Genomic DNA, 71011 nt, shown 5'->3' with positions numbered 1-71011 from the left:
ATTTTAGTGTCATTTGCCTTGATATTTCTAAATTAACGTCATCTGCTCCTATGTCTAAAGTCAGCTTCTTCCACTTCAATGTCAGGTTGACAAGTTACCTTTCAATATTAACCCTAACCACACAGAACTGAACACCAGTAAAGTGTGTGAATTTGAGGCACTGGGTACTGCACCCCTAAACTGCTTGTGCTTTAACATGGGTTCAGGCATACCCAAAATAAACAGAGTCCAACAGTTTTTGTGCACAGTTTACCATATGGTGTTGGAATTTGTGTGAATGGGTATGGTTCCCAATAAATCACTTTGGGGAGTTAGGGTTAAAATTAAAAATCAACAGTGTTTTCCCCCATGAAATTTAATTCTTGTTTTTGAAAGCATACAGGCCAATGGAAAAGAGAGAAGTCTAGATTCCTGCAGAATCTGTGCGTGAAATCACAGCTGATGAAGTGAAATGTTATTTACCCAGAATAAAAATCATCCAATGTGAACAATACTTACATGACACAAAAAAAATTGAAGGGGGCCAGTCACTTCAACAGTGTTTCCCCAGAGTTATAAATGTCCATGAGTGCTTGAACACCCAACAACATTTTGCATTTTGTGAATAGGAAATGAAGCTGTAGTTTGGATGAAACAGAAGAGTGCTTTATATTCTTGCAAAGCTGTTATTCCGTTTTGCAGTCAAACATGGACAGAAGAAAATTGCATGTCAGATTCGACGAAAAAATGGATTTTAATTTTCTTTTTCAAAACAGAAATCACCCTCTGGTCTCAATCCAGATATTGCCTTCATACTAATACACATAAATAACAGGTTGTGGAGCACTCAAGGCATGGTAATAATGTAAGAACCACCAGGGAAGCATGCTGATGTGAGGGTAACTTACTGGCCCCATTCTACCGTATTTTGTGCCACGTGTACTGTTTCTGCTTACCTGCAGCTCATTCCATTCGTTTGCAACAAAATAGGTCCTCCAGATGCTGACGGGAGCCACGCTCCCCTTGTTGTTGCCAGGGTCACTGGACTGGACAACACGACCCCTTGACCGCTCCCAGTCAATCAGAAAGATGTCGCCCAGGCACTGGTAGACGATCAGATGCAGGACGTCCAGGGACTGCAGATGAGAGAATTTGACGAATTTGACGAGATTCTTTGTCAATTAGTTTCTTGACGGATTGGGCTGTTGAACAGCTTGCCCTTGCATCAAGCTTGGTGTGATCATTTGTAATGAAATCTTGATGGTTATTTTACTTGGAAGCGACCGAGCCATTCCAGTTTGAACGGGGGGCAATTTGGTGGACAGAACCAGGAACTTTCTGGATCGATGGCCGCTGGTTAGTTCAGTGTTTTGGCAGTTCCTTGTTTTCATGAGCAGCCTTTGGCTCTGTCTGTGGTTACTTCAGAGGAAAGTTTTATGACCATCAAAGCACAGTCCTGAGTTCCATCTTGATGCCACTAAAGGATACCACCATTCTCACCAAAGGGGACGAAATGCCTCTTTCATTCACTGTTTCTATTCGCATCAATTTTGGAAAGTCTATTAGCATTTATTGAATCCAACACTAGCCTTAACCTTTGATCTGACATAGCAATCAAAAATATGTTAGCATTTGCACTTTATGAAGTCAATGACTTGTTTGAGACTAGAGACTATGGGCTGCACTATATTAATTTCTCTTTGCAATGCAGCACAAATTTTGTAGGCAATAACGTTCATCCTTTGGTACATGTACAATGTAGACGACCGGAGCAACCGAGGCCAGATATGGGAGTCCAAATGGGGCTCACCAATTTTGCCCAGAATTGGCTCTACTAAACTATTGAAAAAGTGCCTACGGATCTGCATATACAAGAAAGTGCACACCTTGATAGAGAGAGGTCATACCTTGCAGAAAAAGGCAAAGGACAAATACCAAATAAAGGAAACCTCTTGAGCCTTGTGGGGAAGGACCAGGTACACAAGATCTTGACGCTGTTAGGAGGGAACAAAACATGTTTTCAGTAAAATATGCCCGGTAGCATTTTTGGTGGGAGTCACATAACAGAAGAAGAAAACTCTAGCTATTATACGCAGTTTTGCTAAGAACCTCTCAAAATCCTCTTAAGAATCTCCACTTAGTAGGAAACCAAAGATACACTCTTCATAAGTACAGGTATTAAACTCCTAGGAGCATAAGGTCCTGTGCAAAATAATGATGGCTACGCTGTGGTTCCATAAAGCCTAAGCCGTCCCTCCAACGCATCCTGGTGGATTTCAGACATGAGGAACGCTTCAGGGAAAAAAGGTTCATTGAAATGCAGGAAGGTAGAGGTTTGCAGAGGGCAACAAAATTGAAAGTTGGGGCTTTGCAGGAAGAGAAAAGCTTCCATTGCCTGAAACAAGTACACGTTGCCACCACCTTTGGTTCAGAGCCGCTCTACCTGGGCTAAAAAGCATGGTCATGTGGTCATAAAAGATACCAGCTGCAAGTGTCTGGACTTTAGCACACGTTTGCAAAATGGCCCAATGGTGTGACAGGGACAATAAAAAATTTATGAAGAACTGGCATGCCGAGTCCCCCGTGCCAAACGGGATCAAAATTCTTTCCAGGTGGGTTCAGAACTGAAATTGTACATTGCTTATGAGTGAAAGAAAGATTTAGTTATGTGAAGTCAAAAAATGCTCTTTTTTTTTAGAACCAACTTGAAAATTTGAAAATGTAACAAATGTGGATCTTAAAGCAATTATAATGAAGATGTGAAGGGGTTTGAGCCTCATTTTTATTGAAATTTTTTCTCCTGTTTCAACATTTGCAACCAAAGGTAACTCTCCTCTCCCATGAGAATATTCACATAGACTTTTTGCCATTTCAAAACCAAGCTGCAAAGACACACCTTGAAGAAGAACAACCAATATAATGTCGTTCCAAACAGGCAGACGAAGAAGACGTCACCCAACATGCCAAAGCTGAAGAACAGGAATTTAAACATCGTCTGGAACGTTGGGAAAAAAAAAATTACTGGTCACAGCTACCTTTGGTTATTTGAGTTCAAAGAAATGCTATATGGTCCAACCAAGCTCAACTAAATAGAAACTAACCCATACTGTGAAACTACAAGTGAGCAAGACATCCAGCACTATATATCATATTATTGCTACGTTTTGCAATGATTTCTCAATGATGAAACATAGAAACCACTTGAATTGTAGAATAAATAAAAGTCGATTACGTTATTGGTGAATTACGTCATTTATTACAGAACTCAACAGGTTGTCGAATTACTTAGATGTGTTTCTTGTTCTATGCGATACATGTACACATCTTGGTTTCCTGGATGAATGTCCATGGAGACCAGAAAATGAAAGAGTTCATTCCAATCAGGAACTGAACCTGAAAGCAACAGCACGGTAGTCACGAGGTCCTACCTTGATGTCGATGTAGATTAGGCCTGCTCTACGCCTCCAAGCGTTAGACCTGACGAGTGCCCACACCACCCCGATGCCACTCAAGATCCCCAGGGCAGTGGAGAGAGCATTCTCTCCGTAGTCGCGGCTCATTTCATACGTCACTCGGAATGACACCTGCAAGGAACAGGACAAAAGTATCACAAAAAAGAGGTTAAATTTGGCTTCAGAATCCATGAAAGTTTGAAGAATTTTTGAAGCTTAAAAAGGCAGGCCCCACTCACCATTCCTTCAAAAGGGGCTTGATGCATCTCAGTAATACGGATATATGTAACTGTCTAATAAACAAAAAATCCTGTAGAATTCGAAGAATAAATTAATAAAATATCAACAACCGCAACAAACTGCTTGATGTATTCTTGATTTACATCAGAAATGCCACTTCCACTTTAGATTCAGTCCTCCTCCGACCCAGTGCCAAGCTACATGCACAAAGTGCCACACTACTTAGGCTGAGATGTTGCTCGGCAACTTACCGTCACCTCTGTGTTGGCATCGTAATCATCCTCATAGACTAGCTCACTGTACTGGATCTTGAGGAGTGGTGGATAGATTTTACCCTCTCTTGTTTGCCCTGCTTCGTTCTGCAATGTGATCCTGAGGGGAAGAGGCAATTTAACACCACCGACAGAATTGAGTTTCTTGGCAGCGCAAGTCGCATCATGAATTTAAAGCTTACCGTATGTGCTGTACATGTACATATATATGTACATGTATGTACCATATTGTATATGTACATGTGTTGAGATCAGGCGCACGTGTTGGTTGGTTTCCGATCTAAACATACGTTGTTGATGCACTTTATATGGACACTAGGGCTGTTTTATAAATAAAGGCTAGGGCAAAATTTTTTGCTGGTTTTTTTGGCTGCTACGTAAATGAAGCCTGAAAGAAACCTCATTCCAGAATTAAAGGGTATCGCTGTGATTTAGAGTGTCGGAAATAGCACGATTCATGCAGCAGGGTGCCCCCCAACATGCAGAAACTACGGATGTTATGACGTCCGTGGCTGAGCCCCTTAGCAACCGCGAGAACCCGGATTTCGTGGATTGACCTCATCGGCGCAGCGCTCGTGAACATCCATGCATATGCACGTTGTGTGGTGCACGTGTGCTGGGCTGGGTCATGATTCTACGGCATGGATGATGTTGTTTTGTTTTAATGGCGCTTTCAGTAACTCAGGCTATTTCAGCGAACAGACTACGTAAACATGTACAGGGTATTATTCAGTGCATGTGATTACTAAACTTTCATTAATCCCTTCATGGCAGGATTATTTTGACCGCGACTGCTGGGCTGTGGTATGCTCTGAATGGAGAGCTCTGTCCAGCAGCAGGCCCACATTGAACCAGCAGCTGCATGGTGAATAGACTGTATGTGTGGTATGCACTAACCCTCACACAACGGTGCGGTGGTAGCAGTCCTCTGTAGCGAAGGGGTTGAAGTGCTGGTGCCTAGATTTTTCCCCATTAGGAGCCAACGGCTATCAAACAATTTTTTTTCTGTTTAAAGGGTTGGTAAAATCAAGCAAACTTTCACAGAGCTTTCATACTAGAGTTACGTTTACTCAGAGAAGGTTCTCTAGATATTTCTGCATGCAGTTGATCTTCATTTTCAAGGCTTTATATCACAGTAACTTTTTACATTTCATAAATATGCAGTATTAAGGATGTTAATTCTAAGAGGGCTGAGTTTTGGGTACTTTTTAAAGTCAGGGAGTGAAAGATGAGGCTGCTGCTTTGCTTCTCTACAGATGTTGACAATCCCATTACAAACTTTTTGAAACTTAGTATGTGTACAAATATGCATTATGAGCATATCTGTGAAATTCCAATTCAGTCAATTATGGTCATTTGTAGTTCACACTCTTAGATATGTATCGGCGAACACATTAATCCATTACAAAAATTACAATTTTTGTCCACAGGTATTTCAAAAATTGGCATTTCGCAACAGTGACGGGTCTGATTTCATGAAATGGTACCAAAATGATTGTAATAAATTCAACACCAATATATCACAGAAAAGGCACATGAATCAGATTTTGGTCTCTCTGCGCCCCTTTAAGGGTTAACCCTAACAGTCCCACTCCTCCAATTTCAATATGATTTTACATACACCCTAGGGGGTTAGGGTTAAAGCTCTTTCCATCAAGTTGGCAAGGACTTGCCAGGTACTTACAAGAGTTCCATGCTGCTGGCATAGCGAATGACTGTAGCCGCTATTTCTGATGCCGTCTTGCCACTTACATTGTCAACGAGGAAGAAGCGACGTGTCAACTGCCATGCACTTCTACTTTCCTCTGTGAAAATCAACAATGAAAATCCCCATTGCCGTTATTCTCTCTGATTGGAGAACGTAACCCTTTGTTCTTTTTGCTCTGTGGAGCTCATATTATAGACTTGAAATCAAGTCGTTAGTCGGTCATGTTTGTTGTCCACAGCAATATCAGCCAGCATGCTGTGTGGTTTTACAATTAGTGTTGAGCCTGTTCACTGTTGCCGTAATACAGGGTACTGCACTGATTTGGCCCGGAAACGACAACTGGTCATGGGCTGTTCAGTACCGGGTTTCGGTGCCCCCTAACGATTTGATCAACCTGACTTTGGATGGATATTCATGCATGCAACAACTGCACTGCATATTCATACATTTCCACGGAGAGCACCAATTGTAGCTGACGGTACATAACAGAATCATCCATTTAATATATATGGACGTGTAGATTTGACTAGTGCCAGTTTCTTTCATATCTTGCATCCTTTTCACATGATGCTTAAAGACCAAGTACACATAACTATTCAAGAACAAATCTATTAGCTATTTTTCTGGGTAAAAAGAAAACAATGCTTTTATGGTAAATCGTCGTTTTAAAATGTAAATGCCCTCCTCAATGAACAAGACTATGGTTGTTGTTACTAAAGTTCAACTTACCAATCAAACTGCCCCTAAAATAAATATTCATATAATCAGGATTCTTAGCAAATCAGAGCGCTCTGTCCAATTTTGGTAGCCCCATAAGTTGTGCACAAAAGGCTTGCAGATTGTTCAAGTCGGTAACTGGGCACCGCCAAACACGCATATTGGGGAACGAGGTTGCAATGACTGTCCCCGCGTTATTACACTGCACACCGAACCGCACCGCGTACGCATCACAAGGAAGGTGGACCACATCTGGTCAATCACCGACTTGATTTCAAGTCTACTCATATCAGAGCCACACATCAGTAGCTATGACTTGGGCAATGTACTACCAACTCAAGATAAATAACAGCTGTTTTTAGATCATTATTTTTTGTCATTCTTAGACAAAAGAGGGAAAAATGCAAACTCCCAAACTTTAAATCTCCTGCAGAAACTGTGCACAGAATTTATCAAAATCTGAGGAAAAATACCCTGTTTCACATAAAAGACCATGCAAACGTGTATACATGTACCTTGTGCACCACCATAGATCTAACTCCATGTTATTGGAGTAATTAAAGTTACACGCACAATAGGTACTTTATAAGTGAAAGTGTCTTTTTTTCAATTACGAAGTTGGGTAGTGAAATTTGTTTTCCTGTTTTTGCAACTTCGTGACAGTTACAATGATCAGTATTGTACTCACGCCGATTTTCAAATGTGCCATCATTCTGGTAGTTATCTAACAAGACAGGGACGGCGTAAAGTCTGGTGTTAGTGCCCTCTGTGTACTGAAGATCTGAGCCGGTTCAGGAGAAATTCCAGGTAATGTGGACTGCACATGAAGAAAGCCAACTTGGCAAGATCTTTAGACGCATAAAGTGTTTTTTTCTTATTATTTTAATTTCCTGGAGCTCATATCAAGCAAAAACCCACTGACTTTGATTACAATTGGGAATGGAAACGTACCACGCTTGGCTGATGTGTTGAATTTCCAAGCCTACTTACATCAAGTATCTTTCAACTTGCTGTTACTTCTGTAGGATTTTTTTGAAGGAGGAGTCACGAGAATTCTAGGGCCATTTAATGCAACAAAGGAAGACATGTTACTTAAGGAAATGTTGGTGTTTACTTAGCTGGGTCTAACCCTTAATTTTCTAATCTGACTATTCCGAATACCAAAAAGTTGCATTTGTTGGAACAACAGGAAAAGTGAAAAAAAAATCAGTTTGCGTCTCCTTGCACTGGGCAAAGTCCCCGTTGGATATTTTTCTATAAAAATTATTGAAGGATTCCTCTTTGGGTTCTATGTAATAATGGTTTTGACTCGCAGGCCTTTCAAACATTCATTTCACAAGATTTCCGCCAAAGTAGGAATATATAGTGGAGTGAAAAATATCTTGTTTCTTTCAGCTGCTTGGTTCAGCAATGAATCCACAGCCACTCACATGAGGCCAAAGAGCTCTAGGTCTACGGCAACAAAACATAGTGTATGCCTGTTATAATCAGTAGTTCTTAACCAAAGGATACACATATCAAAGAAGGTGGTTTCATAGTTGTTCCATAAATCCTGGGCTGTGAGCTGACACTGTAGAACAACGGAAACATAAGGACTTCTAAATTTATGAAATGCTGCGATTCACAGACCAAATGCACAATGCAAGTTTCAACCTAAAAGCATAAAAAATATCTGCCGGCTCATTCCAAATGTAAAAACTTTTCTCAAACATGCAATACACTAATAGATGAAATAATAATAATATATAACGATGTGAAAAAAATACAAATCCTTCAAAAACCTGTCATTGAAAACTCCCCCGAAACCAATACCTACACTGCTCGAGTATGAAGTGGCAAAGGTGTAGGCTGCATTCATTTTCTTTTCGGTGTCGTTACAAAGCTGAAAAGGAGTAAATAAGTTATCAGGAAGAAGATTTTAGTAACTCCATCAACATCTCTCATCAACCCACTTCAGACCCGGGGAGGGGGGGAGGGGTTGAGTGGTTTACACGTCTGCTTCAGTAGGCAGCGAGTACTGAAACTCAACCAAACCCAGAGCACCTTCTCACATTTAACAGGACTCACATACGCGTACTCAGTCCACAGTTGTGAGGTGACACGTGCAATGAAATACAGGTGTTGTGGGGGCCAAAACCATCAGGAGGACAACACTTATGTTCCAACAACTTGGTTTTGGCTTTAACAGGAAATAAAACTTCCTCTCAATGCAGAAAAAGCATCAGATCAGTAACCAGTCTGACGCAAACTCAGGAAAATGAACAACTAAAATACATCACAACCAACCACTTTAATGTCCATAAAATCTTTTTGAAAATTGCCCAAATCCTATATAACTGATAGGAAGTTGATGGTCTTGGACCTTAAGATTTGCCAATCTAAGGTGTAGATGTAGAGCATGTGCGACAAAAAACATGCAAGTATCCGTCGGTAAAGTATACTTTTAACTCACTTTCTACATCAAACAACTGCATCAAACTATCTCACTGGTTGGATATTCACTCAATAAAAAGCTTTTTAACAAATGTTATAAAAAAAACAGTTTCACCTGTATAACACCACCACGGACTGATCGCAGGTCTTGGTAATGGCCTGTGGCTGCGTACTGGGCCACAAATAACTTCAGCGTGCTGTCCTGAAACCAAAAAAGAGAACAGACCCTACAAAAAATCAACGAAGCATGGAGTAATTCTGACAACAACCATACAGCACTTTGTATAAGTCTGGAGATCTTTATTTATTTCAAGCGTCTGCAAATGGTATCAGATTGCTTTGATTTATGGGTAAAACAATACTGTCAAATGATGGAAGGCCGCTCCTTCGGGTGCAAACACGATAATTTATGGCAACATCACAAAGATTTCAAAAATGATCTGTTGTTCTCACTAATTAGTGCTTAGACATATTTTGCTCAAAGTCCCAGTCTTTGTGGTTTGAAATGACTTATCGGCAGGGCTTTTTGTTGAACACAGTCCCCATGTCAGGGCATGCGCCTTTACCTGTTACATGCAAAAATACTCTGGGATCCTGTTACTGTAAGCCAACACAAAGGAAAAGGGGTTTTTCCTTAACACAGCGGAGGTCCAATGCCTCCATTGTTCTGTGTTTTGTTTTTTCGTTGCTCATTCTGTTCTTTCCATCTTGGCTTCTTTTGTTTAGATGTACATAAGAGCAGAAAACACTTCACTGTCTCATCACAGCATACCCAAATCCACAGAAGTAGGTTTGTTTTTGTTCTTAAGCAGCATCTTCAGAGATTCATTGTAAACCATAAATGTACATGTAAGCTCCTCTCTGTCTTCTGGTCAATCTTTTGAAAAAAAAATTGCCGTTGATTTTTACTCCCTATTGTCTGTACCGTCCAATTCCTACTCAATGACTCTATCCGCCCTTAGCTGAAGAGCACCCCAATCGGCGAAAGAAAGACAGGTGGTTACAAGCAGGTTCTTGCATGTGTTCTGTGTGTACGCAAAGACCATACATGCTGGAATAAATTAGTTACGCATACTCACCGTGCTCTGCATCAAACGCGCATTATACTTGCGCGCTTATGAGGTGAGTACTAAAAAAAAAGCAAGCCCTCTTTTGTTCCGCTCCGAGTGGACAAGCCTCGAGCTGGATCAAGAGGGGTACAATTTTTCTAGCAACAGACGCTCCTTTGGTGGGAGCTGCTCTTCGCTTGGTCACGGACAATGAAATGCTAGCATTACGGTCGCATTGCTACCGACAAAATGACTATTCCCCACCAAGTGGCTCTTTTCATCCGATGAAGGGGTGCTTCGGCTCAAGGTGGATAGCTGGAGAAGGTTTAGGGATATTATCTGAAGCTTCCATAAAAGCGAATGTGCTTTGAGAAAAGCAGGTGAAGATTAACGGGATCTGTCACATTACCTCGGACGTGGGCTCGGCAGAAAACTTGGTGGGAATGTTGATTTCAGTCAGGATTTCATCGGCTGGGTCAATGCCGTACCTCAACCATGGCATATAGATAGCCCTAAATAAAAAAGATGTATAGTAATTTTGGGAGTTTGTGCATAGCGTGGCAAAAATGAGACCACATATAGAAAGGGGAATTTTTTCAATGGTGGTGTCAAATATCTTGTATTTTGGGGGGTAGCACGGGTGGCTATCGCGTGCAAAGCGTTCATGTTGTCATCTTGCTTTTGTTTTTTTTTTCCATAATTTTTGATTGAAAAAAGGGACTTCGTAGAAGAAATCTTTACAAATTGAATTTTCATCAGGAAAATTTAAAAATTGTATTATTGATGAAGTTCTACAAGTTTCATTTCTAGTACACAAACACTGTATGTTTGTAGCCGAGTCCTTTCTACATGTACTTCAGCCTTGTGGTTAAAAGTAAAGAACAACCAGTCCCGGGCTGAATGTAAGAAAAAATTATAGTATCTACCTGTATGTAAGTACAATTTCTTACCAGTCCAGGTTGTCTCCAATCAGTGGGATAGATGACCTCCTTATGTCGTCAAAGTAACCACAGGCATCATTCTGGCTGTTCGGGTTGTAATACAACAGCACGCACAGGTTGCCCAACATCTGACAGGCCGTTAGATTCTGGTAAAGCTGTGGAGCAAATAGATTGGACTCAACCACTGAGACCTCCTTGTGACATGACCATCTTGCACATGGTGGTATGGTCCAGCGGGTACACTCTAGTCCGTGGACCAGGGAGGGAGGGGTTTTGGTGATGATTGCTATGGGGGAAGTGGGTGTAATGAAACCCTTCCTAAACTATGGGCCACTCATAAAACTTTGAAATTACAGATTCATGACTGTGTCCATAAGCAAGACACATTACTGCAAGGAAATGGACTTAACACTTTGACTGCTGCACATAATTTCAATGGGGCATTCCCAGTTGCAAAGCGTTGTATGTATGCGCGCATATTTAATAGGTACCTTTCACGTGTCTATCTGATTATGAGCGTTTTACAAATGTACATGTATGTTCTCCACACTACCAGCAGACTATTTTTTGTGCTCTTCAGTGATGCCAGTGTATTCAATTTACATTACAAGAGCCGTTCATTTCCTGAGAGTATACTCGTAGTGGAAGAATCTGTTACACCTGTGACTACAACTGTACTCATAGTCGGCAGTCAACACGTTAAAAGACACGTACCTAGTCCAACTAGAGCCTCAATGTTTCAATCAGATACACGGTCAAGAAAAACCCAGTGTGCATACTGTTATTCTTGTTACCTCTCACGAGGGATCAGATAATTTGCATGATACACAAAATAAAAAGACCCACTTGAATACTAGGCCAGTTAGACAACAATCAACACTAACTCTTAAAGTTGACAGCAACCACACCAGCTTCAGGAGCTTGGTGTATTGCCTGTCCTCAGGCTCAGATATACTTGTCTTGGCAGCAGAGAAGACCTACCCTGCACATGGCCTCAGCAGCCTGGAGATACTCCTGGAAGTACCAGGACACCACTGGACTATCTGTGGACTGTCACAAGACGATATCCTTCATTCATTACAACAGAATATCAGATGAATATCACACCTTGGTGGCTTGGATAATAGTAAGTATACTGGTAATTATTTATGGCATCATGCTGAATTACAACATCCTTTGATGGATGTCAAAAGGGTATTACGGGCATACATGTACTTGAATCACCATCGAAGGAGAGATGAAGCATTTTATGGCATTTCTGTTTTTGTCATATATCTTGTTTTGACGACTTGTGCAGCCAACAGGTTTGAGCAAATAAGTAAATCTGACTGAAGGCTAACATAAAGGGTCTATGTGTACGTGTAGTGTTGCCACTTTTGCAACACTCAACACAATAACAGCATTGACGTCATAATACGACATCGCATGTGGGTGATTATATTAATTAGAAGTCCAACTTGGGGACATTTTGGTGTTCAGTTACGGGTGAAATCATTCAGTTTTTTTGGATGGAACTAATATTAGTACTGTTCACATTCTGTAAATAAACAGGATTACATTGTATATGACCTGTACAATATACAGTTCAATCTGCAAAATGTTTGATAATCTTGTGACAATTTTACATGAAGAAAATTTGAATGGTTTCACGTGTAACAGGACACCAAAATGTCCTCAAGTTGGACCCCTAATTTATAGAATCACCCATATGCATCACAATATGTATCCTGAACTAACACTGTGGCATAAATGGTAGCTCTTACATGCAACTCTTTGAGCTCTTTACGTGCTGGCTACATGTTCGTGGTTGGATTTTATTTTTCAAAATGTTTCCAAGTGCTAAACTGCTGCAGCTGCCGTCATTCTTGGATCTTTGTTTTTTTGAAAGTACATTTCTGACTGATGAAGGTTAAAATTTGGAAAGAGGCTCTGCTGCCGAGTCATCTTCTTGCAAATGAAATTATCTTTCATCTGAGTTTACTCATAAGGGCCGTCCATAAAGTACATACTCACGAAAGGGAAAGGGGAGGTTGGTGCCACTGCGTACACCATGCGTGCAGAGGGGAGGGAGGTTGGTGCCACTGCGTACACCATGCGTACAGAGGGGAGGGAGGTTGGTGCCACTGCATACACCATGCGAACAGAGGGGGAGGGAGGTTGGTGCCGCTGCATACACCATGCGTGCAGAGGGGGAGGGAGGTTGGTGCCACTGCGTACACCATGCGTGCAGAGGGGAGGGAGGTTGGTGCCGCTGCGTACACCATGCGTGCAGAGGGGAGGGAGGTTGGTGCCGCTGCGTACACCATGCGTGCAGAGGGGAGGGAGGTTGGTGCCGCTGCGTACACCATGCGAACAGAGGGGGAGGGAGGTTGGTGCCGCTGCGTACACCATGCGAACAGAGGGGGAGGGAGGTTGGTGCCGCTGCATACACCATGCGTGCAGAGGGGGAGGGAGGTTGGTGCCGCTGCATACACCATGCGTACAGAGGGGAGGGGGGTTCAAGCCAGTGCGCACCGTGCGCAAACTGAAAGTTTGCCCTTAATGAATCATCATCGTATCACTACACTTTCTCATACAAATAACTACCAGAATCAGCTTTTGTGAGTCAAAATTCAAACACGGTATTCTCCAGCGTCCACCCCACCTTTTATCCTCCCATGCCAACGTCCATTATTAGTAAACTGCAACATTACTGATGACAGAAAGACCGGCAGCATCTTTCGGAATTGTGGAATGAGTATGCGTACAGGGGGAGGGGGGTCTGAAAAGTCGGCATTTCGTGCATATGTACTTTATGGACAACCCCTAATCAAATTTATGATGCAGATTTTAATAGTCAAAAATCCTCTTAAATTCATGAGACCAAAGCTGTGAACCACATTTATGAGAGATCAAATATGTCCAGCACACTGACTGCGAACTTAAAAACAAAATTACATTATTTGTCAACTTTCAAACAGAACTATCTTGCTGAATAATTCTTGTGATACTCATATAATTCATTATTAAGAGGCTTTCCATGCTACCAATCTGATTTTGCTTAACTGGCATATTGTGTATTGTCGTCTATTGTCCGTTTTGTGTTTGGTGTACTGCAAGGAATTTTAAATCTGTATAAACAGCCCAGGATTACAAGTGTCTGCTTCCAAGTAATCACTTTCTTTTACTTGTACAAATTCAAATCTATGGGTGCTTGGAGGCAGTGTAAAAATTCCAGTGACTTTGTGACAGTCGGCATTTGAAAACCTCGTTACCGCAATGACAGCCGAGCACAGAACCCCAACTCACTTCATAGGAGACTTGGAACGTGTCTTGAGCTGGTGACTTGATCTCTCCATCTCGAAAGCACATCCTACCCCTCTACAGAAGGTTTAGAAGAGAAGACAGACGTTATACTATCAATTCAATACACCGGTCTATTGCGCCATGCCTAAATGTGCCCACAACAGTAAAACTGTTGAACAAAGTACATGTACAAATAGTGAAAGATTGTATAAGGTGACTGTGCACACCAGGCATAGGCCTTAGCACTTGACTGGTGTACAACTTCTTGTACAAACTGCTGAAGGCTAGTGAAATGCATTCTATAACTTGCAAAGCGGGCTGGTAAAGAAATAACCACCTGTATCAAACTGCCCTTGTCTGATTTGCAAAGAGGAATAAAACAAACGTTACAAAAGTTGTGAATTTGGATTGGACCTGTTGTTTATCTGTATCAATAACTGTACGGTACTGAATCCTCCACACCAAGGCCAAAGTTAATTTTCAAACAATGTCCAGTTGGCTGTCGAAAATTCCTATGGGCTTGTGAGGAGATAAGTTTAAAAAAAAAAGGTCGGCACCTCGCACATGCACTTACATGTAATTAGCTAATTTAGTATTTCAAAAAAGCATGGTCATTCGGGAACAAGGCACGTGCGTGAGTCAGTGAAGGGGCAAGCTGATTGGACAGACCTCAGACGCACGGCCGAATGACCTCGGACGCGCTTCATTTTGGGCATGGGCGTTTGTCATACTGAACTGGCTCTCTGAGAACTAATGCACACAATGTAGCACTCATGAGGTCACCGTGTCATTTTGTATAATGTCCCTTCACAGAATCTTTACCTTAGAACAACCTGTACCAATGTTATGCCTGTATGTGGCACCTTAAATCCTTCCCTCCCCCAAAGAAAGGGCTCATCCAGTGCGCATTCATTTTCACCATGAGTGGGCAACAATCGATTCTCATAACCTTTGTCTACAAACTGGTACGTGTGATCCTGCTGGGAAACATGAAGCACACTGATTTTTTTTAGACTCGGAATATCACAAACAGATCATTTTGTGCATGCATTTATTCTAACGAATGAGTTACTAATTTATCTCCCGGATAACTTGCAGTGCTGCGTACTAATTGAATTGAATGGCAGTGCTGGTACTAAGCAGGAGAATGTAAGCAGGAGAATGTCAGGTAATAAGCAATATTTAGCACCTGGATATTAAACTAAATTTCCTTAAGTGATTTGCGTATAAACATAAAAAGAATCAAGTTTCCACGAAGACAAATGATTATGTCATGTACGCGCACAAACCTACTCGACAGCATAGAGCATTCTTCTCACAGCATCAATAAACCAAAATGGTAAAGGGAATGCTTTCTGAAACGTATAATCAGTGTGAAAATCCATACCAAGGGAGTGTTGCATGTACACTCATTGTTGACTGCAAGGAAACTCTCGTGACATCTTTCGCACCTGTCAAAATAGAATGAACTCAAAATTTGACAAGCTAGCATTGTCTAATAACAGACTTGAGAACAAAATGGACACAACTGTACATCAAAAACATCTGAATTTGAAAATTAAATATAAACTGTACTTGTCTTAAAACTACTTTTTCCAGGTTAATTCAACAATCTCTGCACATGTATTTGCCTCAGGTGCCGTATTTCAACTCAATGCACACATCTGAACAAATCTGAATCAAACACTGTGTTATGTATGAATTCATGAATATGTATGCATGTGTAAACAGGCCAATTTACTGATGATGGTGCACTTTGTTTGCATGGGTTTGCATCTCATATGGAACCATTCATTGGGGGGCCCACGCTCCAACGAGCATCATAAAAAAGCATATGTAAAATGTGGCGTCACCAGTCCAGAGGTCTACTACAATTCTTGAGAGATACTCTTGGGCAGATGCGGTAGACAAGTTGTGGAGCAAAGTTACATGTACATTGGGGAACAGGAAGACGGAAAAACTGGGTTGGGAGAAGCATGAGGACCATACATACTGAATTCCTTCGCTGTTTGGCGTGGTGGATGCATCACAGGTCTGGCAAGTTTTGGTTGGTTGTAAAACACCTGTTATTGAGTACTCCTCTATGACAGCAAAAAAAGAAAATTTTACACACTTCAGTGTCGCTGTGTGTCAAAAACTTATGCATGTTACTGCATGTGCATGTACGATCTTGGCAGATTAAAAAGAATGTGTTGTCGTGATAAGAGGATGAATGGCATACTTTGAGATGCTTGGTGGCAGCAGACAAACTAGTCCTTTCCCACAAATGTACACGTGCTCAGAACTACCGCACACACCCAGAACTGCACACACATGCCAAGAACTGTCAAAGAGGTCCGGTTTGTCTGTGGCCACCAAGTGTCTCAGAGTCTCCCGCTGCGAAGAGTGACTAAGACTTGGGGTTAACTACATGTAATAGTCAAGTTCTGTATCCAACCAGTGCGGCCTATCTTACCTGTGTTTACACGTCCAATATCTAGCTTTCTAAGCAGTTAATGGAGGTGCCTATTGAAATATTATACATAGGTGGAGCCAGGAAAGCAGAGGTGAAATGTCTAGTTTGTCCAGCAGCTGGATTTAAACCCCCCAGCCCCCTGTGGTAAGCCACGAGCCCTACTCACTAGGTGAAGATTTGCCAAGGATTCAAAAGTGCACAAATAGGCACCACCTGTTCAGGAGGGGAACCTACCACCGATGTCGCCAGTGCTGCAACTGGAGCAGTCGGCTGTCTCGCAGGCAATGCAATCCCAACCATTCACAGTGCTTACCTGCACAACCAAAAATATCAATTATGTCGTAAGTGATGAAAACAGACTACTTTTATATATGTATATACATGTATATATCTGATCAAGTTGCACTCTATGTTAACATGCATGCATAAAGATTTGAATGGTATTTCATACATTTTAAATACTTTGTGTGGTGGTTCAAAAGTGCATCCCGGTTTACATCCGACTACATGTAGCCTAGGAAACCCAACAGGTATTCGCTCTTTGCACATTGCCACCATAGGCATGCAGAGCCTACATCTGACAGCTTGCAGAATCGCATCAACACACCTTTTCAAGTACTGTCCAATCGCATTGTATAAGAGCTATGCGGCATGCGCAGAATTACTTAACAACATATACGCGGTTTGTGTAAAGATCGAGGCTCTGCATGCTTATGGCGGCAGCGTGCAAAGAGCGAATAACCAAGAAACAACCATTCAGAGTTCAAAAATAAAATTTGCAATCAGTCATCATCTTTGTGTAGCCAAGAAACAACCATTCAGAGTTCAAAAATATACTTTGTAATCAGTCATCATCTTTGTGTAGCCAAGAAAAAACCATTCAGAGTTCAAAAAGAAAGTTTGTAATCAGTCGTCATTTTTTGTACGGTGTTTTACAACTTTTCTCCTACCTCTTTTTTCTTTCATATTCGTCAATTCTTTTCTTGTTACAACTTGTTTTCGATACACATTCACAAGCATTGTGAAACAACCGTCTCCATTTTTGGCGGTTATCTACATGTACAGTGTTCCTACACTTACAATGTATCAGCAACACCATCACATTTGAGAGTGTTCTTGTAGGTGTCTTAATATCTCCGCTTGGGACAGCCAACAGGTTGAGGCCCATTTGCAAATTCACTGTATTGGAGTGCCTTCACTGGTCTGTGATCACCCATTCTTGTGCCATGGCTGAAACCAGCATTGACAACTTACACCTAGGCTCTAACGTGATGTCTTAGACACCTGCTCTTTTGAGGAATTCCTCATTACTGGCACATTAAATGGTCTCATTCTCATTATAATAGTTTTTATTCACATTTATTTCTTTTTAAGATCTTTATCTCAATGAATTACGGTACCTGTCTATCTGTATGTGGGGACAGTTTTTATGTTGTGTGTTTGTATTGTCTGGTTTTATGATTGTTTTTTTTTAATATGTAAAAGTGGCAAGTCCCTGCTGCTGCTGGTTGTCAAAGAAATAATAAATACAAATTCAGACTGGTGTAATAGTTCTTCCTTACTACTTGATTACTGGCCTGGTCCACATATTATGGATGGGGTTTTCAGTCCCTACTTGATTCCATGATTTCTACCAAAAATATTCCTCTGGGCTTTCCTCCCACCTCTAAAACTGTCACTTCCTCTCACTGTTTCCTCTCTACAGGTTTCTTCAGGACTGCAAAGCTATGGTGCCTTGGGCACCTTTGAGAAATCTTTGGTGTCATTACCAGAAATAATTAACAATCAAGTTGATATTCACAAGTGCTGGGATGTGGCAATGTTGAATGAAGTGAAATTGTCTGACTTGGTGATGACACAAATTTCAAGTTTAGAAATCAAGTTTCAAAGCGTACCCGCTACAAGGCAGACACACACATATTGCGCATACCAGACTATCCATCTGCCAATGATCCACTTTATTTGAAAGAATCTGGGATTCCAGACCCCTACAAGTTCAGAATAACTTTTGTCTCCTGAAGAGTTGCAGCTAATACTGTTCCACACAATAGATTCTAAGCAAATGTACCTAGAACATTTGTTACCACTGACAAATCTGACATCAAATCCCTTTTTCTTTTCCAATAAATGAAATAACATACTTTTCCTGCACCGCATGCTTCACACTCAACAGAGGTTGCAGGTCCTCCAAAATTCTTGGTTGTCTTGTATGCAGGTCCTCTGCACTGGCAGGCCAATCCTGGGGATGTTCAAAGCAAACAGTTGGCTCTAATTGTGTCAGGGTGTTTTATTGAGGGAACAAATGCGAAAACAGCATTTTTTCTTGCCCCACTGTTTTTGGCCATTACGGGTTGTAATGCTACCAAGAGGGGGGCCCTCTGTCTAGATTCCAGCCTCTGAGGTAAAGTATTATTTCTAATACGGCTTCATTCAGCCAGTCTGGTCATTAATTCATCATTTCGGGCAATTTTCAGATTTGTTTACTCTAATGTTTCATTCATTAGAGTAAACAGGTGTCAAACACAGTTTGGATCTGTTTGGTCTGGAAACCAATCAGCGATAAGGCTAATGAAATTAGATTTCTTCTTTCTCGTCAGTGCCTGCATGTGTTCATTATTTTAACGCAAATGTAACGCAAAATCCAACTCCCGACAATAAAAGTTACATTCCGGCAATTCAAGTCATCGGAATACCAAAAATCTGGAGCCTGAATCCCTGTGGGCACCTTGTCAGCTTAGCAGGGTACCTGATACTCAATATAAGTCAAAACATACCCAAAAGGGCAAACAAAAAAACAAAAAAAACCAGGCCATGTCTGAACCGTGCGTGTACGTCTGGCAGCAATCACTGGTCTTGCACCAAGACTTTACCCTAGCAGACTCAACAACCACACGGGCTGCAATCCAACAGTCAAACAGCATCAGACTAGTACACAATCCCGAGTTACAGAGCCACATACATGTAGTCTCATTCTAAATCTTTTCTCTGTCTCTGGCTTCGGCTTCACGTGCTACCGGTATATTGACATGATTGAACCCAAATGAAGCCAACCGAAGAGAAGACTTTGTGAAGTCAAGAGGTGAAGTCAAACCTCGATCTCTGACCGCTACATCAACTGACATAAACAAAATTTATACATAATGCACGACACGTGATGAACATTAACCGATGAAAGTGCACAAATCGTGTTGGTCTACAGGTGTCATCTTATTAATTCAATAAATTTTTTGATCCTTTTCTGCCAAATGCCTCCCTAAATGCCAAATACATGTACATGTACAAGTACTATATCAAGCAGCTTTTTATGCATGTGAAAAAGATATTATTTTTCCACGATAGCAAAATAATGAATGAAAAAAACGCATCTAAATTTGAAAACCCCTGACGAGAAAAATAAGTCAAATTTCACTGGCCTAGAGACATACATGTACATGGTCCCCAGAACGCAGCGTTGTTAAAAATATGTTGAACAATTGCCAATCAAAATGCATGCAATGCTTGGTACTGAGAGTGAAATCAAGACTCATAAAATGCCTGTCGGATATTTTTTCAGTACATTCAGAGTGTTCATATACATGTACATTCAGGCTTTATCAAGTTGCAATAAACATGTTTATTGCTGTCTGGTTCCCAGACCAAACAGATCCCTACATGGGACGAGATGATGAGGGGGGTCAAGTGACGTAATGTTCAATGATCTTATTTTAAAGATGGCGACTGAGAGAGCGAGCCTGTGAGACTGAATGGATAAAGACAAAAAGACTGGAAAATATCTGAATAACGTAGTGAAATCATTCAATAATTGGTTTTTAGAAAGCGGAAAGGTCAAGGATCATGTCCGTGTGCAAAAGAAATTGCGCCCACGATGATAAGTGGGTGCGCCGAAAATGTTCAGAACGCCGACACGAAATTGCGTATACGGATATGTGTGGCTAAGGATGGATCGGGAGTGAGAGTCCGTGCAACAGTAGTGAGGCCAGGGTCTAGCATGCACACAGTCTCACCATCTGCACTTTGCACTTGTGTCAAATCGCAGTCCCTACACAGTAGACCTGCTGCATCATAATACTGATTCGACCCACAATCAGTCTTGTAGTTTTTGTACGGAATTGAATACGTCACCCCAGCAACTTGCGCAAAACAAAGCGCAAATACTAAGCTGACACAGGGGAAAATTGAACTCCCGCGAGTCGCCATTTTGGAATGTTAATGTTCGTTTGTTGGAAAGCCTTCCAATGATATCCCCAATAATTGTTCGTAGCTGCAGTTCAGAGAGGGCGGTGTTTTACGATACCTGCGTACCAACCTCGTTCTCATGCCGCGCCGTGTTGGTTATAAACATGATCTCTATGATGGATCAATGGTTATGCTTGCACTACACCAAGTACAAGCCCATAGGGGTGCAGACCACTAATTCAAGAGAGAATTTTTGACCAGCTCATTAGCATTAAAAGTGCCCGCACGGTATCTTTTGAAAAAGGAGATTGTTTGGCCCCCAAAATGGTGAGATTGTGTAAATCGTTGCCAGGATCAACTCCCTGGGTCTTTGGGCTTTCATATGAGAGCAGAAGGGCTGAAAACTACGGTTGAAAAATGGTCCTAAGTGCCCGCGAAAGTTGAGGGTTGCCACTTGAAAAATGGCTGCAATCAGATTTCGGAAAAATCATTTTTGGGGGGTGATTTTGTTTTGTGGGAATAATTAAAAATGTAACTGGTTAACCCACAAAAAATTGAAAAGAAATTGAAAGATAAATGACCAGACAAGAATTTCATTTGTGTTTCAGAAATCTCAGGGATGTTGGCGTGCATGCTATTGGGCCCTGAACGGCTGTTTTCAATGGGGCTTGAATTAGTGGACTGGACCCATAGAAAACAGTGTAAAATCGGACCGAAATAGCCGTTGACACTCATGAAGAGGTTGGCCTCCGTTTTTTTTTTACTGGAAATTCAAGATTATGGCCAGAAGATCACTTTTCGTTTCAATTTCACGGGGGTTAGCCACGAAAATCTTTTTTATTCCCCTTTCAAGGAAGATACCCCAAAACAGCAGTAAAACTAATAAGCGCTCATTTCTGAATGTAGCCGCTCGCCTCTATCCAAAATAGGCCCGCAGTTTGGGGATTTTTGTGAAAGAAATACCCCGAACTGGAAACTATCAGTCCCAAATTCGGGATTTATAGAAATATTTCTGTGATGCCTCCAGGTTATGGCATGTTTTTTTGCGCTTAAGCAAATTTTGTATAGTATAAGTAAAAGTTGGCGCCAGAGCTATGACTATAGGCCTGTTGTCTGGGCGTCTCCTCGTTTTTCCAACGGAGTAAACATTTAGGCCTAGCTTTAGACAACATATCAGGATGCAGCAAAGCTAACAATTACGTATTATGCGCAATCAACACTTGTGGGTAAAGTCCTCTTGTGCTAGTGTAGTGTGCTTACCTGTCAGGCGCAAGTGCTAAGCGGTAACGTTGACCAATGTTGCCGTTCAAACGAACTCTATCCAATGAGTGCTCGATAAAAATTACGTCATTCACACAGGTTTTAATTTGATGTAGACAATTAAAGGTGGAACAAAGATGTAACAAGAAAAACCAGTACGTAATTAGGAAAAGCAGGTATAGGCCTACCGCAAAAAAATTAATTAACTAATTGATTGAACAAATAATAAAAAACTTATTATCCGTTATGACTGTATGAGTTAACGATCATTTGAGTGTATCAGTTATTCAATTTTGATTGTGTAAAACAGCCTGTGGAATGCATGGACGATCTGATGCTTGGTTATGAATCGAATGTAAATTTTAACGGAACAGGAAACTATATTTTTGGAGGTGCCACTTTAAAACGTGTGTATTTGGGTGTCAGGTCCCTTTTGTAAGAGCTTTTACGCCTAGTGAAGTTTCGGGCATTCGCAGGAGCATGGATGTCGCGCCAGTGTACCCATATTCGGTTTAAACATGCAGATTATTTCAAGCGTGAACCACCATGCAAACTTCACGCATGTGGATGAATGTGTTTGGTTGGATGTTAGTGGTCACTGATGTAGAGGATAGAGAAATTAGGCACCCCCCAAAATTGAAATGGACCAGTCCTAAAGTTACTTAGTGGCCCTACCCCTGGACTTATGGTAGAACCCAAAGGACAGGATGTTGGCTCTGTTGACTGTGCTGGTCACTTGAGGCAGACCATTGCTTAAGTGAACACCACAATCAGCAAGTGTCCTTTTCTGCCCTTTGTCCACAGGTATGTTTCAAGTTCAATTCTTGTTTTATTGATTCTTTTCTACATTATTTTGAGTTCTTTGTGTTATGTCAAGTATAGCTGTTTATGATAATAGTTTGGTATATAAAGCTACAACTTTATTGCCCTTATTCTTGTATTTGTTTGGCAATGGACTAGTTGATGTTGGATCCAAAGTATATAAGGTTTTGGACTCTACACACATGTAGAAGAACTTGCCATACATTGCTATTAAAATGTAGATGAAGTTTGTACCATTTTTATTCTGGAGAATGTCCCGACTTGAAACACTGGATCAGAGTCGGCCTTACATGTATTCTGATCTGGGGTGAACGTTCGACAGTAGATGTATTTCATTGTAACAAAGTTTTCCTGAAAGTTAATCATCTTGAAACAATTGTTGCAACTGAGTTAGTAAGAAGCAGAAGAAATTGGAAGATAGGAGACAGTAAAAACTTATGAACCTCGTGTCACACCTGTATTATACATGTACTGGATAATGTGTAGAGAATGCACAGCAGTGACCACATGGCAGGGTCATTGACTCTAGCCACAGTGGCATGGACTCCCACATGGACTGTGGTGACTCATCACTGTATAACCACATTAGCCTGGGATAGTTTATTGGCCCAGCTCAGCAGGACAGATGTGTGTTTTTTTACTTATGAGAGACAAGTCTCAGGCTAGGGAACTAGGTCGGTGCACATGTGGGCTTTGTCCCAAGGAATGTTGTTTATGTAAAACTTTATAGAGGCAGGATATGGGCCATGTGAGTTTGAAGTGTTGTTTCCTGGACCCTGCACTGACAAGAACACAATGCCATAGGAAGTGTGACAAATGCACTAAAAGGAACACTCCTAGTGAGTAAATCTAGGTGAATTATATATCCTTGACATAAATTCATGTCTCTGTTTAATTCAAAGTATGAGAATTGTTAGAATTAAACACTTGAGGCAGACCATTGCTTAAGTGAACACCACAATCAGCAAGTGTCCTTTTCTGCCCTTTGTCCACAGTCAAAGATATTTATTCCAGTTTTATCTACTGACACCCCCCCACCCAACGGGGGTACTACATTTTTGGAGGCACGAGAGGGATAGACGTGTCCGGTGCCACCCTTTGCGTTCAACCGGACAACATGCGTCTATCCAACAATACGGGTTCTACCCTAGCTGCGGCTGTTTGATGATGAGCCAGTAACCGGGAGGGACATAGACAGCTGGTGGGAAGACGAGTCGACTGAGCGTGTGCAGCACTGAAGAGAGGAGAGGGATCGCCTTACCTGGATCGCCTTGCACTATTGAACAGGAACTGCAACTCCAGTGACGTCATCAACTCATCCGTGCTGTCCAATATCCCAAGATGGAAACGCTCGAAATTGTTGGACGGCTGACCACCTGCCTCGGCAGTCTTTCTGTTGAGCAACTCCTCCTGGTGTGCCAGCAACTCAAAGTGGATGTTGGAGATGCAGCGGCACAGACGAACGGCCGCCTCCGACTAGCCCGGAAAGTGATCAGCCATCTCAATAGTGATGACATCCAGGACCAGGAAGATGGTGGTCTGGAAATTCTACAAGAGCTGGAGAAGTTCATCGAGGGACTGATGCCCCCTGAACCGCCCACCACAGCCCCATCAGCTTCGACATCAAAATCGTCAAAGATGGAGTCAGCCGAAGCCGAAACGACAACACCGGTAGACAAGCCCGAAGTGAACACCGACATTGTGAGTTTGATCCGGCGGGAATTCAAAATCTCGGGACAAATCGGGGAACCAGGCCAAAAGGATCGCCTGACTTTCGCTAGCCTCGCAAACCAGATTGAAACAGGGCGAGAGAAAGGCTATTCGGACAGGGACATTGTGCATGCCGTCATTCGCGCCATTGTTCCAGGGTCCGAACTCCGTGGCTACCTTGAGGGAAGAAACAAGATCTCACTCCCAAGCCTGAGACGAATCATTCGTTCTCACTACCAGGAACGGGAGGCAACCGAATTGTTCAAGGAGTTATCCCAGCTCACACAAGGTGCGAAGGAGACGCCACAGGCGTTTCTACTCCGAGCATTCAACATTCGACAGAAGGTGATCTTCGCCAGCCAAGAAGTCGAGTCGAAACTGCGCTACGAGCCGCAGTTAGTCCGGGAGATGTTTCGTCACACCCTACTAACCGGTCTACGTAGCGAGGCCATTAAAACAGAGCTCCGCCCCTATCTTGATGACCCTGAGACATCAGATGAGGTCTTGTTTGAGAAAATGAATGTTTTCTCTAGTCTGGAAAATGAGAGGCGGGCCAAGCTCAATCAGGCCAGATTCACAGCAGTACAGGAAGTTGATGTGGAGGAGCCAAAGCGGAAGGAAAGTCCGAAGCCAGGCATTCTGATGACGGAAATTGCTGCCCTCAGAGCTGGCATCGCTGATTTGGCCCCCCTCAAGGGTCAAGTTGCCGCACTTCAGCAACAACTGCAGCAGAAACAAGAACCCCGTCAAGGAGAGCGCCAGCGTCCCAAACCCCGCCGAGGCTGTGAGAAATGCTCCCGGGAACAACAAAGTGACACCTGCGATCACTGTTATCACTGCGGGTCCTCAGAGCACTTTGCACGTGGATGCAAACAAAGGAGGAGATCCAAGCCGCAGGGAAACGACAGAGGGTTGCTCCCAGGGGACAGGGAGTAGCCCCAGCAGCGGGAATGTCCCAACAACCACAAAACCCTACAAGAGTTAATCAACTGGCGTGCCAAGTGACTACCAGGAGGGCACGAGTCAGGAATCTGGTTGGAAAGAAGTGTGTTGTCCAGTGTACCATCAATGATGTTCCAACAACAGTTCTTTGGGATACAGGTGCCCAAGTATCGATACTCAGTCTCTCCTGGGTAAAAAGCAACCTAAAGGACACTCCGGTCCGACCCATCTCGGAGCTTCTTGACTGTCCTGAGGGGTTAGACTTGAGGGCTGCCAATGGAACCCCCATCCCTTTCTTGGGATGGATTGATGTTAACCTTGTCCTACTACCAGAGAAGTCCAACAATACCTCCATCCAGTTTCCTGCTCTTGTAACTGAAGACCTCCTCCAGAACCCTATCATCGGTTTCAATGTGATCGAAGAGGCAGTTAAGTCCTATGGAAGCGGTGCCAATGATCTCCTGCTGGGGGCCATGACCACCTTGAGACGGGACCGAGCCAAAGTGCTTGTGCAAGTCATACAGATGCCAGAACAAGAAACACTGTGTACCGTGAGGACTGGCAAACGGAACACAGTCATACCCAAGCAGAGTCTGGTAGGGGTTAGATGTGTAGTCCATGCTGGTCTTCAAGGCAAGGCGACGGCACTGTTTGAACCAGATATGGAACAGCGATGGCCAGAAGGTCTTGTAGTTGAAGAATCTGTGGTGGATGTAGCAGCAGGTTCATCCTGCTCTGTAGGGATTCGGGTTAGAAATTGCACCAACCGTGACATCACTCTTCCACGCCGGAGTCAACTCGGCAGTATTGACTTAATCCAGTCAGTATACTCAGTAGATCCGTCCACCTTCTCGGAGTGGAGAGAAAAGCCAGGACCTCATCAACAGATCAACTCAGTTTCTGATAACACCCTAGCTGCAGATGATTGGATACCTCCGGTGGATCTGAGCCATCTCCCACCCTCTCAGATGGCTGCAGTTGAAAAGATCTTAAGAGAAGAGTCTGCTGCTTTCGCCAGGGACGACACAGACCTTGGGTGTATCAGAGACTTGCAGATGAAAATTAAACTTCACAATGAGGAGCCAGTCTGCAAGACATACAACTCCATCCCAAGACCGATGTATCAAGAGGTTCGTACATACCTGTCAGATCTTATCACCCGTGGGTGGATATCCAAGTCCACGTCATCATACTCATCACCAGTAGTCTGCGTGAGAAAAAAAGATGGCTCCCTTCGGCTTTGTGTCGATTATCGCAGCCTCAACCGGAAAACGGTCCCGGATCGCCAGCCAATCCCAAGGATCCAAGATGTGCTCAATGGGCTAGGTGGAAATAAGTGGTTCTCCACCCTAGATCAAGGAAAGGCTTACCATCAGGGATTTGTGTCTGCAGAAAGCCGCCACCTAACTGCCTTCATCACGCCATGGGGTTTGTACGAATGGGTTAGAATCCCATTCGGGCTTACCAATGCCCCTGCAGTGTTCCAACGTTATATGGAGAAGTGCCTGGATGGGATCAATTGGGACATTGCTATGACCTACCTGGATGATGTGCTGGTCCTAGGTGAGAACTTCCAGAGCCACTTGGAGAACCTGCGGACGGTCTTGAGACGCCTTAAAGAAAATGGGGTCAAGCTCAGGCCGAAGAAATGCAGCCTGTTTCAGCAAGAAGTCCGCTATCTGGGCCGACTGGTATCCAGTGAAGGTCATCGCTTGGACCCTGCAGATGTTGCCGCGGTGAAGTCCTTGAGTGAAAGGAAGCCAACAACAGTTGGAGATGTGAGGAAGCTACTGGGACTCTTGGGATACTATCGAGGCTACATACAAGGCTTCTCTACCATCGCCAAGCCACTATATGCCCTGCTCAAGCCTGACCAACAGTCGCAGCCAAAAGGTGGTCAGAAAACAGCAAGGATGAAGAACCAAACTGGACATCCACTCTCCAAGACCAGAATAGAATGGACAACCACAGGTAGATGCAGTTTCACTTGCCCCACCACAGATGTACCCCATGCAGGCACCGAACCCCCCTGTTCCTGTTATGTCGATGTGGGTCAACCCATACAGTCATCAAGCTCCGCCATTAATGCCCACAACGTGGATGAGGAACTACCCGTACGCACCACCTTGGACCATCCCTGGAGTACAGTAATGCTGTTCAGTTTCCAGATCTATGAACACCCACATAGCTGAGACCAGTGAAGAGGAAAAACCACTGCGCAGTGTGTAGAAGGACCGTGAGCTGCCACTCCTGGGTACCTCTATGTGAGTACAGAACCACCGAGGTGCCATGCTGTGATGCTGGGTCCAAGGATTTATAGCTTCATTGGTATCTTCATCCGATGTTCCACGGGGCACCAGTTCTTGTCCATTCTACCACGGTTCCACAGACCCAGAGAGATGAGCACGATGGACGTCATGACCCCATCAACCTCTCCCTCTACCAGGTTGCTGCGTGGGAAGGAACCAGCAAGCAACTGCAGAGCCGCCAGCTCTAGGAATGGACGCTAATGAACTGTTCCTTGGATGAACTGTCTAATCTGAGATGACTGTTTTGTTATTTATTGCCAAATGTTAGGGACAACCTTTCTTTTTGCAGGGGAGAGTGTAGAGGATAGAGAAATTAGGCACCCCCCAAAATTGAAATGGACCAGTCCTAAAGTTACTTAGTGGCCCTACCCCTGGACTTATGGTAGAACCCAAAGGACAGGATGTTGGCTCTGTTGACTGTGCTGGTCACTTGAGGCAGACCATTGCTTAAGTGAACACCACAATCAGCAAGTGTCCTTTTCTGCCCTTTGTCCACAGGTATGTTTCAAGTTCAATTCTTGTTTTATTGATTCTTTTCTACATTATTTTGAGTTCTTTGTGTTATGTCAAGTATAGCTGTTTATGATAATAGTTTGGTATATAAAGCTACAACTTTATTGCCCTTATTCTTGTATTTGTTTGGCAATGGACTAGTTGATGTTGGATCCAAAGTATATAAGGTTTTGGACTCTACACACATGTAGAAGAACTTGCCATACATTGCTATTAAAATGTAGATGAAGTTTGTACCATTTTTATTCTGGAGAATGTCCCGACTTGAAACACTGGATCAGAGTCGGCCTTACATGTATTCTGATCTGGGGTGAACGTTCGACAGTAGATGTATTTCATTGTAACAAAGTTTTCCTGAAAGTTAATCATCTTGAAACAATTGTTGCAACTGAGTTAGTAAGAAGCAGAAGAAATTGGAAGATAGGAGACAGTAAAAACTTATGAACCTCGTGTCACACCTGTATTATACATGTACTGGATAATGTGTAGAGAATGCACAGCAGTGACCACATGGCAGGGTCATTGACTCTAGCCACAGTGGCATGGACTCCCACATGGACTGTGGTGACTCATCACTGTATAACCACATTAGCCTGGGATAGTTTATTGGCCCAGCTCAGCAGGACAGATGTGTGTTTTTTTACTTATGAGAGACAAGTCTCAGGCTAGGGAACTAGGTCGGTGCACATGTGGGCTTTGTCCCAAGGAATGTTGTTTATGTAAAACTTTATAGAGGCAGGATATGGGCCATGTGAGTTTGAAGTGTTGTTTCCTGGACCCTGCACTGACAAGAACACAATGCCATAGGAAGTGTGACAAATGCACTAAAAGGAACACTCCTAGTGAGTAAATCTAGGTGAATTATATATCCTTGACATAAATTCATGTCTCTGTTTAATTCAAAGTATGAGAATTGTTAGAATTAAACACTTGAGGCAGACCATTGCTTAAGTGAACACCACAATCAGCAAGTGTCCTTTTCTGCCCTTTGTCCACAGTCAAAGATATTTATTCCAGTTTTATCTACTGACACCCCCCCCACCCAACGGGGGTACTACACTGAGACCTTCCTAATTATATTGCGGTACATTTCAATTAAAATTGTTTGTGATAAAATCAAGCTTTGGGGAGTGATCGTCACTTAGTGGCAAACAACTCTGGCTTGGAGTCTCTTAGGGCACCAAAGCCCTTTGAATTCGCTCTCCAGTCTGGAGAGGGCAGACGGAAGTTCCGTGTTGCCGGCCGAGGCCGATGATTGTGGATACCCGCGGTTTGGCTATGGGTTTGCCGAGCTAGATTTGTCGCTAAGTCACAAAACCTAAAAGCCAGATTTATTCTTAAAGTGTGATTTATTTATTTACAAATCATTGTTGAAACTCTGTAAAAATTGAATTGCTTGTAACCTTGTTCATGGTTTATAACGGCTTGTATGGACAAAATTAGCAATTTGATTTTGTAAATATCTTGCCAGGGATTTAGCACATATTTTGCGAGGACCGCTGCAGCGCTGGTCTGTTTATTGATCTTTGAAAGAGTAATGAAAAAACAATCTTGTGTCCAGAGGACTACATGAATGGGCACGTATTTATTGTAAGAAACATATTAGTTTTCAGGATTTTTTGGTAGGGAACAGGACACGCCTTTCCCCCATCAGCCGGGAGTGTTACACCAACGCCATAGTCCCCGTGGACCTGCCGACGTCACCCACTGGAGGCCACTGTCTTCACCCCTGTGCACGATGCCCCTGTTCTTCTTTGTCCCGGTACCGTTTAAGTTTGTGATGGTTATTCATATTGTATAATTCCTTTTTAATATAACTTGTAAATTTTCTATAATACTTTAATTTTGTGAAAGTATTTTTGGATTTATCATAAAGTGGTCGTGACTTGCTTTACTTTGGTCGACTTCTGCATTTCCGAGGTTTTCTTTAGCTGTATTAAACTTACACTGTCCCATTATGGTGGACTTTGCGACAATAACAAAGTTCTGGTTATGACGAGTACATGCATATGTAATTCTGCTGGACCGTCGACGGTCAACTTAGCTGTGAGAGTTACATTCAAGATGCAACGACGGGGATATCCATACTGTGATATTGTACGTCTCCTCGGAATGTTAAAAGGGAAAAATAGGCCTCAGTTTCAATAATGAACTTCTTGTGAACTTAATGTACTTTTTTATCCATCTTTCATTCCCAAAAGGCTGAATGATTATACGCCCGCAAGGGCACACGATTATAATGTGGGAATTAACGTACTGTTGAGTTTAAGTCTATATGCAAACGCAATTAGTCGGCCTTCAAATTCATATTTTTCTCCACCACAGCCCGCTATTGAAAATTTCAGGAAAACGTTGATTTTTTTTTTGTTTCAGGCCTCCAAAAATCGTACCAAACAAACCACTGCTCACGAAAAGGGCTTTTAGGTTTGCCACCTTATTACTATTTCTCGATTTTATTATCACAAAATAATTCGTTAGCAGTGAGCCTAACCCTAATTGAAAACATTGTTGGTCTGGTATTTCTGTTTCCCCAAAAGGAAAAAGACCTATATTTCATTAAATGGACTGAGCTGCTTAATCCGCCTAGAAGGACCCCCTCATCGGTTGAAAATAGGCTGTCATGTTGGTCGGGAGAGTTGCTTTTATTGGTAACGATGCGACTTTAATAATGCTTGCATTTCATAGATATTCATGAACCACTACTGCGCAGTTACTATCAAATGAGCCTTGGCTGATGGGAAAATTACGCCCTCTCTTGATCCAGCTTTGGGGCCCGTTGTACGGCACGAATTCTCATAGCCCTCATTGGCTGAGCTCGGGCGGCTTGTTCCCATATGCTCTCGAACAGCTCGATTTGTTGTTCGTTGGTCGGCCGCTCGAACGCCGGGAACAAACAACCGGTTATCGCAAGCAACACGCAACATGATGGCGTCCACATATACGTTATTCGAGAGTTAAGGTTTGGATGGGCTGAATTCTTTTCTGTATAAACAGGAACATTCATTTCTGTGTCACGGAAAATAATTAATGTTAATTTTGCAAAACCTCCCATTGTCTACATGGTCTATGGATTTGGGAGCCGTCTCTCTACTTTTTGCAGCTGTTCAAAAATCAAAATCTCACGAGTTTTTCCGTGTGTCCCTGTAAAACCCTGACGAGGAGGTGGTGTGTGATCCTGTTCCGAGAACAGTGTTCTTAAGTCGTGTTCCCGCTGTTTGAGCGCGAGAACAAGACGCCCGTGTCAAGCACAGGCCGCCCGAACTCGACCATTTAGTCTGCAAGTTACCCTCCAAACCGGAGTTCAACAAACTTTTAGAGGGTGAGAAAAGGGGGTGGGGGAGAGTGCACCAGATTGGAGAGTTTGAGAAAAAAATCGGAACGTTGATTTATTGTAGAACCGAGAACCAAGAAGACAAGATGATCTGGATACGCTCATACGTAAAACCAGTGAATACCCTTTCCAAGAAGTTCCCAAATTGGATATTGTTTTAATAGCGTTTCTCTAGCCTAATTTGTAACTAATCCCCCATCGCAACGGGATCGATACGAATATGCTGTTTTGTATAACAGGCAAACAACATTTTATGAATATAATTTCGCATGTCGAGTTCATGTATTCTTTGACTGTATTTGGATGTATATGGAATAATAACTAACTTTTGAATAAAAATGACAGTGACATCTAAGGTTTCAGACAAATTTTATGTGTCATGGGACATGCAACATTTCTTCAATTCACCACATCTACAGACCATACTGCGAGTATTCGTTGTTACAAACTAAATTCGTCGATAAGGGTGTTCGGGAAAATTAAAGTAAAACTCTAGAACAAAATCGCTGGAAATCCATCATGACTTCTTTTGACTCTCTGACCAAAAAGTGTTATGAATGGGGATAATTATGTGCTTAGCCGGTCTTAGACCGGCTCAGGATACGAACGCTGAAATTAGTCGCGCCCATTCTCCTGAGCCGGTCTTAAACGCACGTTTAAGACTGACCAAGCACATTATTTATTCCGCTATTGCGACATGACATTAACAACAAAAGGTGTAGAGATTAAGAGAACAGGGAAAATGGATGTAATATCATGCTGGTTTAAAAACGAGTAAAACTGAGAAAAATCTGAACACAACAGAGTATAACCTTAGAAACAAAACAAACCAAGAAATATTATGAATGACCAAGAAAAAAGATAAACCGATTAAAAAACCTCAGTGTTGTAACATGTACATATTTCTGTGCTAATAGTTGCCAGGATTTTGGATTACAAGTTTGTTTACGTTGGTGATTTTTTTTCAGTTCATGAGAGTGTGCCGATGAGCCAAAATTTTCTGAAACATTTATGTGGGGGCACGTGATCTATTGCCTAACTCCCTAGATACAGGGCTAGATCAACCCTAATCAGTGGGATAAACCTCTGTCATGCATATGCATATGTGGTACGAGTTACACAAATTCTCTCACCGCATGAATAATCAGGCCATAATTTTAGAAGGTTAAAGTTTAACCCAAACATTCCACTTTATATTACACATAACAGTGCACCTGTTTGATGGTGGAAGCTTATTTTGTGGCATTTCACCATAATTCCGGCAATTTTGATTTGGGATTACTTTCTATGTCGATGCATTATAGATTTCGGTGATGTGTTCACATGGAGTAGGGCGTGCGGTAACAATCACTGTTTGTTCTCGACCTTTCAGTGACGGCAGTGACGATTTTTCCTCCGGATAATCGTTCAGTTTGATCAGCATGGGAGTTTGGGTGCTTATCCTTAATTCCAGAACATTTTGGCAATGACGTAGCTGCGCCTATGGAGACCTACATCTGGGGAATCTGCCTATACTTATCCAGGCATCTGTTCATCTATCCATCAATCCATTTATCTATCATTTCTAGATTTGAAGCTTTGCATGGTGGAAGAGACATGAGAAATAGGTTGCGGGTCCACCATGGAATCAATCTCTTTTGGGCGAGGTGTGGTTCTTAAAAGAACCGGTGAGTGTTAACTCGATGTTTCGGCTAGTGTTCTCTGACCGTCCTCAGGAAACATCGAGTTAACACTCACCGGTTCTTTTAAGAACCACACCTCGCCCGATGGTGTACCCGCAAACCTATTTCTCCTGTCATTTCTTCTATATCGTTTATATAATCTTTATCGGGATACTATCAACAATTGCTAACTCTAACTTAACTGGGACGCATACTTATTGTCTACTTGGCTCCAATTCCTGTAATTCTGACGGTGATTCACTGATGTTTGGCTGATGATCAGCTTGATTCTTCTAATGACTGAAATAAATTCTCCACACCACTGATTCTTGGTAATCCAACAACAAGTGGTCGTCCTGCGATTCATTTCATCTTGTCACTCCAACACGCTTAACCAGATTAACTTTGGGATCTAATTGTTACGCTGTGACACCACAGCACCGTAGTACTCACTACATTTATTATTGCCATATTTGAATTGACAGTTTTAACAAAAATCCCCCAAATTAACACTTTCTTTCTGTGGTGACATCACAGCAACAACATCATTATTATGTGTGTTCTGTCAATGTACGGAGGATTTTAAATTTTAAATTAAGAAACACCATTTCAGTAGTGACCAAAAGGAGATATCAGAAAGTTTCTCATATTCAAGAATTTTTAGTGGGAAGCTGTACTAAGTTTATTCCAAAGTAACTTTCACATCGAGGACATTTTAACCTAACCATGATGAATCTAATATTATTTTTCATAATTTCAATGGTCCCAATGGGGTTCGGGTTGATGTACAAATTAATAGAGATGAATACTTTATGGACAGGGTAAGCTATAAATATCACAAGCACAATACAGACTCTGCTACACAAGATAAAACTTTGTTAAGAGTGGGTCAACAACTGAACAGAAATAAAGAACACAAGTTAAAAATAACACGTCATTTTACTGTAAATTGATGGGCACAGGTCATCTTTTTTTATTCGATTTTTTATCAATAACCCAATATTTACACGCAGGCCTATAAGCACAATAAGCACAAGGTACAGTACAGCAACGTTCTGTGCCTTATACCCTTTTCACTCACTTCCTGACCAAATAGATGGGATAATTATAGGGGTGTCAATGAACGGATTGCCTGCCTGTTGATCCAAATCCCAGTGACTGAATCTTTATTCAAAGCCGTAAAGATTGTAATAAATGATAAAAAAGTAAAAATGGCAACCTTGGTTTATTTGTTACCAATACAGAAACGTGATGTTTGGTTTCTGTTATTTAAGACTGAAATGTTAGTTCATTGCGCCAAATTATTGAAATACTGCAGCAAATGCATGACGTTATGACGAGACATAATTCTAAAAGTGGATTTTGTTCTTCGCTCATTTTCATGTTGAATCAGCGCACGTTGTTAAAATGAATTGTGCCTAAAAATGATTATAACATGTTAATTTTGGAGCGAATTCATTTTATGGTTGCATCTTACAATTAACAAAACAAAACCAAATTGGCATTAGAATTCAGAATGAACACAGATTGAACACATGATGGAAATATAAGTGGGCAATTTTTGGAAACATGATTAGCAATTATATACAAGTTCAGGAGAAGCATGGACCATGGGTCAAGGATATCTTAACTTGATCATCAACGGCACGATTGAAGTCAAAATATATTCAGTGATGATGTGATGAAGAACATATAGACATCAACATCCCAATGACGAAATGTACAAAACTTTTAAGTCTGCATTTAGGATTGAACTATTATCATTTCTCTCTCATATATTTCTGAAACCCAGTCGTGGGAACAAGGAAACTGCTTGCCCGTAAATGAAAATTAAAAAGCAAGATTCCACCCCCTGTCGTTTTGCTTTGGCAAATGTTGATGGTGACGGTGTTTTGTGACGTCATTTAGAACCAGTTGGTGCCCTACAAACGAATGGAGTACGCGCGTGGAGTTAACGCGCAGGTACTCACGCTAACGCTTTTTACACACATAAGTGTGCGTGTGACGTATTCATTGCGTATCCGGTTTGCAAGTGACTTCTTCACAAAAGCAAACGCGCCACGATTTGCAGGCTCTCATTGGACAATCGCTGAAGGTGCGCGTTAACTTCCGGTTCCATGGTTCAATGTAAGTGGTGGTTAATGCATGTAAAAATGTGCAGTGCACGTGTGCAGTGGGTGTGGTTTAAACTGAAGTGACGTCACACTTACGAATCAGATACATGTACATCTCTAAACACGGCATAGAACGTTGCCAACGTGTATGCCTGAAATCGAATGTGAGTGGTTGGATTCTCCGCACGAATCGCGGGATTTGGATTCCCGGAATCGCCTTGACGACACATGGATATGAATGCTAATAATCTGACAGATGTGAACGCTGGTGAAAGCAGCATTGACAACATTGATGTTGGACACGGGTTTCTGTTACATGATATCTTCCACGTATCTAATATCAGTATCAGCCAGTTTTTCCTTGATCTTGGACTTGACAAACGCAATGTCCATTTCAGAATACTCCGTGATTGCTTTGTTAATCAATCCTGCAATAAAGAAGGAAAGAGAAACAAATAATCGTTTCCGAAACTGAATTTTCATTTCGACATTAGCACATAGGACCTACATAGCCTGCGTTGTCGAAGCCGATATGATGACAATAACTAAGTTAAGGTGCGTTTAAGTTTGCAATCGGCGAATACATTTGGAGCAATCAAAAGGCACTTGCTCATTTCATACACTTTGAACCCACCATCCCTCGCTTTGACGAGATCATGTCACGCAATATTCTCCATGTTTATATAGTTATGTCGTTTCCGCTTTCAGCACGCGTAATTAAGGTATTTCAGGATGTAATTTGTGATATACCTTGAGAAAAAAGAAACTGGAGACTCGTTCCAGAATGACGGAATGCTCCATTACCGACCAAAAACTTCAAAGTTCTTTGGGCAGTTTCGAAAAAGCGGAGATGTTGGGCGTTGATTTAGAATGGTTACAGTATGTTTCAAATGTTCGCTAAACATCTTGTAAATCTCAGCTAATCGGGTTTGTAAGAAAACAATCAATGTTTACATTTGCACTCCTACCACGAGGAGAGATATGTCGAGCCTTGAGCCCTCGAGAAATCGTAATACCGTGGAATTTGAGTTCTTGCAGAAAATAATGATACCTTTGTTAATGAGAGTTCCCACACCGGTGCCCTCGTTGGTTTGCGCCTTTGCCTCCATTGCTCTCATGACCCTCAAGGACGATCGCTCCTGAATCATGTCGAGTTGGTCAGCTGACACTGGGATTTCCAAGAAGTTCGCTACGGAAGTGACGGTTTGTCGAAAATTCTTGGCAAAAAAAAATAAGGTTCTTGAAACGATGACTTATCACAGAACGCACAAGAGTTGTAATTAATTGCTAGATGTAGGGGTGACCTATTTCTAACTTATTTTCCACAGACCACAGGTCATGTTTAATACAAGTAGTTGGACATTCACCAGAACTAACTAAACAGGAAAGCAGCTACATTATATTTGCGTAAGGGTTGTGTGTTACATTTGGGCTTTTTGTCTGCACTACAAACCAGGAGACTTTTGGTTTCAACTTCAGGTTGCAAGCCAGTGAATAGCTCCAAAATTCCCGTTAAACTGAATCACGATTCGTACGCTGTCAAATTCTCTGCTATTAGAGCATTTCTTGGCACGTGAATGGAGTGGGTGGTTTGTAAAGAATGAGGACGGAATCTAGGAGCCGGACTGCCAACTTGTATTCCTGAAGGTATCGGACAAAATGGGGCCTCCAAATCGCTCTATATTTTGCAATGGAGCAAGTGAATCAATTTTCAAAATGGCGATGGGCCTCGTGACTATTTGTGATGATTATCTCTGGAAAGGTACATCTTTAATACTGTCATCGGTCGAGGAAGTGAGCTTTAAGCTGGGATGTGTCTTGAACATCTGAGAAATTTGCGAGTCCTCTTTCCTATTTTTTGAAGTGGGGATATTTTTCACTGTTGTCTATGGTAGCTTATTTACTGGTCAGCACCTCTAAGCCTGGCAGTTGGTGGATCTTGTCGCAGTTCTCTGGCACAACAGTGAGCGACGCGGGCGCGCTACTGATAGCAATGAACATGCCTTTGTTCCTCCCCGTAGTCCTTGCACGAAGCGCTGCATCATGGGTTCTTTGCTCGACCCCACCGCTGTTACGGGCCGCTGGCATTGTAGGCAGATCAAGAACAGCTTTTTCAGGGGCTTTTGTTTTGGTGGTGGTTGTGGGGGGATATGCCATTTTCTTATGTAATCTTGTATGGCCTTCTGAGGGTGATGCTACATGTTGAGGCTTTTTACACGCTGTCGAAATCATGAAAGATGAAAGAGACACACCAATCACCCTTTTTAAGGGGGAGGGGCTCTTTGGGGGATCGACCCCTGTTAGGTCCTCAGATCGGACCTTGGACGTCGAAAAAGGCAAATGCCTTTGTGGTTTATCTTAAAAAAAAAGAAAGCTTTGCGGATTCCTGGCTGTACTATCCCACGCACGTACATACAGTGCGAACATGCAAACGTGAAATCGAATACCTATAATCTGCTATTGCATATTCTAATTGAAAATAACCCCTAAAAATTGGGAAGCAAAGCTAATTTATAATTCATAAGAGATAAAAGCTGCTTACTTCTCTCAGATCTTCGTAGTAGACGAAAAGAAGGTTTTTCTGATGCCGTCTTTCCCAATAACTTCGGGTAAGACTCTGCAGAGTACAGCTACCTAATATTTTGTTGAAACAACGAACGATTAATAATCGGACCGATCTCCAAAATTTTTTCTTCCATCAGGTTTAAACTTGTTTTCTAAAGTCAGACTTTTTGTTCAAACCTATATGGAGGATGGCCATCCATCTTTTTACATGTTTGTTTTATAAATTTTGGAACACAGTTTTCCACAGTTAAAATCATAAAGGGAAAATCGTAAATTGACATCAGAACTCAAACGTTCGTTCTACGAGGCGGAAGTCGATGTCAGTATTCGGTGTTAGTGTTCGAAGGTAGTGCAAAGGCTGGTTATGACCAAACTGTAGGACTCATTTTTCATTAAAAAATAATCTTCCTTGTTAGTGGGTGTAGTTCCGGGGGATGTGGGGTTGGGAGCATATATCCCCTCCACTATTTGACTGGGGATATTGAATCCTCCCCGACTTTTTTGTGGTGAGAAAAATAAATGAATGAATTCATAAGAAAAATTTTTCAGACTTCCCAACACAAGGGAGAACAAAATTCCTCAAAGATGCCATTCTAATGTAAGATTCTGCTTGCAAGTAATACGTACATTTGTCTCATAAATATCATCCCTGTATAGTGGCATATGGTGTCGGCACCCCCTCCCCGGCGCTTTTTACTTTTCCATGGCTGGGCAAGTCATCTCCCCAAAATTAAAAAAGTACATATCGCGTAAAAACGAACTTTGAAAAATACCGAGCGTAAAAACGAAACTGGAAAAACGTTACTTCCTTTTTTGAAAATATGTACTGCATGGCACCGCCATAGGCTTTCGTCATATTGGAACAAAGTGAAAATAAAGTAACTCTTGGGCCCAGGTTGCTACCCAGGCCGATACAGGTTGGACTTTTTGTCACGGTTGTACAACTGTGGCCTGAAGAGGTAAAATAACAGCGAGAGCAGATGTATACAAAGTGCATACGTTGCCGAGCGAACGGCTGAAAAACGGTAGAGACAGGTGCGACGAATTCGCGGCGTTGCATCACAACAAAACTCACCAAGTTTTTGCTCATCTAGACTGAACTTCAGATATGAAGAAAACGACATGGGTCCACTGACTAAATTTGAAATTAACTTGAATGCAGATCTACACGTGTCGAAGGGGTTTCTCAGCATGAAGAGAATCTATGCAGGAAAAATAATTACGAAAAAAATTCCCATATAAAAAAGCAAGAATTAAATTTCACGTACAGAAATTACCCAAGTCCCAATTTCACAGAACTGCTTAAGGGTTAGCAGAAAGTCGTGCTTACTATAGCAGAAGAGTTTGCAACCCCACATTTGGCATGGTTGTGCTTACGTTGGTGTGCATAGAGATTTCCAACATTTCGTCACCACATTATAAGCCAAGTTTTCTCTAGGGTAAGTATGCCTTTCGTCTACTTCCGGTACTTCTTATGGCCTTTTTGGAGAGTGCTAAATTTTAGGCTACTTTGCCTCCGAAAATAGAGTGTCTAACTTAGCCATTGGGCATAATTGGGTGGCTACTTCGCCTTAGAAAATAAATTTAAAAAAAGGAGTCTCCTTTTCTGTGTTTTTCTTTATGCAGTTATCTTCTTTTCTTAACTAAAGTAAATGAATTTTTATATCAAAAGGAAAACAAATAGACCACCTGGGTAACAAACAAAATAATATACCAGAATATATTAAGCTGTATGCTACTGCCAAACAACCCGGTTCACCACAACGATGAATGCAAAGAAAAGGATAAACATTAACAACCGGAATCACCCAGAAGGAAGCACAAGAACTCGGAGTAGTGAAGCGACCACTGTGACTATCAGCAACGCAGGAAAGAATGAGAAAGAGACGCGTGTTGTTGATGTTGTTTTGTTTTAATGGCGCTTTCAGCAACTCGGGCTATTTGCGCCAATAACTGTACGTTTATTCATACACTTTACTAATCAGCATCACATTACGGAGTTCGGAAGAAGGTCCAGTTTTAGAGGCAGGAGGAAACCGGAGTATCCGGAGAAAACCTGCGCAGAGCGAGTATGGACTGGAAAACAATGCACTTAAAGCCTGGGCCAAGCCAGGACTCGAACCCGGGCCTCATTGGTGCAAAGCGAGGAAAGAACCGCTACGCTAACCCGCTCCCCCGAGAGAGACGCATGGCAACAATAGGGCTATTTAAAAGAAATGGAGACGCGCTTCACCGCTCACGTTACGTAAAAAACGAAAAGGCAATGAAAGAAATTCGACTCAGGGCTACTACACCTTCACAAAAAACAAGGGAAACTTCGTTAATGTAAATTGCACGCGCATTTCACTTTGTTGGAAAGTACCTTGACTCCTTCGGTATTCCAGAATGACTTTGGCAGGTGTGTCGCAGGAACGTGAGTAGATATGACTCTTGGACGATCAGAAGGCATCTCAGCCACTACGTGGTAACCCATGCGTTGCGGAGCATTGGGATCGGTTACAGCAGAAATTAGTAAATTCTCAAGCGGTGGATCGTTGAGAAAGTCGGGGTTATCAAAGCCCAAAAGGAGGTTTATAATTCGCGACATCCAGTGTGAACCTGTGGGTGGAAATCAATACAAAAGACAATTTATGTTTTACTCGACACCTTCAACCAGTCCATTAATTCTTAGCAAATTAATTGGGGGATTCGTTGCTTTATTGCTTTGGTTACGCGTCAGCTTCACATTGAACCAAACTAAGGTCGAATCTGATCATCCCGTTTCTTATACTGCAGTCTGGGTTCCCCACGAGCCCGAAGCTAGACCAAGAAAGGCGCAATTCTTTCTAGCAAAGGCGGCTCCATTGGTTGGAACTGCACCTCGCTGGTTCACCAACGACTATAAAATGCATGCGTTGCGGGTGCGTCGCTACCAACAAAATGATCACTCCCGACCAACTTAGATCTTTCCAACTGATAATGGGGTGCTTCTGCTCAAGGCCGATTAAGCCTAAAGTTGACTCCTAATGACGCGCTTCCGGCACCCCTAATAGGAAAATATTACGTGCAAAAATTTTATTTTTTTTATTTTATTCTTTGTTTTATTCTGGATATTTCATCTTGGGAGAAAGGTTACGTATCTTTTTTCCTTTATCAACTTGTGAAAACTTAAAAAAATACCTTATCAGAAAGAAACATATAACACCACACACTGATCTCACACTTCCAAAAGCCAAAAAATACGTTAATTATTTTTATTCATTGCACTTGTACACAAGAGAAAATATTTTTTAAAATATATTTTTGGGTTATTTTTTTTTAGCTAAAAACAACAGTTGAAACAAGAGGTCAAGCTAAAGTTGTACTGTTTTATATTATAGGAAGTAAATTTACAGCAGTATCAGTCACAAAGAAATTGTAACTTGCCAGCCCAACTGAATCTAGAGCCTATCGGCTATCGGTGGGTAAGTCTCCGTGACGTTAATACATTCTCGTTCTCGCGTAAGCTGATAAAGTGAAAACAAACTTGCTCGAATTAACACGAAGATCTATAAATAAGGACGATAACGCCGAACGTGATGGTCATCAATGAGGTCCTTTCTTCACTGATATTTATTCACAGTATTACCCCTGGAACACGTACAAATTTCTGACTTAAGTGTTGCCTTGGTTAGTTTCTATAGGAACTCATTATTTGAAAACTTACAGAACGCAATTGGGTGACCCAATGCAAAGTCCCCACAGGCCAGCGCGGCAGCGCCGGGTTCCCGGTTGCTCGCTACATGACAGTCCGCAGCGCTCGCGATAATGAGGTCAAATCCCGAACTTTAAGTGCTCAGCCAAACGTGTACGAAATAGCTGCGAGAGTTCCGCGCGTTGTTGCGAGATTTCAACCGATCTTTTGTAACGAACTACACGTTCTAAAAGAAGTAGTGGGCATCCAAGATGGCGTGGTAAGTAGAAAGAACACGTTTTTCCGATTCGAATGGTGGTAAAAATACCCAGTTTAAACCACTTTTTTGCCGTTTTTTGCACGTCTAAAGTTCAGGCGTAATGCTGTGGCTGTTTTCATTTGCGTTTTTACTTGCTGCGCCCTGACTGGACTAGGTAACAATGACGAAAACTATCACTACAGATCGAAAGAGAAAGCGATAAGCTTTCATTTTCAAGATGTATTATTATTATTTTTTTTTTTGCGTTGGGGAGATGTTAATTATATATAACGGTTTGCCCGTACCCAACGTACATTAATAAGCACTGTATGCTCAGTGCTTGTCCGAGAGCTTGCGAAAAAAAACCTCACAAGCTTATTCAGGTGGGACTCGAACCCACGACCTCCTGCTTACTAGTGCAGATGTCTTAACCACTCGACCACCGAGCTTGCCGGGGTCGGCTGGCCGGTCCGAGTCAAATGAAGCAGCGGGTACCGCGAACTATTTTTCAAGATGTATTATTTTTGCGTTGGGGAGATGTTAATTATATATAACGGTTTGCCGGTTTTTCCATGACTTTGATTTCTTGAAAATGTCAATGTTTAATATACACTTTTGTATGAAACGTAAAACAAAAAAAAACCCCATCATTTCCATGTTGTTGCTTGTTGCCTCCAAAATTATTTGAGTTACATGTACATGTACCTTGAGTGTATGAGCCCAAAGAAGACATGTTTCTTTTTATATTGCTGAACAATGTGATGAAACTAAAGGTTTTAGTGTTACATGTAGATGTACACATGTATGACCACTGAAAGTACATGCATCTTTTTGTTTGTTTGTAGGTCAGGCCGTCCACCACCATGGCCAGTCCCACCACAGCCAGCACCACCAGGTCGGCCAACGCCATCATGTTGGGAGCCTATACGAAAGGCTAGAGCTCTCATACTTGGAGATTCCCTAACAAAGTACCTCAAAGAAAACATCACAACTGAATTAGTTGATGTGGAGGTAGCAACTCGCCGCGGTGCAACAATTTCGGGCCTTCGAAAGCATTTGCTTCAGTGTCGTGACATGTATACAACTACGCCTGACATTGTTGTAATCCATGTCGGAACAAACGATTTAGAGTGGGGTTTCCTGCACAGCAACTTGAAGCATTTCAGGGAACTCATCACCTCCGTACGCGAGATCTTTCCAACTGCTAAGCTGGTGTGCAGTGGAATTCTTCCTCGGCAGGACAGTGAAAGTTTGGATGCCTCACGTGTGAGCCACAACATTCACTCGGGGAATGTTTGTGGGCAGCTTGGTTGTCATTTCTTTGACAGTAGCGACAAGTTTCAACATTGGCATTTTGCCAGAGATGGCCTTCACTCGAATTGGGATGGGAATTCCCTACTAGGTGTTTGACTACCCTGATGTCAAATGTTATGGCTGGGCACAGTCTGAAAATGATGCTCGTGATATTTGTATTGTTTGGGACTCTTCAGACAATATGGAGAGAGTCCGGAAAAATGTGTACCATTTGACAAGAGTTTGCAGTTGTAACAAAAATAAGTGCCTCAATAGACAGTGTAAGTGCCAAAAAAATAATCAACGATGTGGACCTGGCTGCACTTGTCGAAACTGTGAGAATGTTCCAGTAGTGGTAGATAAACCTGGAATTTTTCAGGATGATATTGATTCTGAATCCAATGAGTCACATTCCAGTAGTGAAGATACATGTAGTGATACAGAAGATCCCCCTGATCATGATATACATGCACATGAAAATGAGCAAGATGATTGGTTGTGAATATTTTCTGATAATGTACCCAATTTTTTGTGAGTCATTATTACATGTACAGGATGCAATACAGAGCAGAATGCAATTGGAGTATTTCTGCATTTACAGGAAGCATGCAGGATTAATATGGTGGTGCTTATTTATGATTGTTATTTCTTGTAAGGAGTTAGTGCACGCATGATGTATATCCAACTCCATTTTATAAACAATATACGGTTGTCTTTCTTTTAGAGTTTTTATACCTTTTTTGGACTATATGCCCAAACACTTTGCCTCATACGTGTATGTCAACCAAAGATTATAACTTATTTTTAATGTGTTTGTTTTTATGTGTTTAGTAATTTTGAGATATTGCCAAAGATGACCTCTAGTTTATTGGTACATTTACACTCTGCATTGTGAAATTCTTTAGTGACAACTTAGACTACTACATGTAGAGCTCTTGATGTTTTTTTCTTAGTTAAAGATGGAAGTTGTCTTATGCCAAAGCTCTTTTGAAAAAAAAGTTAAGTTGTTGAAAAATTATTTTTGTTTCTTTGCATATGTATTTGTGGACCAACAAAATTGCCATTGTTTGTTTCACAAGAATATTTATACATTGTAGTTATTTATAAGCCACCAGCCACTTTCTGGCCTTCACGTAACATTCAGCAACAAGTGCAGATTAACAAGATGGTGCAAAACTGCAATCATATATTTCTAACTAAAATTTATCTTTATTGTTTATTTATATTTTACAGTCAAGGTTCACTTGAAATAGCACCTGACATTCCACTTGCTACACAGGTATTAATACTTGCCAAATATGTTGGTTTATTTCATTGTGGGGAAAACAGTATTCAGTGTTTTAAAAGTTTTGCAAAGAGGCAGCTGTTATTTATATTTGCAGTAAGTTTTAAATGTAAAAAGAAAGGTGGTTATGCACACGTACATGTTTATTGTCAAGTATGTTGTCTTTTCTATTATGTAACCAGTTGGTATAAATATATTAAACAAAAAGTTTTGTTTTCATGTGTTTTGGAAAGTTTCATTAAAAATCCCAAAAAAAAAATCCTCCGTCGTCTGTGCGGATCCATACTGTGCACGTACATACAGAGGTGCACGATCTACACGTTTGTGACAGCTTTCCCAATGATGTCTTTGTCAACCAATGAGAACACGGAAAGTGCACGTTGTGTCATGGCGGCTTTACCGTTGCGGTAGATTTTGGCAATCGTTGGAATAGTCCGTGCCCTGACTGGACTAGGTACATATTTACCCGAATTCAACCATTTTTAGATAGATGGTGATATTATCTGTGACCCACCAGAATGCCATGCATATAACGCACATAAAACGAACGGCTTTTCAGTGGGCTGCGGACTGACTGATGACCATCGTTTTGGACAAGGCCGTGTCCAAGGGCTTTTTGGCCTGGGTAACATCACTACAAAAGATCATACGTACCACTCCTACCAGGACTTGCTATACATATATCAGTTGGGCGGGCTTGAAAGGCTTCAATTTCCTTCCAGCATTCGGGGGGAACCACGGCGAAGAGAAAAATGCCGCCATTGTATTCGTACCATAGTTTTCTGTCAGACCACTGTAGGCTCCTGAATGTACGTTCCGCCATTCCTCACAGAAGTATTACTTGAACTGTCCCGTAAAGTCCCCTATTTTGCACGTAATGTAAAGTGGGCTGACCTTCACAGTTACCATCAGATTGCGCTACACATTTACTTTGCGCACAACATACAGAACACTGTTTGCTAGAAATAGTCTGCTTGTGACAAGAATGTTTGAGCTGACTCACGACTTATCAACGGTAATTACTTATGGTCGCGACCATAAAAATAGAGTATGGGGCATACTCTATTTTTATGGTCGCGACCCTAAGTTACCGTTGATAAGTCGCGAGTCAGATCTGTTTCTAGAATGAAGGCGCACCCCTTTTTTCATGGTAGCTGCAATGGAATTTTACAAAATACAAACAATGAAAATTCATATTTGTGTTATAGTCAACCCGTTTTCCCTTTTTTTGGTTGCACTATTTGCCGCCCTTTTCTGAGTGGTTCCTAATTCATCAGCAAATCTCGTATGAGCTCATTGAAAGAAACCTCATTGTCACGTTGATATGGCACATAAATCGCCTGCCTATTTTTAAAAGATTTGGCTAGCCCTTCTTTTCTCTTCTTTGGTGTGTGACCGGGTGGCTCCACTAATAAAACTCTGGGTGAAGTTTTCTGTCTCGTATGTACTGTATTTTATTCTATGTACAAAGGGTATAGTTACAAGATATAAAAAAAAAAAACGACGGTCGTGTGGTGGCCAGGATGACAATCACCTGGACAAAATACAGAGGATTAATATAAAAAATTAAATAACCAATAAATTATGCTATCCAATAGCCAATTAAATTTACTAGTTAATTTAAGCCAGTAATTTCTTTAAAGAAAAGGGTTTCTGAAGAAGAGCATATAGCCACAACTGTTTACCCATTTCAAGAGACAAATTAATGAGAATGCTATCAATACCAGTCTCCTTGAATTTAAGGAAACTTGACATTATTTTAGAGTGGACATGTTAAGTCATTCCGTAGTCACAAGTTGAAAGGAAAATGCATAAAACTAAGCTATGGCATTAGAAACGGCATAAAAAAGTTATGTACAAGTATTTTATTAAAAGGTCCTACTTACCACCCGGACTGGCCGTTCATGCCTTTATGATTTATGTGCAGCAGAAATGATAGCAAGTGCGACACAAAATCTGTGTAGATGCACGAGCAAACAGGTCGACGTGCGGTAGCTTTGGAAGCTGGACCAAAATCAGCCCTTATTTGCTAAGAAAAGCATGGATACTTTTTAATGGTTAAGGAGTGTACTTTTCAGTACATAGCCTGGTGGGTATCCCAACAATTTTCATGCACTGAAGAAGAGTATAAATTTCCCCAAAATTATGACTAGGAATTTTTTTTCAGCTACAGCTCAAACCATACAGTCTGCATAATCAACATTGCACGTAAGTAGAAATCAATGTACATAAATACAATGTACGAAGAAAAGTAAAGTTTTGAATCTAATGCAATGAATATTGTGGATCTCCAAAGAAAGGATGCCACTGTCTGCGAAATATTGGCCTTAACTGATCACGATACCTGAAAGTCAACGAAATGGGTTTGAAAATTTAGGCCAATTTCAGAAGATATCCTCCAGATTCTGTCACCCGACAGATCAGAGGAGGCAACTGGATTAGTCTTGCTTCCAAGCAGTTGTTCGCACTGCTTCTGGTTGAAATCGATTAATTTAGACTACAGATGGCGCTATACTTACTTGGATTCGTCTCTGACTTCGACCGACTTCCTTTCTGACTTACGCATATCGATCACGGACGTGTATAATAAAATCTGGACTCGCAATGCCCTTAATCAGCTTATAGAGTCATTGAATCCACTCGCAGCCATTTTACCGAGCCGAATACAAAGCTTTCCTGGTAATGCCCGCCTTTGTTCTTCCTGACGTCAATAGTAGGGAGCCAACCCACGCCTTTGTATTCGGCTCGGTAAAATGGCCGCTGGTTGGCTTCTTTTTCATACAAAGGCGTTGCAAGTCCAGGTTTTTTTTATATACGTCCGTGATATCGATTAGTACATGTAAAGTGCAGATGACTTACCACAGACGTCGTATTAAAAGTAAGAAACTGGGCCAGATAGGCCACTGAAGCCACAGGAGGCCGTCTTACTGTTTGGAATACAAAGCTAACACGAAAGCTTGCAGGCATAATCATTCTTGCCAACGTAAAGTACAGCAGGCACAATGGATCACCTACGAAGCCCCATTAGTTCCACTCTTACAACGTGATATCTGCAGGGGGGTGCAGGTTTTTTTCGATTTTTAATTGCAGAATCAAGATAATGACATGCTGAAGCAGGGTAATAATTTGCCATAGCAATATCATTAGTTTGCCACAGCAAGACACATTCAACTTGCCAGAGCCGGAAAATAACTTGAAAGATAATAACTTGCCAAAGCAAGAAATTATGTAAATTGTCAGAATTTTGGATACATAAATCTTGTTTTTTGGGGGATTACTGTTCAGTTTGTGACCGCAGGCCAGTGAGTAAAGTTTTCCCGCATATGTTCAAAGGGTAAAATTATTTGGGGTCACGTTATGAGCATTGTCATCTGATGACATTTAAGTACACAACACCCTCAATTGTCAAAAAAGCCCAAAAATGCCCTTTTCAGAAGAGATATTAGTTGTCTTGACATTCAAGACTAGTGACAAACTGTACAAAACATATTTCCAAGGGAAAATCACACCAACATGTTGCATAATTTCGATGGTCCAAGTAGGGTTTTGGAGTAATGTGCAAACTCCACAGACAAACATACAGAATCTTGGTGGACTGTGGAAAACTGAAACCAATTATGATAAATGCCTCAGTACAAGAATATAGATGGTACTGGACAAAATATCATTTTAATAACATGGGTCAACAACAGCAAGAAAAAAACATCTAAAATTCCAAGCAGTAAATAAAACAGGTACATGTATGAAAGCACAGCAAAGAAGCTTGCTCATGCTACAGCATTTGGTTTTGTCAACAAACACCATGACAAAAGAGTCTGTGCAACGCTTAGCATCATTTTGGGCCAAGTTTACGGACCCAATGCAAGAACACAACCAAATTGTTGGGATGACTAGAACAGGACAGCCTAGAAGGGATGTTTTTTTTCTTTTTTAATGGACGGGATCCTGGAGATTCAAAACTACAGGATGGAATCTGATCGTCTTTGTTCAAACTCCCAAAGTGGGAATGGATTTTCTGCTGGTTGTTGCAATGCGCAGCACATTCAAGCTTCATATCAATTGACTCTGACTTGCTCTGTTCTTCATTTTTAGGCTACGAATTTTGCATTGTAGCAGTGACGGACTTTACATCTGGGAACACTTAATCAGGTAGTCCAAATGCAATAAGGAAGTCTGCAAAAGGGCACGTGAAAAGGGCCTGCCTGTACATGCAAAGAACAATGACTATGTTCTTGCTCTATGGTACAGGTAACCTTTAAATGGCCTCTTTGAATGCCAATGAAAAAACCATAGCTGAAAATCTCTATAATGATAAAGCCACACTCGGTTTATGTGTTCGGTACTTTCCTACATATGGTGCTCAATGGACCATGGGCCCCACTGCCTTATGGAAAGGTGCATATCGAAACCAAGTGCTACATCATCAGTACGAAGGCTAATACCCAGTCGCACTCACATATCCACATACATGAACATGATGAATGGATATATGCACAGCACTGCACATTGTACAGTGAAATAAAGTTCATGTGTCTGAAGTTACATGTATGCCAGCTCAAACATGTTCAGAGCATGCATGTATGTGTCGGCGTACTGGTCTGACTTCTGTTGCATGCGCTCATGCTCTTGAATGACCTGCAACACACTTTATTTGGAACATGTGCGATCAGAATGCAAATCGGCTCATCACACTTGCACTGTTTATAACAGGAAAAAGCCCCAACTCAACGTACTGCATCACAGGACTCTTCCAGGTTGGCCAACACAGCGCACATGTGTACGATTACACTCACAAACTGCAGCAGTTCGTTGGGGAAGGTTACATTGAGAATGTCGTACATGCGGAGTCGGCCCACAACTCGTTCGACGTGGTCCCACAGCAAAGATGAGCTGTTGATGGACTCTAAGTCTTCCTCTTTTGGTTGCTGGTTTGGAACAGCGTAAGGAGGTCTGACAACGGTCGCCTGCCTCCCGGCTACCAGTGTCTCAATGGCAGGGAAGCCGCTGTGCACTACTACGATATCGCCTGGCTCCAGCAGGTCCAGAAAACTGGACTCCACCGTGATCTGACTGTCGGGCGTTCCGCCGGCAAACGTCTTTGACAAAAATGAGATTAACCCATGTGGAGAGTAACCGACCAATGCTTTGCAAGCGTACATGCCCTTGGAGTCTGAATGCATTAAAGCCTTGCCTTTCACAGTTGGTGGTCTCTCCGTTTTGAACTCCAGACAGTCAATGATGCACCTGGCATTCGGGTGCTCAGAAAAGCAAGGGGGTAGCGATGAGCGGACAGTTTCGGATGGGGGCCAAATAATCCAGTCTTGCGTGGATCTGGCTAGGTTATCCAGCACAAATTGAAAATTCCTGGAGGCAGTGGACCTGGACACCGAGAGAATTTCCCCTAAAATTGAAAATGACAGGCCGAAGCGCAACTTCATGAGAAATATACGCAGACAAGTGTCCAAGCTTAACCCTTTGGATCTGCTTGGCAGCAGTGAGAGCAGGAGGAAGAAAACATTTGGCTGGATGCCTGTCATCTCATAGATGCTGTCACTGTGGGCTCCATCTGTCTCGTCCTTTCCACTAATTCCCTCAGACTGGGGCATTTCAGAGGGAGCATCATGTCTAGCATTCTGGTGCTTACTCTCGGGGCTTGCGCAAGGTTCTCTACGGATGGACATCTGAGTTCCAACATCGGTGCCGTCCTTGCAGCAGTACACTGCCAGGACTTCGGTGTGGGTCCGGCCACACTTACAAGGACTCTCCTCAGGGATGTCAGTCTGGATTTGACGGTGCGTGTATGTTTTCCTCGCCGGTGGCCTTAAAAGGCGACAGCCGCTGACGTAGTTGTGGTCCACAGATACCAGGGGGGTGCCTTCTTTTTTGTACTTGGCAATGATCTCAGAGTAGTCAGCCCCTGTCTTCAGTGTGGGATCGTTACATTTCCGCCCCCCTTCAAAGTGGCAGGCACATATTCTGGTTGACGATGCTGGTGTCCACGGAGAGCCATCATGCCTGTGTTTTACGAATGTAAAAAAAAATATTTTGAGCCAAAAAAAAGTTAATACGAAAGAACTCCATATCCATGTACATATACGGGGGTCACTAATTTTTCCCTGCAGTAACCTATTAGCCATTTGAAGCAAGAATATGCCCTAAAAAGTCACAGTGAAAATATCAAGGTATTCACTTAGAAAAAGCTTACAAATTTTCAGATCAGTCTTGTAGGGTTTTTAACATAGGGTGTGAAATGATGTTAGAACATGGTATTCCTTCCATTACATGTTTACACATGTATATTAGACACGTGCATGACAGCATCAGATTTTCATGTGACAGACGATAGACATTAAGGTTGTTATAACTTGCACAAAAATTTCACGAATAACCTTTGAAATGGCACCACTACTGTAGAAACAAGCCCTTGAAATAAGCTTTATTGCTAAAACCGCATGAGTAATTTTGCAAAATGGTAAAAGGGCATTGTAGGAAGGAAAGCTCCTTAAACTTGGCTTAAAGAGGGCAGGCCTACTATGATTTGAAAAAGAGCAACCATGTTCGAAAGGGGCTGTCATGCCTCTTACTTAAGTTAAACCGTGTTATACATGTAAGATTCATAGTAATAATGGACCAATGGTTTATTGACCATCTTGACCGTCACTGTGTCAGCTCAATATCCGCTTCAATCAAAAGGCCTAGTACATGAACGTGCCCAAGGTTCACGGAAAAACATTCACTTCCCTCAAAGAAAATAAACCTACTGCATTACCTACGACGACCTGCCCTTCCAGACAAGGTTATCCACAGCCGTAAGCGTCTGACCTCTGATTTGGGGGGAAAACCGAAAAAGGAATGACTTGGACAAGTTAGTGCATTGTGCGAGCAGCCTGTCATGGCGCATATTCTTCTATGTCGCCATGGTCGCTGCTGGCGCCGGCCCATTGCTGTTGCTTTTCCCTCGTCACTAATTAGTTTCACTTCGTCAATAAAAACTCAGGAACCACGCAGGTATTCGTTCTTGCACAAAACTGACATTTCTGCGTAACAGAATTTGACGTTTTCCGTAGCTGGCAGTACGTGTACATGTAAACGAGAACATCTACATCATGTATAAAATTAATGATAATGTGGCCATTCGATAGCCCGCCCTCTGTTGCTGAACAGAAACAATAACCGTTGTTATGGCTTGGACGGATTGTTCTCGTTTGTCCACGAACAGCTCGATTTGTTCTTCGTAGGTCTGTTGCTCGAACGCCGGGAATGTACAACCGGTTATTAGCGCTAGTAGTGATTTGTAACATGCAACATGGCAGCGTCCTTGTGCATTCTTCAAGGGTTAATGTTGGATAACTGGGCAACTTCTTTTCTCGTGGAAAAATTATTAATGTTAATCTTGCAAAACTTTCCATTGTCTTCGGCTTTTAAAGCCACTCATATATCGGCACTTTTTGCAGCTTTTCAAAAATCAAATTTCACGAGTTTTTCCGTGTGTTTGTGTAAAATCCTGACGAGGAGGTGGTGTGTGATCCTGTTCCAATTCCGAGAACAGTGTTCTGGGGTCGTGTTCCCGCTGTTTGAGCGCGAGAACGCGAAACCTGTGTCAAGAACGGACGCCCGAACTCGACCTTTATGACAAGTGATCTCTATGTAAGTTGGCAAATCATTGCAGTCCGAATGTATTCCTTTTTAATGTCTTCCTTTTCCAAAGGCGATTGCAGGAAGCAACCTACCTGCAAGGCAGGCAAAAAATATAGATGTCATTTCTATTCTTTGGGAAATGGTGGTCACTCTACTATTTTAAGTTTCGTAAATGGCCCTTTTTATAATGGGCAAAACATACCCACCCCTTGGTCATTACTGTCCCTGCACGTTGGGCTCACAACATCTGGACATTCCTGAAACCAGCCCAGTTCCTAAGGAGTGTACTATTGTACTACGTTGCTGCCATGTCGGCGAAAATGGCTAACCATAACATCCCTCACAGGTACCTATTTACCCCTGGGTGGAGAGAGACACACAGGGATATAGTGATTTGCTAAACTTCACCCGCTCACCACCAATAAAAAAAAGAGCTATTCGGATTTGTACCCTTTCAGGACCACTTGACCATACACCACCGCTATTTGCTTCACTTAGCACTCTCACACTCAAGGATACTTCAAACTGCTGTTTTCATGTACAAGTAATGCACAATCTCTTGCCTGATGCAGTCTCCTCTTATTTTCACCTCGATAACTCACATCCATGATCACGATACTAAGTTACGCCCCAACCTCTTTCTTCCATATACACGCACACCTTACTCTGTTAACACCCGTAGATCTTTGGAGTAATATCGATAATAGCATTAAATCGTGGTCATCTCTGGCTTGGTTTAAAAGCTCCTTCAAAAAGTACCTTGTCACCAGTTATCTAGAATAGCTCCTTCTATATTCAATCATGCCATTTTTGTCATGAGCCATCTATCTTGCCTCACTTAATATAGTTTTTCCCATCCCAGTTAAGATTGAAGTCTGTCTCATGACTGTATTGTCCGTAGTTTTGTCCCATCCGATTGTCCCGTTTTATCCTGTTTTGTTCAATGCATGTCTATACACTACCTAGTCTTTCTGATAATGCCTCTATTATTGCCATGCAGCTTCTTTATTTGCTTAATTTCTTTGCACCTTTACTCTTTGAATTTATTTTGTTGTCATAATTTTCTACATTTATTTTTGTCACCATACATGGCATCGTGGAAATAAATGTTGTTGAATTGAGTTGAATTGAAAGATCGTAACCTTTTATAGTGGTCGTTATAATTTGATGATTACCACAATGAAACTAAAGTTTACACACTTAACAACTTGAAGTCTCCTAAATCAGTCTCCAGTTAATAAGAAAACCAAGATTTCGTTTTTGCTTCACGATACTGACGCCTCCCCAATAATCAGTAGGTAAGTCCCTAGGTTCACGTGTTTTCCTTGATCAAGTTAGCCCTCGCGCATCTTGACAGAGCGCGACGCCCAACGTTCTAGATGGATAACAAAAGTGCTCAACGCGCAATGACTCATTAAACGTGCATGCAGCTAGCTCAGCATGTACCGATTCTGTCAATCCTGCAGTAAGACCGTGACTGAGAAAAGTTAGTCAATACTTTGCCCATCATTATTTTTTTTTGATGGACCAGACAGGAGCTGTGTTGCAAGTCGTCGCAGCAGTGTTTATACTCCAGGTATTTACAACTTGGGCCGCACGTAAGTGACAAGTTTGATCATACCTTCTTGGCTTGCGGCAAGCATAGACACTGGCTTATTATGGATTACTAAAAGTGGCTGCTGCCGTAAAGCAATAGTTTCCATAGGCGGTAAGGTCAGGGAGCCTGTGCGAGCCTCAGCGGTTAGAACACTTCGTCTACATAGGCTATGTTTAAAACAATGGAATCATTTCTCATATCTTTATTATGGTATTAACAAAGTGCGCAAGATAACGCATAGGCCTACTACGAGCCTACAGCGCACTAAAGAAACGGCACTCTCTATGTGTGAAAACTCATGTTAAAACCCACTCTAAAATAGAGTGAGTCCCAGAAGCGTATCCAGCTTTTGATGTCGGGAGGCAAATTCAATAACGAATGTGGCATCGGGTTCATCCAACATGATAATGGGGGAGAAAAAAAATCAAAGCCTATTTATTTGATAAATAAATGTACCGATTACTTTATTTCCTACTCACCAATGAAGTATTTAAGTTAGTTATAGGCAAGTTGCCCTCCTGTATATATACGACTGATGAGTCCCTTACAACTCCACTCCAAAAGTTTCGAAAAAAATTCTAAAAAAGAGTAAAAAACCACAGACCCCCAAAGAGTGAAAAACTGTTCCAAAAGAGTGAGAATAATTTCCACTCTGCCAAGGAGCCATTTAGAAGACAACTTGAGAGAAAGATTTTCCCTTTATCATCCTCTTCTTGGGGGATTTACACTCGTTTAGAGTGGGTTTCACTCCCACTGTGGTCTTCTTTCTTTTGGAGTGGATTGATTAAGGACTCACCTATTTTGAGAGTAAGGATGTCACTATGTTGCCTTTACAGAGAGTAAAATATGGCCACTAACCGTATGAACTGGAGTTAAAAGTAAGACAATAGACCGTATTCGCCAGGGACCCAATTTCAGTCGTATTCCCGAACGTAGTGTATTCATTTGAAAAAGTTAAAATGAAAGAACCAGACTCTCTTCTGCGATTTATTTCCGACCTCCTAAATCACCTGGTACCGTTCCAGTAAGGGTTTCAAATTTATACTGTACGTTCGGGAATACGACTGAAATTGGGGACGCCGCCAATACAATCTATTACGTGAAGTTTTAACGCTTCAAGTCCGTTCTTCACAGGCACGGAATAAAAATTTAAATATGTGATGGGAAAATGATGTGGCTCTAGTCTTGCAGTTTCAGAGAATGGTCTGTAATGATCTGTGATTTCAGTACTCTGTGCGTGAGACGTCAGGCTTAGATCGGAGGTGTGGAGGGATTCGCTTATAAAGTGAAGTAAATTAAAAGAACCAAGCAAATAAATAAACAAAATAGGAGAATAAATAGAATATACAAAAAGAGGAGAGATCCCCGCTGGTGATGGGCCTACTACGCCTGGCACAGAATTGTGGAAGTATTTCACAGCTATTTAGAGAGTTGGTTTGCTCGCTGTCTTATCAATGCGTTTTGCAAGTTGCACAAGAGTGCTGTTGAATGTTGTTACGAGCACATGGCAGTGCGGGCCTGTGCATTTACTGTTCCAACGACTTCCCTCCTATGAAGGTTCGAAGAAATTACGTTACGCATCCTGAAGAAACCTGTCCATTCCTCTGTAGGGCAGTAGGGAGAGCGAAAGATAGATAACAGAACCCTCATTGCAACTGCCAGAATTATTTAGCCTGGCGCACATGGCGCACTGCAGATTTGTGCGCGTTCAGAGCGAGGGTACTTCTTTTTAAGTTATTTCGCGCCGCATGTATGAACCCGAGCCGGACCAAGAGAGGGCGCAATATTCCTAACAACGGAGACATCTATGGTGGGAACTGCACTTCGCAGATTGAAACGTTTAGCAACTGAGGAGGGGTTGCTTCTGCTCAAGGCCATATGAAATTGTTTATTGTCGTTGTACTTACTTTGTTATTGATGCTGCTGTTTCTTCTCTTCAGCTGGGAGTGATTTACGACTGGTTGGGGAAAGTTCGTCCTACGAGGGCCGACTTGAGGTCTACCACGAGTCAACCAACCAGTGGGGAACGGTCTGCGACAATTCCTGGGACTACCCTGACGCCATGGTAGCCTGCAGACAGCTGGGATTCACCGCTGTCACTACGAGCCTGTACCACCTGGATGGTGCCTCGGCCCCCATCCTCTTGGATGTGGTCCAGTGTGTTGGACATGAGGGGAGACTGGCCGAATGTTCTCATGCTGGATGGGGTATTCACAGCTGCACGCACAGTGACGATGTTGCCATCCAATGTGGATACGATAACACTTACGGTAAGATAACTGCAGGCAGTTCACGGTTAAATTTCAATGGTTTGCATTCCGCTATACTTAACGAGACGGGTAAAGGGTTTGACTGGAGCAAGACTAGCGCTACACGACACTTTCCTACCAACTTCCCATTCCTTTTTCCTAGCTAGACATATTTTCACATACAGACGCCCGTGCGGTGACCTTCCAGCCATCTGGAATTCTTATCAACAATTAAAAAATAGGGATGAACCTGTTTGTAGTAGGTTTACATGCGGTGGGATATAAAGAATGGGACCTGTACTTAACGTGGCTGAGAAGTATGTTTTTCTCCCAGTTTCAACCAACTGTGTTAAAAGAACACTAGTGCATGAACTTTAATGAAAGTTTGACATCATAGTATGTTCACCGTTAATTAGTCGACCCGATGCCGATCCGACTAGTCAGCGGGAGTGTCAGATCAGGACGCCTCGAGGTCTACCTCGACGGCGCCTGGGGCACGGTCTGCGACGACAACTGGGACCTGGCGGACGCCCAGGTCGCGTGCCAACAGCTGGGCTTCACCACGGTGGCCAACTACCTGCTCCCGGCCATTGAGGGTGCGACGGGCCCGGTCCACGCCTACTACATCGGGTGCCAAGGTAGCGAGACCCACCTGGGCCAGTGCGTCCAGCGCGGCGGCTGGGGCAGCCGTTACTGCGGACACGACGAGGATGTGTCGGTGGCTTGCGGTGGGTTTCCCACTTTTGTTGGGGAACTGTCACATAAGTGTAGAATATGTAACTTGTGTCAGTTTCGTTCAGAAGAAAAACTAGAAAAAAACAGCTAAAGGGGGAAATACGACAGTGAGTCTACTTTCTCAGCAGATTTGAATGAGATTAGACTGGTGTGTAATTTAAAAAAGTCTTTCCAAGCGAGGGATTTTATTGCGTTGACGTAATTATTGCGTTAAAGACAGTCTGAAGTGCGCAACCAGATTTTTGTTGTGAGCGTGGTCAGGCAATTCAGTTTCCAAAATACACACCGGGATACTAGTCTGTGAAGTGTTTTAGGCTGGTTCCCATATCAATAATCTCGACGGCAGATAGCCAAGGTTAAAAGTAAAACACAGTATGACCTTGTGTTCAAGATGTCCCTTTCATTAATTTGTAGGTGCATCGCATACCAATCAGAGTAGTACAAAAGTGAAGATGGATATTCAGAGAATACTAGAGATAATTGAGGAACTTTTTTTGTTTAATTTTGATTATTTTGATCTGAAAAGAGAAGGCGCGGATATTGACGACAGTGCCCGAAAATCAAAGAAACGCGTTCGAGGTATTTTGGCCAGTTTCGAAATTTTCTTAACAATTCCTCCCGCTCTGGTCATCAGACCGCTGCGCCTACCCGACCTAAAAGTTGTACCAATCGTTTGGTTGGAATCGTTTGGTCCAGGACCAGCCACTGAAATGTTTGTGGACTACTTTGACCCATAGAGAGTCCTCACATGGAAACGTCCCTCCGCCTAGCTGACGGGAGCCGGCCAAACGAGGGCCGCCTGGAGATTTACCACAACGGCGAGTGGGGCACGGTCTGTGACGATTACTGGGACCACCATGCCGCTGCAGTGGCCTGCCGTCAGCTCAGCCTGGGGTCCCCGTCGCCATTGACAGGAGTCTACATCCCCCAGGGCGCTGGGAGCATCCTGCTGGACGATGTGATGTGCCAGGGGTGGGAGGCCAGGCTAGTTGACTGCGGACACCTGGCTATGGGATCACATAATTGTGGCCACCATGAAGATGTGTTCTTGGCTTGCAGCGTTGAAGACTTCAGTAACATTGGTATATATTGAAATAATAAGAATAAAGACTTTGATGTTAATTATTATCGCCCCGATTATTTATGTCTTGCATAATTAATGCAATTTACATGCGCCTTGTTAAAGCGCCCTTCATGCACGTTCCACTGCTAAATTTACGTTAACTTAAGATAAAACTTGTGAATTTTACCTCCTATTTATTCTACTGTAGACCTTTTCACTGAAAAATTTTAATCTAATCTTAATCTCGTGCGCAATGGAAAAATTACGATTGTGAAGTATTTTTATAGAGCAATAAAAATCCCGCTTAGATTAGAAACTAATACAAAACGATTTAATGGGATTTTCAGAAGAAAAAACTGAACAGCCGGAAAACCGGAGAGAAAATGATCAAAATCGCAATCCGGTACATTTTCTATGGCCTTTGCAGCCAAGGCCAAATGTGCGCATGCGTGCATATTTATGAATTTATCAGACAGAAGCTCAGACAATCCCTAACAAAATAGTTGGAACACCTTGTGGGAAGTGCAGTGAAAAGATCCCCCTCTCCCCCATTCAATCTTGTAGTCATTAAGCCCAACTTACCCAATGAGAAACAACACTGACAGTGGGCGAGGGGGAAGCATGTTCCAACGAGATTTGTCCAGGATTGTAGTCCCCACAATGTCGTTCATTTGACACAGCACACGAGACCATCCCCAGGTTAGGGTTGCCCCGTGGAAGCTATAAATCAAAACATAAGCTTGAATATAACGACAACTCGAAGCGCAGGGCGTAGACTTGCAGTAGCGTATCCAAGAGGGGTGCAGAGTTGCAGAAAATTATGGAATAGAGCATTTAAGAACAAAATCGGGATGCTAAAGGAAGCAAAATCTAGACAACTAAATGGATAACGAGTGCTGAATTGCAGCAGTGCAAATAAACCATAAATTAAGCAAAACTGGAATGGGTAGAAAATAGAAAGTAGAATGGGTAGAAATATGGGTGAAAAAGGCATCGAGAAGAGTGCGATAAAAAGTACTCTGTAATCGACGACTCCTTTTTTCATAACCTAATTTATGTACTTATACCTTAACTGACCTAAAAATCTGTGTTTAAGCCGGCAAACAAATCTCTGGCAATGAACAATTGAAGATCTGTGTCTTAAACGGGGGGGGGGATGAAAATGACGAAGCTAATTATCAAGAGAGCAACAAGAACAACCTTTGCAAAAGACGGAAGCGAATGCTTCAATCGGGAGGGCTTATATCCTTCCCATTTCCAGGGAACGACGCCTTTGTTATCGTTGTTTTGACGTTTTAAAAAGCAAATCATGATCTGTCTGTCTGTCTTCCATTCTTTCTTGTTGCTTTATATCCCTACTATTCCAGCGACGATGCCAGCTCCTGACAGCTACACTTTGCACCTAGCCGATGGCCTGTCGCACTACGAGGGCCGACTGGAGTTGGACATCAACGGCGTGGCAGGTGGGATCTGCGACACCGACTGGACGTTGAGGGACGCGGTCGTTGCGTGCCGGCATTTGGGCTTTGGTACGGCCATTCGAGAGGTCCCAGACGGCACTTTCGGCGTAAATTACGGCGGGTATTACTGGCGGAACAACGTTACCTGCTCGGGGGAGGAGGCCACGCTGCAAGACTGCTCTGTCGGGAATTTAGGTTTGGGCTTCTGCGCACACGGCGGGCATGATGTAGGAGTGTCGTGCACTGGTCCCTTTATCGGAGAGGAACGTGGCATGCGCAACGCAGGTAGGCCTGCCATATAATGTTAATAAAAGGGTGCAGACCAGTAAGTCAGTTGCCATAGACAACAGTGATAAATATCCCCACTATAAAAAATCAGGAAAAATACAAGTTTCACAGATGTTCAAGACACATATCAAATTAAAGCCCACTTCCTCATATTTTATTTTCCTTTGAATTTCCAGTGGCTTAACTGATGACTTTTGAAGATATTTTTCTCCAGAGAAAATCACCCCTAAAAACAGTCAGGAGGCCCATCGCCATTTTGGAAATTGATGCCTACACTCCATGACAAAATAGCGCAATTTGGAGGGCCCCGTTTGGTCCGATACTTTCAGAAATATAAGCTGACAGTCCTGCCCCTGCATTTCATTTACCTTTTTAACAAACTACCCAGTCCACGTGCCGCGAAAGGCTCTAATAACAGAGAATTTGACAGCCTACACATCGTAATTTGGTCTGCGCAGGCAATTTTGCACCTATTTAATGGCCTGCAACCAGAAGGGGTCCTACGTTGTAGGCCTATTACCAAATTAAAAACAAACAACAAGAGTTTTGGACATCATTTCAATGTACTCAGCCAGTTCGGTAGTACAACAGCATATACCTAAAATGAAGTGCGTATGTGGCAACCTCGTTCCATGGGTACGATCTAGCCGCGTTAAGTTGGCTCTCATTGTGCCTTGCACGATCTTAACTCAGAAGCGCGTGCGAGGTCTGCCCCATCAGCGCGGCTCTATGTGTTGATTTTTTGAAATACCTAAAACAGTTCAGCTATTTCTGTCGGTCGAAAGGCCGTCACGTGGCCGGTTTTTAACAATTGACATAGTATCAGCTTGCTGTGTGCAATCTCAAACATAACACGCCACGCACGCGCCAATGTACGACTACTCAAGAGAGAAAGATACCACAACAAACTAATTAGAGCGGTGCATGAAATTATCGGAAATTTGTAATTTATAAACTTGTTTTCACTTTCTGAAGTTGAGACAAGTTTTGAAAGTGTTCAATAGTTCGAAACTGGTTATCTCAAACTGTTTTGACTTTCTGACCAGTATTTATTTCATGTTAATAAATATGTGCCTGCGGCTATAAAGCGTTAGTAGATTCCACTCTCATGAGTTGGTTTTAAACAAATGATTAATTGAAAAGGCAGGCCATTCCCATATTACAAAAAGTGATCATTTTTGTGGATTGGGTTCGCATAAAACGTTCGATTCGTACGTGTCACAAGTTGTTGAGAAACATGAACTGCCCTCTACAGTTAAGCGCCACCAACGATAGAAATTCAGAAAATTAAGATTTATATTTCAAGCATTACATAAAGTTATGAACATTTCCAGTGTCAGCTGAAGGTTTTCTGTCTACTTTAAAAAGCGGTTTGGTTTAGTTTGTTTTTAAAACCTGTCGGAATTTTTCGTTTGGCATCCCATGCAGCTGTCCGTTTAGAGGGAGGTTCCAATTCAGCAGAGGGGAGAGTTGAGGTCCTTTTTAACGGTGAGTGGTCCACGGTCTGCGACGACGGTTGGGACGATATTGACGCCGGCGTTGTGTGCCGACAAATAGGTTTCATGGGCGCGGAGAACTCGCATCACTACATCGACGGGCTACCGGTCGCAAGTGGACCGATACTTTTGGACCAAGTCAGGTAAAGAGTGTTTGTTTAATGGGTAAGTTTGAGACTGTGGTGAATAGTCGTGTGTATGGCTACCCACAGCAAGGGCGGATGGGGAGGAGCAAAGTGGGAAAGTTGCATGAAAACATTCCAAATTATTACCATCCAGCAATGATGGTCCCCCGAAAAGTGGTTCTGATGGATCCGCCCTTGCCTTACAGCTGCCACAGGCGCGATGTTTTATCCTTTCACAAGTGAACTCTGCATGGCCAGGTCGACACACAGCAAGTCACTCCGACCCCACACAAATGGTCGTTAAACCTTGAACCCTTATCGGGTTCTATCCAATCGATATCGGTTCAAAATTAAGTGTCGTTTCGCTGCGGTCTTATGATACCCCTTCCTCCTCATCACAAAAATTTCAGCTCTTGTTTTTTTTTGACTGAAGGTGTGAAGGTGACGAGGTTACCATCATGGGATGTCGGCATAATGGGCTTCATACCCACGATTGCGTACATGACGAGGATGTTGTGATTAAATGCTACCATAACAAAGGTAACTGATGGACTGCCTTTTGATGGAAAATTATCAGGAGGAGTTGAATTTTCTTTTCAACTTAATTGCTTTATCCACTGGTAACAATTTTGGAGATTTGTCAGCATTTAGGAACAAACATTAAGTCAAGGGAAGATGGTCCTTTCAGAAGCTTCATTCGCTATTGATTTTCAAAAGCACAAGAACCCAAGCTGAACAAGGTTATCAGAATTTGTCCATCGGGAAAACAAAATGTTCTCTGCGTTTGAATCCTGAATGTGTTAAGCTCCCCAGGGAGTCTTCTGTTCTGTCCGATTCAAAACCTCAGGTCCAAATTTTGTGAAGTCAAACTTTGCCTTTGTTGCTTGTACATTGCTTTCTGCAGTGCATGATTGGAAGCTTGGTGGGGGTAAAGTCTTCGGTATCGTTACAGTCGTCTGCGTTGCCATCTCCTTGGGTTTTTTCATCATCAGGAGGCGCATGCAGCTGGAGAAGCGACGAAACTTGTTGGTGGTGCCGGAAAGTGAGCAACCTGAGCCGGCCGAGGGTCCAGGCCCGGGGGGACTGACATCCCCCCGCCCGTATCCCGTCCAGCCGGCCTATCCTCAACTGCAGCTTCGCCCCCCACTGTCGCAACCACTGAGTCAGCCGCCCTGCGGCCCCGGGCTCGCGGCCGCCATTCCGCCTCTGCCGCCGGTTGGCTTCCCCGATCCCAACCCGCTGCCGGCGTCGTACATGACGACCACGTCGGGAGCCGACGGAGTGAGCCAGCTGCCGGTGTACTTGCCGTCACCGGTTGCTGTTACGAGTATGCCACCGGTTCAGGATAGCTTGCCACAGGTTCAGGGCACGGCACCTGGACAGCTGCATCCCATCCATGGCCGGGTCCATCACACCAGTTCATCTCATTCATACAGATGAACAGTAATCGTATCGGAATAAACAATACAATAAGGAAGGATATCCCTCATGCTTTGTTCAGCGGGTATTGGCCCTGGGTACCCTCTCCATTTGCACTGAAACCACAAAATGCCAATCTTAACATCCCCTTGTCATCGCGGAGTCAAGAGGAACAGCCTGGAGTACCCTTGGCTGAGCGATTTTCTTTTACACATTGGACTGAAAGACTGTCTCAAGGGTCCTAATCGGAATCAATTTCGCAACACTGTTAAACGTTCTTTTGTTTTTGGCAATCATGTCTCCTATTCAGGGGAGCCTAGTAGTATCAGTTGCACTTGTAGCGCTCAGGTCCCCACATTATAGAGTCATACATGTCAATATAACTTGATATGACTTATATAAATATGTAAATATGACTTACATTTATATTTATATAACTTATGTAAATATAATATATATAACTTGCTACATGACATTGTTGTGGTTGCTCTCGATATTGGTGCACTTCACAAGAACTCTGATATATATTGTTTTGTGTTCATAGTAAACAGTTCATTACATCTGACTGAATGCAGTGAAAAACAGGGCCGTAGTATTTGACAATAAAAAAAGCTATAGGCTGTCAACAATCAGTAATAATGGATCTGACATATTTGATTTTCTCAGTGCACTGATTAGTATGTCTGCTCTTATGTGGAATTTAAAATCTGCTATCCCACACTTGACGTCTACACGAAAGCGCTTGAGCATACATCTGCAAGTCATCACGTCGTAAGTTCACTGATGAATTGCTCAGACGAGATTTTCAGTAAGGCCTTTGAGCAGAAACGGTGCAGTGCCTTTGTAAACGCAGAAATCTACAAGTGCACTTGCTCTTTTCTGATGAGGGCTGTGTAAAGCTGACGGCTTTTGGCCCAATCCCTGGACATTCGTATCCTAATTCTCTTTCTTTTTGATGGTTCACAAATCGAAAACATCTTCATCATATCACATGGTTGTTGTCCTTCAAAGATGTATACACTTCTGCAGACAGGAGCTAAAAACCAGAAGGTTCGCCACGGCGCAAAATATGCGGTAATACATGTAATATTATTGTGTCCATCACAACTTGGCGGCAAAATGGCCCAAGTTCCTTTTTCGAAGGAGTGTTATTGTGGTTATTCTATTCTTGAGCAGCGTTCAATTCCTCCTGTGAATTCAAGATAAGGAAACGTTTGAAACGTTGTGATTGCATAAGTTGTTACATATCACGAATTATGAGCGTTTTTGGCTCCATGATCGGCCCCAACTCGTAAGCAACCATTTTCTCGTGGAACTGTTTGCATATCCGGCATTGACTGCCGGATCACCATTTGTCGCGTACCAGTACGCTTCAAGCAACAGCAAAAGTCTTAACCAATTACGCATTCACTGATGCAAATTGCGTGGGGTTTTAATTTGCCCTACTAAGAAGTATTCCTCATGAAATGTGGGCCCCTATACACAATGAAGTCGCCTTTGCAACCTCTTTCTTTTTCTTAGTTCTACGCCTTGTTCATTAAAAAATCCGGGAGATACCATTTCTTTGTGTGTTTATTGAGGCCGTTTTGAAAGTACTTCAGAGGCATCCACGGATAACTATGCAGGATCCCTGTTCGCTGGAGCTCCAAATTTCCCGGAAATAGACCGAGAGAACGTAGTCTTCGTTTCAAGGTCCGCTTATTTATCAACATGTTGTGGGTCAGTAGCAGTGATCGCAGAATTTCGACGTAACTCCAGCTGAGATTAAACTAGTATCGATCGAGTATTTTGTACAGTTTGCCTTTGGCGCACGTTCCCTGGAAGTTTTTCGAACTTTCATGTCTGACAATGGATCCTGATGTTGAGTCATGCGAAAGGGCAAATGTTTCCATATACCAACTGGTTCAAGTTTCATTCCCATATTTCAACAGGTGATATCCCCGAATGAAAGGCTAGCGTTACGATTTCAGTTATTCTAAATTCCTTGCGTGTCGGTGCCTCACCGCCTAGGTATTTGTGTTATTTTATTATAAAGAAGCCTGCTCGTTGCAAAACCCCACAAAGGGTCTGCTCGTCTTTTGGTACTATGCACCGTTGGGCCAGCATCTCCTGGTCGACTTCTGCTCTACGTCTCTCTATATCTTCTCCCCATCGCCGGTCCTTGGTCGAGGCTGACACCGCTGTGGAGACTGGACCCTGGACTGTTATCTTGGCCCCAGATGAGGCTAACCCCCCGGGGTTCTGCGCCGACCTACCTGTCTGGGCTGGGCTGATCTGAGGTGTTAAATGTATTTGGCCAGATGTCTGGGCTGTTTTCGTTGGGGGAAGTGCCAGGCAGGGCATGTTCCTGCTGCTGGACGCCTTATTTAAGGTGATTATACTCGGCCCACTATTTGCCCTCTACCTGTGCTCATTAACCAATGCCATTCTGCCGGCTTGCTACTTAACTTTGCTCCTTTTTTATAACTTTGCTTGGCTACGTATTTCTCCAGCTTTTGCTTGCTTGTCACGGATGCTTTGGTACGTTTGTCAGTAACATTTGGCGTTTCTATGAGAAGCTTAAGTTACAAAGTTGAAAACCAACTAATGATTTTGATTTATTTCAGTGTACTAGTTTTTTAAGTTTATCAATTAAATTTTGCTTTGGATGTGTTTCGTTAGCTTCGTCTCGGCATCAAAGTAAAACCTCCTCCTCTAGAGATTTGGATTCAAACATTTACAGTCCATCACAGTGTTGTTAGCGCATCATTTCGCTTGAAACTTGGGACGCCTTGAATAAGACATATGCTGCGTTAAACTCATTATGGAAAGATTTGACTTTTAACACCCGCACAAAAATCAGTTCGGAACAGCAAAATCCAGTTCTATGCAGAGTAATATAACTGCTTGATGCAATCTTAATTTTGAGACTTTCGTCAGGAAATCTTCAATCAATACAGGGGAAGAAAATTCCGGTTTTCTGTGTATATCCAGCAAGAAATGAGGCAGAGAGGTACAATCCTAAAATGTCCAATCACCATACACACGCTAGACTATTGTTACCTAACACAATCATCTAGATATCTAAAAGGACTTTTTCAGATTCCAGTGAAGCAATGACCAACATAAAGCGCGGGGGGGTTCTGAATGTGATCCAAATCATCCAACCTGGATTAAAAAGGTTGAATAAATTTTGTCAAATATAGAGATTACAGTTCAGGTTTTGGTATTTTTTTTGTTCCCTCCCAATGTGCTTGCAGCTATTATGGTTTGTTTTCCGCTCACAGTTGGTTTTACTGTTTCTGAATCTGTCAAAATCAGCCCATCTTGGTGTCAACCGAAGGGGCACGTGTTTCATTGTCATATTTCAACAGGCTGTAAAAATAAGATCGCGCGAAGGTATCAGGTCCTCCTCTTTCTAACTCCCATTGTGTGTCCTTTATGTGATCGTTTCGATCAAAGTTGGGTCTTTATATGAGCATTAACAGTCTGGCAATTGCCCTATCCTGATAACTGTGATTGAAAAGGGCAAATGCTACTCTTGAATTGGACTTGCAAAAAATGACTTGGGACTTGACTTGGACCTGCACATTATGACTTGCTACTAATGCAAATCAGAAAACTATTCAATGGAACCCATTTCAGATAAGCGTATAAAACTTCGTTCGGCTCCTGACTTCTTCAGGCCTGTTTGCCCAAGACCACGCCTGAATCACATGGCTGTACTCTCGCACATATTGTTTAGCAGTGCTTAAGTTTTCATTGTTTCCTCCCAACTTTTCGGGGAGCTAATCAACAGCTTCGTTTGAGCCTTATATTGAATTATTCATATCAGTTCATGACGTCACTAAGCCTAGAATAAAAACAAAAAAATGGCGTATTCCCGATCTGAAAGTCCGAAAATTTCCACGTAAAATGCTGTGCTTGGGTGGCTGTAACATGCCTTCAAGACACACTAATAGATTTTTTAAAATAACAAATACGCATTCAAATATATTTAGACATTTCTTGAGCATTCATCCTGCAAATCTAAAGTTTCGGGAGAAATAAGCGAAATTCGCGGTACTAAACCAAGAGGAGACATAATACACCGTGACCGAACCGTGTGCGACAGTGTGCTACACGGCAAAAATTGAAAATGGCTCATATTTTTTGGTTATCTGCGCCCATCGCAAACTAGTTCTTGGCTACTGCCCCAGACTCATAGAATGGTATCGTTGATGTACCTTAAAAGTGGCGCACTTTCATTTTTTTTGCCTCTCGTGTCTTACCTTAGAAATAGTTATCGTCGAACTTTACAATCAGTAATATTTCATCAATCTCCCATGATTCTGATTCGTAAATCTCAATTTTGTGTAAATGCTAAAAAGTCAAAAATTTATTTTCATCCGATTTACCGATTTTTTTCGACGCGCAAACTGAATGAATTTTAAAAATGTTTCTGCGGGATTTTCTCAAGTGCGCCACTATAGGGCACACTCAGCTGAATTCAAGTCCAATTTTCAGACGCCGACATTTTTGGATTTCCTACGAAATGTTCACAAATGTTCATCACCATGTATCATGAGGGAAATGGTACTAGTATTTAACTAGATGAGTTTTTAATGAAAATATTTGGCAAACGCTGTGAGGGGAAAGTTTAAGTGAAATGTCGAAGTTCGCCACGTTAAGGGACTCTACTAAATTTTGTGTGTGCTTAATTCAAATTAATTTCCATACCTTTTGCGCATATTCGTTGCGCAAAAGGTATGAAAATTGTCCAAATACGACTCTTTATGCTCTAAAAAGGGCACATGTTCCTCTATCCAATGCTGTAGTGAGGGAAATATCCACAAACGTAGGCAAGAGCTCTTGTCCTACAGCTTCTTATTTTGTGAAACTCTGACTTTGTCCACAGTTTTTTTAATACCTGCCTCTTCCCATGCAAAGATTACTTTGTATATTCGAGCAAAAGGGTCTGAAAGTTGTCCAAATCTGACAATCATGGTGGCCTCTCAAAGGGCTCTTGTTCCTCTATTCATTTTGTAAGTTTAATGTCCATATTTTCTGTAGTTAGTGAAACATACGCAAAAAGAAGGCAAGAGTGTTATCCTACTGCTTCTTAGTTTTGTTTTTAACCTAAGTTTGTCCATCACACATTGGCTGGTCTCTTCCCTCGCAAAGGCGGCTGGGTATATTCCAGCAGTAAAGGCCTAAAAATTGTCCAAATCTGACAATCTTGGTGGCATCTCAAAGGGCTTATGCTCCTCTCTCCATTGATGTGCGTTTTTCATCCATATTTGCTGTAGTTTGGCTTTAACACACTGCTTAAAGACCTAATTTTGCATGTTTACATCTCAACAGGTTAAAATTGAACTGTTTAAAACAAGTCCAATTTAAAGGCAAAATATTAAATGTAGACCCCTCAAAAAATTAATTAAAAACAAACCTGAAGGAGTGACATAAAATTATATAAAGAACACAAAGAAAAAAAAGAACATTAAGTATTCACACATCAGTTTAAGTGAATTACACAGCGGTTAATACATCAACTAAATAACGTTTTGTATGACAATTAAACTGCTTATATTTTTTGTCTGCCTTAAATACAGGCGATTCACAATAATGCGCCTACAGGAGTTTGCAACGCGGTGACCGATTACAGTGCTCTAAATCTGTGGACCCGATGCACCTTCGGACAAGGTTGACATAGTTCACGCATTGTGATTGGCCAACGCGTTGCAAACTCTTGGAGGTGCACTATTGTGAATCGCCCATATTGAAAGCATTTTTTTTTAGTGGAAGCCATTCTCTTCACATCCGAACAAGAAAGCAAGAGTTCCTGTCCCACTGCTTCCTATTATTGTGCAAATCAACCTTTGTCCAAATCGTGCTGAGCCTCTTCCAGCGCAAAGCTGGCTACGTATAATCGAGCATAAATTGTCCGAACTTGACCAAATCTGAATATCTGAAAGAGCACCTGTTCTTCTGTCTATAATAATGTAAGTTTCATAATGATATTTGCTGTAATTAGGGAAATATCCCTAAAAAAGGCAAAATGTCTTGCTTTCCATTTTTGTGCAATTCTGCCCTTTTACATAGGTTATATTGGGCATCTTCAAGCGCAAAGATGACTGCGTATATTCAAGCATAAATGGTCTGGAAATTGTAAAAATCTTACAGTCGTGGTGCCATCTAAAAGGGCACTTTTTCCTTTATCCACTGTTATAAGTTTCCAATCCATATTTACTGTATTTCGAAAAATATCCTTACAAGAAGGCAATTGTTCCTGTCCTCCTGCTGGCTAAGTTACCTCTTGCAAGCGCAAAGATGACTGCGTAAATTCGAGCATAATAAAATCTGAACATTGTCCAAATCTGGCAATCCTGGTGGCATGTGAAAGTTCACAGGTTCCTCTGTCCAGTGATTTAAGCGTGATATTTGTGTTTGTTATTATGAAAATACGCCAGACAGAAGAGGTGACGTCCTACATCTTCATAATTTTTTTGTGCAATTTTCCTTTGTCCACAGGTTACACTGGGCCACTTCCCACGCAAAGATGGGTTCGCATTTTGCAGCATAACGCGTCTGAAAATTGTCCAAATCTGGAAATCGCAGGGGCATCCTAAAGAGCGTGTATGTCTCTATCCATTCAGGTAAGTGTCATGTCCATATTTGCTTTAGTTTGGGAAATATCGCAAGAGAAGGCAAGAGTTCCTGTCTTACTGCTTCTTATGTTTCTCACACAAAGATGTTACCCTTTGAGCATAACAGGTCTGAAATTTGTCCAGATCTGGAAAACATGATGAATATGAACGGGCTCATCATTCCTCTATCTACTGGTTCAAGTCCCAGTTTCATATTCTACATGATGGAGAGATGTCCAAGAATGAAGAGTTCAAACCTGGTGAGTGCTGCTTCCTATAATTATTTGCATATTCCCCTTTGTACGGAGGTTACACAGTCCGTGTTATCAGAGTTGGGACTCAATATCTGAGCTATTTAAGGTAGTGTACGGTATACACAATTGTGTAATTTTTCAAAACTTGAGATTCGGGGGGGGGTTGTTGTATATTTTGTGTATCATTCACGGACTTCTTTCATTTTATGAGTTCACTGTTTTGGGAAAATAAAATAAACCTTTTCGGTTTTAACACTCTTGTACAGTAATTAGTCTTGAAACAATCTATGGGCCACGGGACATCACTGAGTACCTGGATAATGCACGGGCGAGGTCGATCTGCCTATTAATTACGATTAATTTTTTTGCGCAGCCTAGAATAATGATAGTGGTTAACAGATTTATACGTTCTCTTAAAGAGTTTGTGTCCCTTCGTTCAGTTGCAACGCTGATTTTTTTTTCAGAATAAACAACACTTCATTGTGCAGGAAGGTGACTGCAGTCACCACGTGCGTTACACCACGTACTTGTACATGTGTACACATGCCCGATCGACCACACTGTCATGGTTCGCCACATGTAAACCTGTAAAAAACCATCCACACACCGTCAGTGCATATCATATATTTTAAACAACAAATGCTGTAAATACCCTTGCATTTGGGCCATAAAAGTTATTCTGATTTAAAAAAGGAATTAAAATCTGCCGAAATGGCAGATTTTGTTCGATAAAACCAGCTTTACCACGGATCTCGAAGGGAGCAGCCATTTTTTCACTTTGCTAATCGGTTTGGACCATACCATCATCTTACTGAGGGGTGATAACGACATAATGACATCTTTCTGTGGGATAAACTCCTTTTTCTAAAAGAACCTGTTAATTTCAGACCAATCCAAATTTTATTTAGGCTTTTCATTGCGGTTGTATATCTGTTTTATCACTTAAAAAAATGTTAGGGCTTACCCAAGAGCGCAATTGAGCTTTTATCGTTAACCGTTAATTGAGACCCGTCCTACAGCTACACGTATCACAACGTCTTTGTTGCAACCCTTATTTGAACGAATTGTATTCTCTAAAGAAGTATAAAACCTCTATTTTCTCGAACATGACCGCACTTCGGGCGGAAAGATTTCACAGATTGTCTTAGTGACACTTTTATTGCAGTAAGATATTTAAAGAGAATTCAACAGTCCCGTTTTTCAGATGTTGCAAATCATATACAGTGTCTTTAAGAAGTCTGCAAATTGTCCAAATAGGCCCATATCCGGGCCATTCAAAAGGGCATACGTGTCTGGGCACACAAGGTTCATTTCCATATTTCCAAAATTAATGAAAGGTTACAGTTTGAGTCAGAATTGCATCCTATTTTTGCACTTCCCGCTGAGTACGAGCGTTACACAGTTTCCCGTTTTTCAATGAAAGTTGGGTATCTATATCTGAGCTTACAAAGTCTGAAAATGGTTAAAATCGCGGCCCATCTTAGTGTCATCGGAATGACATTTATATCTCTATGCACTGGCACAGTTTCATTGCCATATTACAAAAGGTTAAAGGAATATCCGCGAATGAGAAATTTCAGCTGGTCAGTCTGCTTCGGCAGTTTTCGCCTCGGTCAACCCCCTCTTCGGGGGTTTACTTGTACCCCCCTCTAAAACCAT

The 71011-nt window shown here is 42.1% G+C and overlaps 4 protein-coding genes across 6 annotated transcripts in view; 1 reads left to right on the top strand and 3 right to left on the bottom strand.

Annotated features, from left to right (window-relative positions):
* The window catches only part of tmem67 (transmembrane protein 67), a 31911-nt gene extending 11176 nt beyond the window's left edge, over positions 1-20735 (bottom strand). The window contains exons 1-19 of the mRNA XM_022245257.2: positions 20536-20735; positions 18673-18770; positions 16766-16844; positions 16070-16157; positions 15464-15527; positions 14080-14151; positions 11773-11841; positions 10801-10946; positions 10260-10362; positions 8917-9003; positions 8185-8250; positions 7881-7938; positions 7057-7149; positions 5628-5748; positions 3923-4043; positions 3408-3563; positions 2876-2974; positions 1887-1973; positions 936-1115 (exon numbers count right to left, since the gene is read on the bottom strand). Of these exons, the coding sequence (XP_022100949.2) occupies positions 936-1115; positions 1887-1973; positions 2876-2974; positions 3408-3563; positions 3923-4043; positions 5628-5748; positions 7057-7149; positions 7881-7938; positions 8185-8250; positions 8917-9003; positions 10260-10362; positions 10801-10946; positions 11773-11841; positions 14080-14151; positions 15464-15527; positions 16070-16157; positions 16766-16844; positions 18673-18770; positions 20536-20728 (1980 nt within the window). The 5' untranslated portion in view covers positions 20729-20735. The remainder of the gene's footprint in view (positions 1-935; positions 1116-1886; positions 1974-2875; positions 2975-3407; positions 3564-3922; positions 4044-5627; positions 5749-7056; positions 7150-7880; positions 7939-8184; positions 8251-8916; positions 9004-10259; positions 10363-10800; positions 10947-11772; positions 11842-14079; positions 14152-15463; positions 15528-16069; positions 16158-16765; positions 16845-18672; positions 18771-20535) is intronic.
* Positions 20736-34189: 13454 nt separating this feature from the next.
* On the bottom strand, positions 34190-41716 carry LOC110984770 (sulfotransferase 1B1-like). Its single transcript, XM_087138278.1, has 6 exons — positions 41620-41716; positions 40297-40532; positions 39010-39136; positions 37912-38003; positions 36421-36586; positions 34190-35797 (listed from the first exon to the last, which is right to left on the bottom strand). Exons 2-6 carry the CDS (start codon positions 40519-40521, stop codon positions 35682-35684), a joined length of 726 nt encoding a protein of 241 aa, XP_086994404.1. The 5' UTR covers positions 40522-40532; positions 41620-41716; the 3' UTR covers positions 34190-35681.
* Positions 41717-48066: 6350 nt separating this feature from the next.
* LOC110984781 (uncharacterized) lies at positions 48067-51560 on the bottom strand. The gene is made up of 2 exons (XM_022245267.2): positions 51193-51560; positions 48067-50438 (listed from the first exon to the last, which is right to left on the bottom strand). The coding sequence occupies exons 1-2, from the start codon at positions 51363-51365 to the stop codon at positions 49148-49150; spliced, it is 1464 nt and encodes a 487-aa protein (XP_022100959.1). The 5' UTR covers positions 51366-51560; the 3' UTR covers positions 48067-49147.
* Positions 51561-53458: 1898 nt separating this feature from the next.
* LOC110984765 (scavenger receptor cysteine-rich domain-containing protein DMBT1-like) lies at positions 53459-63132 on the top strand. 3 transcript variants are annotated; one of them, XM_022245247.2, is made up of 8 exons: positions 53459-53659; positions 55599-55928; positions 56324-56635; positions 57380-57724; positions 59073-59450; positions 60882-61092; positions 61508-61614; positions 61979-63132. In XM_022245247.2, exons 1-8 carry the CDS (start codon positions 53584-53586, stop codon positions 62512-62514), a joined length of 2295 nt encoding a protein of 764 aa, XP_022100939.2. In that variant the 5' UTR covers positions 53459-53583; the 3' UTR covers positions 62515-63132. The 3 variants fall into 3 exon arrangements, with proteins under 3 accessions (XP_022100939.2, XP_086994606.1, XP_086994607.1); XM_087138481.1 differs by having other exon boundaries at positions 53460-53659; positions 62067-62277; XM_087138480.1 differs by lacking the exon at positions 56324-56635.
* Positions 63133-71011: the final 7879 nt, after the last annotated feature.

Source organism: Acanthaster planci, linkage group LG06 (assembly GCF_054643075.1).
Source record: "Acanthaster planci isolate LZ-2023a linkage group LG06, COTS_SCS, whole genome shotgun sequence".
NCBI lineage: Eukaryota > Metazoa > Echinodermata > Asteroidea > Valvatida > Acanthasteridae > Acanthaster > Acanthaster planci.
The sequence above is the reverse complement of the archived record's forward strand: the minus strand, read 5'-3'. Positions and strand labels throughout refer to the sequence as shown.

Excerpts from the sequence above, each read along its gene's own strand:
- LOC110984770 (XM_087138278.1), bottom strand. The coding sequence starts at position 40,521 with ATGTCGCGAATTATAAACCTCCTTTTGGGCTTTGATAACCCCGACTTT. Across the intron at positions 39,137-40,296 it reads GGAATACCGAAGGAGTCAAG|ATTCTCTTCATGCTGAGAAA; the intron begins GTACTTTCCAAC and ends TTTCCTGCATAG. Across the intron at positions 36,587-37,911 it reads ACTACGAAGATCTGAGAGAA|AATTTTCGACAAACCGTCAC; the intron begins GTAAGCAGCTTT and ends TTTTTTGCCAAG.
- LOC110984781 (XM_022245267.2), bottom strand. The coding sequence starts at position 51,365 with ATGGGCCGGCGCCAGCAGCGACCATGGCGACATAGAAGAATATGCGCC. Across the intron at positions 50,439-51,192 it reads GGAAGGGCAGGTCGTCGTAG|GCATGATGGCTCTCCGTGGA; the intron begins GTAATGCAGTAG and ends CGTAAAACACAG.
- LOC110984765 (XM_022245247.2), top strand. The coding sequence starts at position 53,584 with ATGGACCAGACAGGAGCTGTGTTGCAAGTCGTCGCAGCAGTGTTTATA. Across the intron at positions 61,093-61,507 it reads ATACTTTTGGACCAAGTCAG|GTGTGAAGGTGACGAGGTTA; the intron begins GTAAAGAGTGTT and ends TTTTGACTGAAG. Across the intron at positions 61,615-61,978 it reads TAAATGCTACCATAACAAAG|TGCATGATTGGAAGCTTGGT; the intron begins GTAACTGATGGA and ends TGCTTTCTGCAG.